This window comes from Nicotiana tabacum, chromosome 8, assembly GCF_000715075.1.
Source record: "Nicotiana tabacum cultivar K326 chromosome 8, ASM71507v2, whole genome shotgun sequence".
In the NCBI taxonomy this organism is placed as follows: Eukaryota; Viridiplantae; Streptophyta; class Magnoliopsida; order Solanales; family Solanaceae; genus Nicotiana; species Nicotiana tabacum.
Genome location: NC_134087.1, coordinates 124,887,247 through 124,959,335, shown reverse-complemented (window position 1 = coordinate 124,959,335; position 72,089 = coordinate 124,887,247). Strand labels below are relative to the sequence as shown.

The following is a 72,089-nucleotide window of genomic DNA, read 5'->3' as shown; positions in this document are numbered from 1 at the left end:
TCTTAATGCCACGGTTCTTTCTAAAGGTGGATTTTGTGTGAACCAGGTGGCTCTTCCCAACGATAGATGGCATGACAACCTTCTTAAGGGATTGAGTCTGTTTTATTTTATGTTTAGAAAAATATAGTAGTAATGAATAAAAGGGTCTCAAGCATGCTTCACTTGGTACTAACACATTTACCTACGACATTATGGTTAAAAACAAAGTTATTGGCATAAAATAGCTCTAATGGTGACCTTTTGACTCTTGTGTTGACTTAAACAGTCATCGAGTGGTTCAGTCGAGCCATTTGTGATTCTCAATCTTAACTAGGGTTGTTGTGGGCCCTCGATTCCGTTCTCTTTAGCAATCCAGCAGCGTGAGAGGTGAGGTATTGAAAGGCAGGTCCAAGTACCCGTGCTAATAGTCTAGAACTTGCCCCGAATTTTTTTCTAGGCGAAATTCTAAGTGTAGCTTGGCTTAAGAAATGATTGTAGGCTCTCCTTAATCTAATATGAAATTTGAAATCTTCCATAACCAATCAATGTGATATCCCTAATCAACCTATCTAAGCCTAAGCCCTTTTTCTTTCAATAACCACGTTACAAGCCTTTATCTATTTTGTAATGACCCTCTCTTGACACCCGATCTTTTCTTATCATTCATGGGAAACAATTGGCAAAAATATAAGTTTGGGAAAGAGACAAGGAGTTTGAAAGTGATAAAAGGTACAAAGAAGAGAAAGAAATGAAGAAAAGGGAAGGCAAAGAAAAGAAAGAAAGAACAAAAAGAAAATTGCCAAAAAAAAGTCAATAAGATAGAAAGTTGAAGGGATTCAAAGAAAACAATGATAAAAGGGCATGGAGTAAATAGAAAAGGAGAAAAATAAATGTCATGACCAAGAAAGAGTGATGTTACGTCTCTCTAGTTCCCCCGAGGAAAAAGAAATTGACTCAAAGAGTCGATAAAGTATGAGCCAAAATGAGAAAATGGAGTGCTTAAGGAAAGATGAACCCATTATTTCATCAAGACCTACCGTGATCCAAAAAGCCTTCATTACATCCCGAAAAAGCCCTACATGATTTTAAGTTGAGTGAGCTTACATTAGTGGTAATTTATATAATGGGCAAGATTATGGTACTTAGAGCCGAACTTGTGACATTCTTTTGAGAGAGATGAGCGAACTTTTCATAATCCTTGCTTCGAGTGTTACATTCTAAAGTGATATTTGCTAACGAAGAGTAAAGGCAGAGGAGTTTAGGATCCACAATGACCTACATGAAAGAGCAAACTTCCTTAATGAATAAAGTGAACTCTTGATGCTTTAGTGTCACATTAGAACTATTGTACTCAAAAAGTCAAATCATTGTATTGTTGATAATTCATACGTGTTGTAGGTAATTGTTGGTTCCAATTGATGTGTGATTGATTCACCTTAGGTCAGCTGAAATAGTTCTTGTCTTGTGGAGGTGGAAATTACCTTATTTGCTTGAGGAAAAGCAAAAGTTTAAGTTTGGGGGAGTTTATAAGTAGGGATTTTGACTACTTATTTGCACTCTTTTACTTTCGTTTTAGACCAAAATTGCTTAAAGGTATTCTCTAAAACTAATAAAATATGCTTGCTTGCAGGAGTGTTGAAATATGAGCCAAAGAAATGAAAATCAACTCAAGAAGGAGTAAATTTGGACAATGACCAAAACAAGGCTAAAAGGGGCACAGTGCAGACCACACAAAAGTGAGTGCGGCCGCAGAACCTAAGGGCGACCTCTAACAGAATTTCATGGCAAAATGCAGACCGCATAATTCTAGTGCGGCTGCAGAAGATGAAGTTCAGAGAATTGTATATTTGGGCCATGAAGAAGTGCAGAACGCACCATTATTTTGCGGCCGCAGGATGCCAAGTGCGGCCATACTCATAATTATGCAGTCCGCAGAAGAGAAGAATCAGAGAGCCATGTTCCAGTCCAAGTTCAAGTGTGTGGCCGCACTCACAATTGTGCGGTCCGCACAATAAAATGAAGTGCGGCCACATCCCACTTCTATGCGACCTCATAAGGCCTAGTTGACCAGTCAAGCTCAGAGTGCAAACCGCACACAGAATTGTACGGCCGCACATCCTCCGCAGGGGCATTTTTATCAAATATTTTTAGCTTAGTATAAATAGAACCTTTTGTCATTTTTAGGTTAAGTTGTATCAGTGAAGAGCACCTGAGCCATTTTTCTTTATTGTTTTGAGTAATATTGTACTAGATTAGCTTCTAAATATTAGATTCTCTTTCCCTAATCAATTATTATGCATTCTATCTTGATTTATTCTTTGATTTCTTCATTTTTCATGAGTAGCTAAATTTCTAGCTAGGGTTGGGGCCCAACCCTAGTGTGGGTACTTAATCGGTGTTTGATTTAGGGCTTGTTTCTGATTGGGTTAGTGATATTTAGCCTAGTTCTTGCTTGAATCCAAGAATTAATGGTTGCAAACATTGATTCATGCCTAATTGACTTAGTCTCTACTTGAGAAAGAGAGACTAAGTCTAGAAAAATTTGGCTAACAAGAAATTAGAGTGAACTCAAGAAATTGATAGCCCCAATTAAAGGGTCAAATCTAGAGATAGTAAGACCCGACTTGAGCATATATCACTTGTTTTGTGCAATACCCATTTGGACTTGGGAAAGCCAAATTGGGCAAAATCACTCAAACTACAGAGAGGTATAGATTGTGTAATTGTGTGTGATTGCTATATTACAACCCCGACCAATTAAACTTGTCCTATAGTTTACAACTCGTTAGGTAACCACCTAGGTGGAAGTCACGACCCTAGATCTTTTATCATTTGAAAAAAAAAAACAAAAATATTATCTTCTATTTTATAATTGCAACCAATAGCTTAAAGTAAAAGTAGAAACAACAAACAAGAATGTGAAAGTGTAATTTGAGTCACATCATATATACTTACACTAAATATATACCTAATCACAATTCTAACTCCCTATGGATTCGACCCCGACTTGCGTTGGGTTTTTATTATTGCTTCGACCATCTTAGTACCTATATTTATGGTGTGAGTTTGGGCGACATTACTGGACGGGAAAATAGAGAGGGTGAGGGAGAGGGAGACTAAGAGAGGGAAATCATACCTTATATGGTTAGATTAGAGGAGAAAATCAAGAAATATAGCGGGTGGGGCAGAAAAGGAGAGGGGAGAAGAGGGAAAAAACTAGAGAAGAAAGAAGAAAGAAGAAAGAAGAAGAAACGAGCTAGGGCTATAATTAAGAATAGGTTTGCGACCTATTGTTTGATCCGGTCGCAAATCCCGTTGACCAGTCATACCTCATTTTTATTACAAATTCCGACCAAATCGGTCGAAAAAATTAATTAACTTCTTTTTTAATTTTAATTTTTGCGACTTATTCAGTCGCAAACCATAAAAAATATTTTTGCGGTATTTTCCTTGTAACTGAGTGACTGAATCAGTCGCAATTTTGAGCCAAAAAAATTAACATGTATTTTTAATAAAGTTTTCGATCGAATCAGTCGAAAATTGTGACTGATTTAATTTAGTCGCAAATTTGTTGTTTTTAAGTAGTTAACATTTGCTTTGGTTCATACCACGAAACAAGCAAAGATCTAAGGCTTTCTTTGCTCTGCCTCTGGGCCCGAGAGCGAGGTCCAATGATCCTTTTTTCAATCTCTTACTTATGTGAGTAGCACTCCAGTATTTTTCAGATAAAAATCATGATTACCCTCAAATATGTTGCAGCTAGAACTAAACCCGCTTAGATGAACCTGTCTTGAACCTCGCTCTGATACTACTTGTTATGATTGAAATAATAAGGTGTTATGCAAAATCTAACAAAGCATGCCTTGAACAACGATAAATCAGACAACAGAAGAGAAATATATCAAAAGAAACATAAATATCTAACGTGGTTTTGTGAGTTGACCTTATATGTCCACAGGCGGAGATGAGCAATCCACCATATAAACGAGATTACATAATATCGAAAGAACAACCTCACAAAGAGGCACACACAAGGCTAACATTTATCCCACAAATTCTCCCTCTAAACAAGCCTCTCAAACCTCTTATGAATGCTACTAAATAAGAAGGAAGGATCTTTAATTTATAGAAGTTAAAATCTTTACCTCCAAATAAAAGGACTGGCAACATATGAAAGAATTATATTTTTCTTTTCGTAAAGATAAAATAAATTATGGTAAATATGTCGTCCTTTCTTTGAAGAATTGAGACACCAAAAATATGGTAGAAAATTAGGATAAACATCTAATACGTTTAATGCAATAAGGTTTAAAAATCTATCTTTCTTATTAAATTTTGTGTTGAGTTAAACTAAAACAAATAAAATAATTTGGAAATGCTTGCATGATTGTTGAGTATCGGGAGATTCCCTTTTGCTATAGGAATCAGAGCCTCTTTGGTGCTAGAGTGGTAGTGACATTGAAAACAACCTACGACGCATGTGAAATACATGTAAAAGAGGATAGAACAGGCAGGCATGATATTTAGAGCGAATTTAGGAATAGGTAACCTAATAGGCTGAGTGAAGTTCCTAGAAAGGAAATGATCAGCTAGAGATAAAGCTCTTAGGCCATACTACCTCCTCTGTTGCGACTTCAAATTTGTAACTAAGTATATGGATAAAATGATACTAGTATATAGTCATAGACTAGGCAATTGAATTGTAAATTGTGTCACGCTAACATATATATATTTACATCTTGGGATGTAGACTTTTTGATGTCCCTTTCCTCTTTCTCTAGCTCTTTGAGCTGTAAAGAGAGTTGTGGAAGGTAAGATAAAGTGCCAAGTTGCAACCTCTTGTATAGTAGCTATGGATAGGACTGTAGGCTCCGTCTCAGTCTCTCAACATACAAGCTGCCTCTGCAACATAGTAGTATAAAATAAAATTAATGGCCAGGCATTCGCTATCAACAGTAGGATACACAAAGATCTGGATTTGGTGAAAACTAACAAGTTCATCCCCATTTTAACAGTATAGTTGTTATCTTTTGTTTTTGTCTTTTGTTTTGTTTTTATTACTCCCGTAGTTATTGTTATTGTTTTCATCTAGTTTCTAGCTTTTATGTTGCATCTTTCGAAAATAGCATTTCTACTTTCTCGGGTAGGGGTAAGGTCTGCTTACACACTACCCTTTCTAGGTCAGACCCCACAGTGAGATTTTACTAGGTCGTTGACGTAGCTGTTGTTATAGTCACACAAATGGTATGGCAGATTTCATACCACAAGTTTCAACCACACAAATGTTATGGTTTATTTAAAATCACATATCTCAAAAGTATTTTCTTCTTTATTAAAGTTTGTACCAAGTCAAACTAGACAATCTTTTTGAAATCCGAGGGAGTATTATATTTTAACAAGCATGCACTTCTTACCGGTTACATATGTCATAAATGGACTTCAATTTTCCTTCTATTAATTTTAATTTTGGACCGTTGTTAGTATGAGTTCAAATGTTTAGGATAAATACTAGTGTTTTAGTTTTAAATTCCACTTTCAAAAGCAATTTGAACAATTTTGATTGATCAGAAGGGTTGGTGGAGGTAGTAGCTGTCATCTAACACTGCTTTGTCGAAAAAGAAAAAAAAACATCTAAATACGGTACCGTACCGACCGACCGACGAACACCCCTAGCTCTCTCCATAGGATAAGAAGTACTAACGTTTTAAAACCTCTAGAGCTAATTAAATTCAAAAATACAAGCAGATTTGTAATAATAAGTCTACACTGTACCGCTTAAATAAACACATGCATACAAACACACTTGAATAATGAATGATAACATCTGAAGGACCGAAGCCTGAATTAGAAAACTACTACTACTAATAAGAGAACTATGAAAGACAAAATGCAAGTAGCTAGTTTTTCGAACGTCGTACATATATATATATATATATATATATATATATATATATATATATATATATATATATTCTAGCTCTGTATATTTAAGAAGGCACATCAATCATTCTTTGTTTCTGTTGTCAACATCTGTCTCTGAACGTTAGACGTAGAAACGAAGCAAAGGGCAGGTAAAAATGTATGCAAAAATATTGTGGAGGTTCTATTCAAGCCCCCACCACCAATTTCTGATTCGTTCCCTTCAATGATCAATCAGTAAAAGTGACTGATTCTTTGTTTCTTTTTTGTTGGATGTTTTTTATGTTCCATCTTTAATTTTCTCTGTCGCCCATACAGTATGTAGTCCAGACACGATCAAAGTGATCTGAATATGAATTGAAAGAGGGAGAGCGCGCTATCAAAACCTTAAACTATTAATTCAACATTGGAAAACTTTTGGGATAATATATAAATATACCCCTCATATTTGTTCCATTTTTTCAACTGCATATCTAAACTTGGGGTTATATACGTGTTCTTGTCCAGAATGCATCATTGAGAAATTTTGAGAAAGGCTTTAACTAATTTAGAGCACAAGAAAATTTTAGGTACTAATTAGCAACAACTTATGCACATACTTTGTGGTTGTATTTAATCCTATCATCTTACTCATAATTTTCATATATTACAAACTGGAGCAAAATCTTAAGTGGCATTTAGAATGTCAATATTCAAAAATAAAAAAGAGCAAATCGGGAAACCTTAATTTAAAATTGTACTTGTTGGGGGGAGAGCTGCTATTTTTTATTTTATTTTTTTGCTTTTCATTTTGACTAATTTTTTCTTCTTCTATACTTCTCTTAGTCAAACTATTACAATCAGTAGTAATCTCTTCATTTGTACTACGTCTATAAATGAACAATTTCAGTTGGAAAATAACAAGAAGCAAACAAACTACCACTGATGAAGCGTCGTGGGATTAATGAGATCTAGAGGAATTTCGTGTTTGAGCTCTCAGAATAATGAACCCGTCCCCGTGGAGGGACCACTTTCCTCTTAATAGGTGATATATGACACGAATCTAGATTAGTCTGGCCATGAACTCAGCATACCCGATGATTTAAACCCAAAAAAAAGGAAAAAAAAGAAAAGAAACTAACTAGATTAATTACTCTGTGTCATATGTTGCATACACTGATAAGACCAGAGGTTCAATGAGTATGGTTAAATTCCTAATATCATTTATCAACACCATACGAGCAATAATTCTAGAAGACCTTGTTAATGTAGCTTACCTCAACTCAAGTAAAACATTCTAGGGTTACGTTTAAGCAAGTGGTGAAATTTTCTTAAAATGTCAATTAAACCCTTCTCATTAAGCTTGCATATATATATAAAGTGCTAAACTATTACTCCCTCCATTTTAATTTAAATGAAACACTTTTCTTATGAGTTTGTTCCAAAAAAATGACACATTTATATATTTAAAAATAATTTAACTTTAAACATTTTATTTTACTCACTTTACTCTTAATGAAAACTTTTATAGCTACACAAATATCATGGCCCACAAAGCTTTTGTCCCTTATGCTTTTAGGATTACATGTTTCAAAAAAAAAAAAAAATTGTGTCAAGTCAAACTACGTCATTTAAATTGAAACGGCGTGGGAGTTACTAGTAAAAAGGAAGGGATATGGCTGGGGCACACGAATGCATGCAAAATTACTGATAATGTAATAATATTTGGTGGCAGCAGATGCTGGCGCTACTGATTCTTTAATGATCTCGAGAAGACAATGAATTTTAGAGAATGATAGAAATGATGGAACTGCTGGTTAATTCAGAAATAAAGGAATTAAAGAGAAATTACGATGGTCTGACAACAACTGGAGAGGAGAAAAAAAGGAACCAAATTAACATCTTTATAGTACTGCTGCAACACCTCCTATGGAATTAGCCCTATATCCTATTTACATTTATCAAGAAACTACTGTAAACTCTATACCATGCATACTGCCGCTATTATCATCCTCCTTGTGAAGATAATGTTTTTAATTAATTCACTCATAAGGATGTGTTTTTTCCTATTTTAATTTGGTTTGGCTAAGTGCATGTTCAATGTTTTCTGCAGCCACAATCTCAACCCTAATATTGAATAAGTATGTGCAATACATGCTAAAAGTAGGATGTTTTGTTCGGTGTGGCTCAACCCTAATATTGAATAAGTATGTGCAATACATGCTAAAAGTAGGATGTTTTGTTCGGGAAAAAGGATATATATATATTGTTTGACTCAAAAGATATCGGAATCTTTTTGAATAAATCAATCAAAGAAAATAAAGGGGTAAATCTTAGTTAGACATAATAAATTCCAGATCAAAAAGGTAATAGTATAGATAATACATAGGATGAAAGAAATAAAGTCGATCTTATTGAAACGCAACATTGTGGCTCCCATCAATCAATGGGGGGATAGCTTTACATGTTCTTCTGCAGATTACTTCTCTCCTATGAAGATTACAGGAAGAGAGCTCGGGAGAGAGAAAGGGAAAAAAGCCCCCCCCCCCCTTCCCTATCGAGGGTATTTCCCTACTATATATAGTCAAGGCTCCTTGCCATTTACTTGGTCTGACACTCTCTCGCACCAAGTGTGCCTTGGTCGTTCTTTTAGACACTGCTCCTTCCGACTCGACGGGTGTCGAGAAGGGGATGTAGGGTGGGCTATGTTATCTTTTACTACTCGGTCACTTGGGCGGGACGTTGGTCAGCTCGGCCGTGACGGTCAAATTTTGACCAATACAGTTAGTCCCTCTATCTGTCGGGGTCGTCCCCTGTCGGGACCGGCAGATGGATCATGATTGCTATGAATTCGAGCGAAATCTGACTTCTTGTTCCTCAGTTACGTCACTTGGGTTTTAGGTGAGATGGCAGCGTTCTTTCGATACCAGTGGACCGTTGCGGCTGTTTCGGAACCAAAACGTCGTTTAGCATCAAAGCGTTATTTCGTGGTTACCTCCATTATGACACACGTTCCTGGGGAACTGAAACGTTTTGTGCCCTATCATGTTTGATTAGCGACTTTTGGGTTTCGTGCTCGGGGGATTTATGTCTTTTATAAATAGAAGGAATTTATCATCCGATTGACACACTTCTTGCCTTTTACTCGAAAGAATTCTGCTGATAGACTTTCTTCCTAGTACTTCAAGTTTTAATTTTCCCTTAGTTAACTGAAAATTTTCGTCCTTTCTTTCCGTTGTCTTTTTGCCGCCTCATCTGGAAAAAATGGCTGGTGATTCCTCTCGCACCGACTCCCTGTCACAATTCCGGCACCGAAAAGTGCTGCTCAGGCCACTAAAGGGGTGGATGCGGTGGAAGACGAGGAGGTCCCATCGATAGTTGAGATTTTGCCTCGCCCTGGGAGAGAATTGACCGACTTCAGCAGTCGCGTCGAGGCGGAGCCGGAGCCTGTCCCTTCTGTTATGAGGGAAGAAGACATTGTAGAGTTGAAAACCAGGTGGGGGATCCCCGGCTACGTCGACATGCGACCGGCAGTAGGAAACGACATAGTTCACTTTGACCGTCCTGGGTACTGCGTATTTTACGCCTACCCATTCCTTATTGGATACACACTTCCTCTCCCTCTCCTGATGGTAGACTTCTGCCATTTCTATGAGGTATGTCCCACCCAACTTTCATCGTACCTGTACAAGTTGTTCCTTATATTGCTCAAGTTTGCGGAACTCGCCGGTCGTGAGGTCATCTTGGATCACATGCTCAGTATTTTTGCCCCTCAGCTCATTTGCGGCACGATGTTTCACATGCGTCCTCAGGGGTCGAAGAGTCTGTTGGTGAAAATGGACGACAGGACTAACCGTTGTTTTTATGAGAAGTATTTCTATGTGCGGACTGAACACATTGTGGCGGATCCGACGGGGTTCCCTGAGAAATGGAACGTTGCACGTAAGTCTCATGCTTTTAGTTGGGGATGCATCCGACGATTTTCCGTTACAGTACTAAAACCTGTTATGTCTTTGCAGCTGAGAAATTGCCTCCTCCTCCCGTCGAAAATATCCGTGAGTGGGTGAGCGCTATTCTCCCTCATACGGCAAGGGTCCGCACGTGGGCGCCTTCTATGACAAGTATGGGCGCAGGCCTCTTTCTGGTAAGATGTCATTTCTGTTTGCCATTTTTCTCTTTTCCCTCTTTATATTTAATTCCTCATGTGCTGCTCGTTGGTGCAGGGAGGGTGCGGAGAGTGAGGGCTCCTCCGTTAGCTTTCCAACAGCCAGCCTCATCTACTCGCCCTATCGCGGTACCCACCACCCGACCTTCGTCGAGGGCTGCTTCAGTCAAGTCTGCGATCGTGGTTACTCCTGCGAGGGCTGCTTTTCAGGCCGAACTTCTGACCCGTGTCGTTCGCCCGATGGGTGAATCTCTGCCTACTAGGGAAGAATATGGGCCATCAAAAAGATGGTGAGTGGAGTTCGAGAATGCGGCCTTGCGGACCATTCCCGATGCTGACTTGATGGACGAGGTGGCCGCTATGGGCTTAAGGGTATGTTACTCTTTCTTTCGCTTTTCCCTAGTTTTTCTTGATGATAGGATTCTAACCCATCTTTTAATTTTTTAGATGTATATGGTGGAGGTGGAGAGCATTCGCAGGGCCAACATTCGGGCCAAGATTTTCTTGAAGATGCTGGAGAAATATCGCCGCTACTGTAACAAGTGTCGCGAGATGCATGAGTGGCTGAAGGCAAACCCCGGTAATCAGGATCTTGGTGAGGAGTTGGAGAAGAGGGACCAGGAATTGATGCAGGCTATCCGCAGCAAGAGTGTGCTTGAGGAGCAACTTCGAATAAAGGACGAGGAGCTTGAGTTGGGCAAGGGGGTCACCGCAGAGTGCAAGCACCTACAGGAGAAATTAAGGTTAATGCAGTCGGAGATGGATCAGAACTTGATCAAGGTCGAGGCGCTGAGCGCGGAGTGGATGGGGAAATTAGTTGGGCTGGAAGACAAGGTTGCTGGGTTACATAGCATCGAGAGTGCTTGGTCCGCGGCTTCGGCGAGGGTGGTGGCCCTGGAGAACACCATCCGCGTTCTCTAGTTCGAGCAGGAGTCGGAGAGAGCGACGGCCACCCTAATGGAGGCAAGGCTTGAGGAGCGCATTAGCGAGATTGACCAAGAGGCATCAGTTCTGGGAGATCGGGTTGCAGCATTGAAGGCAGAAAATGAGCGACTGTTGGCTCAGATTGAATCTTCCTCCACCATCGTTCCCCGCCACATGCTCGAGCTTTGGGTTTACATCGAAGCCCAGCGGGATATATACAAAAGTTTGTGGGAGGCGGGTAATGTGACTGAGGATGTATATGAAGAGGCGCAGGTGAAAGTGCGGGAGGCTTGCGTCAATTGCGGATATGATGCGGCGACGCCAGAAACCAATGGGGGTGTGGACGCCGAAGGAGAACTTCCCAGAGATGACAGTGGAGAGGGTGGCGATGATGATGCAGAGTAGAGGGATAGGGATATTGATCTGTTTTCCGTTTGTTGTTTTCTTCCCCATTTTTTTTATATTCGTAGTCGATTGTCGTTGTTCCTTTATTCTTTTTTCCTTTGTTGTTTGTTTTTTATTATTGTTGGCTTGGGCCTTATGTAATCCGCAACCATTTGCACGGAGACTTTGTATAAAGAAGAATTTTTCGTTGTTATTTGTCTTGTATTCTACCCTTGTTTTCGTTTCGCGCGATTTCGTTGCGAGATAGATTCCCGCACGAAGAGTCCCGTTTTTTTTTTGCACTTTTTAATGGTCCTTGGCCTTAGAAATATTTTGCACTTTCTCTCTGGAGACGGCTTATGGCCTTAAAGGATGTTCGCCGAAATATTAACCTATCGTTGTTCGATCGAGAATGAACTCTTCTTTTTGGTGAAGGCTTTTGGCCTTAAAGGGTGTTATTTCGAACTTATCGAAATAATAACCCGTCGTCGTTCGATAGAGGTTGAACTCTTCTTTTTGGCGAAGGCCATTGGCCTTAAAGGGTGTTATTTCGAACTTGTCGAAATATTAACCCATCGTTGTTCGATCAAGGTCGAACTCTTCTTTTTGGCGAAGGCCCTTGGCCTTAAAGGGAGTTATTTCGTACTTGTCAAAATATTAACCCGTCGTTATTCGATCAAGGTCGAACTCTTCTTTTTGGCGAAGGCCCTTGGCTTTAAAAGGTGTTATTTCGAACTTGTCGAAATATTAACCTGTCGTTGTTCGATCAAGATCGAACTCTTCTTTTTGGCGAAGGCCCTTGGACTTAAAGGGTGTTATTTTGAACTTATCGAAATAACAATCCGTCGTCATTCGATAAAGGTCGAACTCTTCTCTTTGGCGAAGGCCCTTGGCCTTAAAGGGTGTTATTTCGAACTTGTCGAAATACTGTCCCATCATCATTCGATCAAGGTCGAACTCTTCTTTTTGGCGAAGGCCCTTGGCCTTAAAGGGTGTTATTTCGAACTTGTCAAAGTACTGACCCATCATCGTTCGATCAAGGTCGTACTCTTCTTTTTGGCGAAGGTCCTTGGCCTTAAAGGGTGTTATTTCGAACTTTTTGAAATATTTACCCGTCGCCGTTTAATCAAGGTCGAAATCTTCTTTTTGGGGAAGGCCCTTGGCATTAAAAAGTGTTATTTCGAACTTATAGAAATAGTAACCCGTCGTCGTTCGATAAAGGTCGAACTCTTCTCTTTGGCGAAGGACCTTGGTCTTAAAGGGTATTATTTCGAACTTTTCAAAATAATAACCCGTCGTCGTTCGATCAAGGTTGAACTTTTCTTTTTGGCGAAGACCCTTGGCTATAAAGGGTGTTATTTCGAACTTGTCGAAATATTAACCCGTCGTCGTTCGATCAAGGTCGAACTCTTCTTTTGGCGAAGGCCCTTGGCCTTAAAGGATGTTATTTTGAACTTGTCAAAATATTAACCCATCGTCATTCGACCATGGTCGAACTCTTCTTTTTGGCGAAGGCCCTTGGCCTTAGAGGGTGTTATTTCGAACTTGTCGAAATAATAACCTGGCGTCGTTCGATCAAGGTCGAACTCTTCTTTTTGGCAAAGGCCCTTGGCCTTAAAGGGTGTTATTTCAAACTTGTCAAATTATTAACCCGTCGTCGTTCGATCAAGGTCGAACTCTTCTTTTTGGCGAAGGTCCTTTGGTCTTAAAGGGTGTTATTTCGAACTTATCGAAATAGTAAGCTGTCGTGAGTCCCAGTTTTTGGAAAACCAAACATTTTCTGGGAGAGCCCCAGTTCGTTTGACATTGCTTGCATTAGAGGGTGCAACGTCGGAGAATACGAAACTTTGCTATTTCGCTTAGGTTCGTTCTGCGCACACATTGTAGTTTCCTTGTTTGACTCCTGCCTTCCGGCTTGGAGGTGTCACCAGCTAGCGGTACTTCGGTTGTTTTGCAGTAGTTTTTCGTTCTTTAATTGAGATGTTTCTTTACTCGCTCGTCCGCGCGGTCTTTGTGTTTCTGCTTGAGCAAAGAGTAGAAGGTGAGTTAAAATGATACTTTCCTTACCCCCCACTCGGTGGTCCGATGGAGGAGAACAGGTTGGTAAGGTTGTTCGTCTCGTTTGGTATTTCGATGGTTAATGGGGCAAAGATTTCTAGATTTGGTGATTCTACTCGGCTCTCCTTCCCCTACCGTGTTGCGCCTTTGTTCCGCGTGGGTTGGGTTTTTCCTTAGCACTCTTTTCGGTGGGTGATCGTATTTCTTCTCTTTGATCTGGGAGAGACTAGAAAATTTCACTAAGAAATCCCCATAGACGACACTAAATTGTTTGACTCAAAAGATATCGGAATCTTTTTGAATAAATCAATCAAAGAAAATGAAGGGGTAAATCTTAGTCAGACATAATAAATTCCAGATCAAAGAGCTAATAGTGTAGATAATACATAGGATGAAAGAAATAAAGTCGATCTTATTGAAACTCAACATTGTGGCTCCATCAATCAATGGGGGATAGTTTTACATGTTCTTCTGCAGATTATTTCTCTCCTATGAAAATTACAGGAAGAGAGCTCGGGAGAGAGAAAGGGAAAAAAGCCCCCCTCCCCCATCGAGGGTTTTTCCCTGCTATATATAGTCAAGGCATCCTTGCCATTTACTTGGTCTGACACTCTCTCGCACCAAGTGTGCCTTGGTCGTTCTTTTAGACACTTCCTTCCGACTTGACGGGTGTCGAGAAGGGGATGTAGGGTGGGCTATGTTATCTTTTACTACTTTGTCACTTGGGTGGGACGTTGGTCAGCTCGGTCGTGACGGTCAGATTTTGACCAATACATATATATCGGAGAGTACGATCTTTCCAAAGGTGGAAAAAGTCAAATTGATCATTTCGAAGGTGAACGTCCAACACTTACCAAAACTATGTTTAATGTTGTAGTATATACTAAATTGAACCTTTGGGGAAATAACATGTATGTAACCAGCAAAGAGCTAAGTGGGAAATTAAGAAGAAAAAGAAATTAAAGGTCTCTTTATGTGCGTAAATAATTTTTTACACCTTCAATGTAAATTGAAGTTAAACTCCGAGTAAATTAAACCCTACGCATATAAATGCTGGGAAATAACTCAAGCAAAATTTTGATGTTGCAGCTAGACTGCTGGTCCCCCATACCCTTTTGGTTACAGGACTATAAAAAAACATTTCCGTACCCATACTCATCAAGTTGCATTTATTAAACAAAGAAACTGTAATGTTTGATGAGAATCAGCAGTTAGACTTTGCTTGTTTTGGTGCCCTTTGGATAGGTGCCTTTCAACTAGAATTCTCATAAGGAGCTAGCACCTTAGCAGCTTTGCAGCGTATTAGGTAAAGAGAAATGGTCCATATATATATATATATGAACAAACTAAAAGCTGAAACGAAACATAAACTAGAAAATGCACGCATGATCTAATATATATAGAGAGAGAGGACTTAGCTAGAGATCACTCATGATGCTGGAGAATCTCCTTTTACAATGACATGAAATAATTTATTACTTTTAGTAAACCATAAACAAATCCCATAAATAGGACAGTTCACATGGACATCTTTCTAGACTCTCAATAATAGAACAGAAAATGTAGCAACCATAGACTTAGCTTGCCATGCCACATTTTAGGTCGTCTCTGAATATGACACATAAAATACTTAGAGAAAGAGTTTTTTTTTTTTAAGCAGCACATCTACTAAAAGTCTAAACTCCCCAAATTTACGCCATAGTTATTCAGTCTAGCTAGGAAACTGAATATGAGGAGCGCTAGCTAGCAACCATAGCAGGTAGTAGAAATTAAAGGAAATGATCCAAGAAACCTGAACCCTCTATAAATTAGGCTCAAATATTTCCTCCTCTTCCATGGCCTCCGGAAGGGCTTTGATCATTCCATGATGGAGGATAAGGGAAAGGAAAATTATGTGTTTGATGAAAACCTCCCAATTCATACCCCCTTTGGGGTGCAACCAATGGAGCTGAAACATCGTTGCAAGAAGCATAGCGAATTAAATCTGCGTTAGCAGCGTCGAGCTCCTTCTGGAGGCGCTCGACTTGGCGTTGGAGGAAAGTGATTGCGCCAACACACCCATAAACGGGATCCCTGACTCTTGCCTCGGCTTCGTAGGCCAAAGTGTTGACGGCGTCCTCCCTCTGGTGAGGGAGGAGCTCGTTCAGAAGCTTGGTCACATTGCTAGCCCCGAAGATTTTGTGGACATTGGCAAATTTCTGTGGCTCCTCAGGTGGGAAATAAGGTGCAAAGATGCAACCAGGCAGACATTTTCTCCTTAGGAATTTGCAGGCAGCACAAGGGGAGTTGTAGCAGCTGGATGAAGCCATGTATATAGATATATATTTCCCTCTAGCTAGCTAGCTGCATCAAGTTAACATGATCAAGTAAATCCCTTCTTTCAATTTTCTTTATATGCATCTTTAAGCCATATGGGGTATTTAACTATTCTACTGGTTACTATAAGCTAGAATATACCCACAACTTTTCCTTAACTATTTCTAGCCTAATTTCATTTTTTCCAATTTGGGATTTTCTTGAAACTTTTATGTCTTGAATAACCATCAAAGAACCTTAGCACACCTAAGATTAAGAAAAAGAGGAGAAAATAACTTGGCTATAGGCCTTCTATCAAGAGGAAATCACAAAAAGTCTTTTTATCATATCTGCATGTGTGTTAGAGATCGTTCGATGATACATGTACAATGTCTAATTAAATGAATTTGTTTATGGTATTCTATATAGTGCTAATTAGCCAGCTAATTATTTTTCTTATTCTGTTCTCTCCCCTAAACTAGTTCCTTTTTTTCTTTCCTTTTAACGGCTAAAAGGAACTATATATGCATGGTTTGTTCAATTTAGTTTCAACAATTTTTGTCTTATCTATTATCATCCAGCTAGCGCACACCCACTAGAATATTGTTGAGTTCAGTTGGATATAATGAGATAGCCTTCTGAATATAAATTCTGTTAAACACAAGATCTGATCTGAATATAAACATGATGAAATCTACCGTTTTTGAAATACATTTTCAGAATATAAATAAAAAAAACTGGTAAACCCTAGATCGACAACTATGACATATAGTAGTTGTATAGCAAATATATATTTGTTGGACTTTATCTTAACACCTTTCCCAAAAGAGTGGCAAGTCGCACAACAGAAAAAAATTTAGCAAAAAAGATAAGAGATCACAAGAAAACGTCATGACTTTACCTGTTCGTTGTGATCTATGTTTTTCTGATGAGAATAATGAAAAGGGAAGTACCTTTTTTTTTATTTATAATCTTTGTGAAAGCTCTCTCAGAAAACTGGTTACAAAGTAACAAAGAGAAAGTACTTCACAGGTTCTTTAAATTACCACTAGTGATGAAACCCTCAGAAGGGAAACCCTACTTGGAGAAGGGAGCTTTTGCCCTAATCTGCAAATCCTATAGCAAAAGTTGTGAACAAAACTGAAAGGAGGAGGCAAAGAGCATTTAGTGATGGAGAAGGAATGAAGGCAAAAGACAAAAGGGCAATAAATGGGAGGTACATTATGATAAAAAAGATGACTATGGCCCTCAAAATCGAATAATAATAATAATATCAAGGAGCTGTGGGGTTGTTTCCCATTTTTCCTTCTACCCTTTTCTTCCTGCTCATGCACTACTCAGTCACAACCAAAAGAAATTCTAAATATGTGTTTCGTTTTTTTATATTTTTTTACTCTGTCAAATGAATCTCAAATAGTATGTGTCAAACATCTCATTTACCTCCTGGTCATTCCTTGTCTGGTTGGCCATTATATTAAACCAATAATTCAGCAATTCAACCAACATGAACTATTGTGGTGGAGTGGTAAAATACTTCTTATTTCTTATTCAGAGGTCTTAAATTCAAACCTTGAGTATGAAGTCGCCCTTATTTATGGAAATCTTTACCTCCCAACATAGAATTTTCCGGCACGAATCCAAATTTAATTTAGTCAGACTCCAATACATATATCCCGAATTTAGTCAGGCCCCAATACCAGACAACATATAATAAGATAGGAAGAGATTGAGTTACAGATAGTTTCTTAATTTAAAAAAAAAGGTATATATTCTCGTCGAATTGGAGCATGGAGATGATTGTTTGAAGAGAAAATGCAAATTAACATTGCGTATAAAAGAGAGCTAAGCCTTACCTGAATTTCCCTCCTAATTTGTAGAAAATCCTATCCAGTATCCACTTGTTTGTATCACTTCTTGTCCATTCATATTTGATGATCACTCTTTTTATGGAGTTAACATGCTACGTTACTGCTCTTGACAAATGTCTAGGAAATAGGTTAAACAGCAATTGAACTTAAGTATATATTCATCATTCTGACGTTTTTCGCGCACCATTTAAGAACTAAAAGGAAATATTCCTTATATATAACATCATGTCGTTGTGCTTAAGAAAATAATCACTAGTATCCAATGCTAACTCATGGTTTGTTTTGTTGTTTATATAAGAATTTCAAATTAGATCAATGTACCTATATACAATTTTTATTTTTTGCGTGTATGTGTTGACCTAAGCGAAATATGTTTTGATGATTTGACAAAGAAACAAATGCATAAACCAGGTCATGGATACTGTACACAGGTCAACATCGATCGGAAACAAGCAAAAAGCATACATGTTGCAAAGGATAAGCATAAGTGGTTATTTCTGATAATACCTAAACAAAAAGATTGCATATTTGATAATAAGGAGCAGGACTCCTAACTTGAAGAGAACTCAATCCAGAATAAGGAAAGAGTTAGAGGTTGAAGTTAACTAAAACTTTTCTACCAAGGAAGAACAAATAAAGCAATAGATTTATAGCTACTCTTTATTTACTAACTCTATACATATCAGTGTTGTTATATTTTACAGGCAATCGCGCACATACAAAAGTGAAAGCAAGAATTAAGAGCAAATAACAAGGCATGTTGTGAACAATTCCTTTTAGACTTAAAAGTGTGACCTTGAAGCTACACGAATCCGATTGAACAACCAGTTCCATGAAGAGTTTATGCATCTATCTTTATTTCTTGTTTAAGTGTAGTAGGAGTTTTTGAGTTGTACATTCAGCTTGCTCTAGAAGCATTTGTACTAAGCACTTGAGTTGTGTTATTCAAGGTAGAATTAACTTGAAGTAGTTGCAACAGCCTGTGACATTGCTACAGGGGTTGGAGTTTAATCCTTATATTTGCAAGAGTTTTGTACACTTTGTTACGTTTTGGCTCAGAGTTTGGTGAAAAGTTTTGAATAAATTCTACCGGAAAATAGGTCGTGGTTTTTTCATCTTTTTGAGCTGGGTGTTTTCCACGTGAAGATCTGTGTGTTCTTTACAATGCTTTATTGATTCCGCTACCATAGTTAAGAAACTCATAGAAGAATTAGGTCCTTCGATAAACGAGCGCACGCAAAAATTCAAATCACCCCTGTTGTGTGTGGTCTTGAAGTATAAAGCATCAATATATATTGTCTTGATCTTGTTTCTAGATAGGAAATAAACAAATTTAATAGGATTGAAAAAGTTGGGAATGAGTTGGAATATTTTTTCTTTAAACATCAAATTATGAGCAGGGTCATGTTTATTAATTTGAATTTCCCAGTATTTGGAGTTTTTTTTTATTAGTAGTTGCATTAATGAAACTTATAATCAAATAATTCCGAATACTGGGAAATTCAAATTAAAGACCACAAAAGGTGATTTCTAAGAGACGATGGGTATTTGTTATTGTAATTTTTATTATCAATTAAATATAGTGGGATAAAATAAATCACTAAAAGGTGATTTCTGGTAACATTCTGATGTAAATGAAGAAAAAAATTTATATTCCTGTGCACTTTTAATCAATTATACTATGGATTTAAGACTTCACGGATGATGACTAGAATATTCTTCCACACCAAAGTATAGAAAGGTAATGTCAATATTGAACAGTCGATCAAATTTTGTTGTTATTCTATGCATGATTCAACAGTGGATCTGTACGATCAGTGACGAAATTGGTTCTGGCGAATACAAATAAACATTTCTTTGATTCATAGGAGGAGCTTTTAGTTTTAGTTGTATTCGGTTTTAACAACAAAAAAAAAAATATAGTACCTAAATATATTTAGCTCAAAAAGTGAAATAGTTGTCTGGAAACTAATATAATTGGTTTCCAAAATTAAAGCCAATCCAAACCTACAAAACTGACCAGCTTGCTCAATCCAGTCAATCTTTTTCTTCATTACTCATGTATCCCCCTTTCCTGATCTTTCTTGCTTAGTGTAATCTTTTTGGTAATTTTGTGCTATATGAATATGAATCAGGAACGAAACACAGAAAAAGATCATTTTTTCGAGACTGTCACAATTTTTTTTTCTTCCTATTTAACATTTAGATATAATCTGCTCTATGAATTTGGACTAAGAGGGTGTTTGGATTGGCTTATTTCAAGCTTCTATTGGTTTTTAAGTACTTTTTTAGTTTATTTGGTTTTGTACTGTGATAAAAAGTGATTAAAAGAACTTACTTTTAGGCATAAAAATTACAAAAATAAGTCACAATTATGATTTTTGACTTTTAACTTAAAAGCCACTTTTAAAAGACAATTAAACGCCTCTAACACTGAGTAAGCTACAAAGAGAGGGAACACTTTTCATGAAAAAGTTCCAAACTCAGACCTCTAATTTATAAGGGTAGAGTGAAATGGTCCCAATGCATTTGCAGCCAAAACAAGGCCCATTTTAGTATTTGCTCTTTTTGGGGTGAAATGCAAAAATAGTCAGACTTACCGGTATTGAAAAATAATCATAGTTTGAGAGGTAATCGAAATTTACCCATTTTCATGTAAAAATAAATTTGAACGAAAATACGGTTCAAAATTCAGAAAATATTCCAACATAATATATTGGAGTTCGAATTTTTTACATGTGAACTTCCAGCATAATATGCTGGAAGTTCATACACATGTGCTACAATCTCCAGCATATTATACTGGAACTTTCTGTGTGCTGAAATTCTAGCATAATATACGGAAAGTTCATACACATGTGCATCAATCTCCCATATATTATGTTGTAACTTTTCGTGTTGCAGCAAAATATTGGTTATTTTTTAATGACTTTATAAATGCTGGCTATTTTTCAATTATCAATCTAAAAATTGGTTAGTCCGTGCTATTTCACTCTTTTTTGGGAGTATGCATGAGTTGTCTAAGAGCAATATTTTTGTACGATTACGATATCTTAATTCATAACCAACTTGATGGAGTGTCCTAGCACCTATATTAGTAGGTCATAATCAATGCGCATGGTCAACTCATTCTTTGATGGACTCTTTTAAATTCCAGTATTACCCTTCTTTTATTGGTAGCTTATTAAAGGTGACCATCATCTATGAGGTTTTAAAAAAAATTACACAACCTGTCAATGGTGATTATTATATAAGCATAAACTTTAATTCATACCATGATCTTGAACATGATAATGTTACATGTAATTGCCATAGAAAATATACCTGAAGCGGAATTCATTATCTTGAAGCGGAAGCGTTAATTCAAAAACTGATTTCTCGCCCCTTGCCCTAACTTTATGTTACCGTCGCCTTTAATGATGGAAGAAAGAAAGTAAAATCCAGTAACCCTAATGGGTGGGGAGAGGAACAATTTATAGAGGTTCTCACTTAATCCGGTACGTCCATCAATTAAATATTAATTAAATATTAATTATGGGCCTAATCTTATTGGGCCACATACACGTAAGAAAATAGTTTACATTCTCCCACTTGGCCCAATAATCACATAATATTAATATTTAATATAGTAACATTAGTTGCGCATAAACAAATCTCTTCTATAATGTCCATCATAAATACCATAATACGATAAACTACTAAATGTGAGTTATGGCGGTTATATATAATTTGTCTACATACTCCCTTCCATATACCACAACATTAGCAACTCATTGTACCAGGTCCATAAGCTATAAAATATTATGGTCCACAATAATATCTCATTGAGACTTATCCTGTAATATCTCAAAATAATAATGTGTACACCATTATGAGAAACAGGAAATCACTAATGTATATTAGAAACATATAAATGAGCTCAGAGTGTCAAAACATCATAAATACATCAGTCATAAATACAGCCAAGACTCATTCTATGTACTTGTTCTTTAAATATCTTTGGCTGTAAACCTTTCGTTAATGGATCTGCAATCATGAGATCAGTTCTAATATGCTCAAGTGACACTCTTTGTTTCTGAACTTCCTCCTTGACGGTAAAGTACTTTAATTTCATATGTTTGGCACCTTTGGAGTACTTATCGTTCTTGGAGAAGAATACTGCTGCAGAATTATCACAGTAAATTTTCAGCGGCTTGGTAATGGTGTCGACAACCCCAAGTCCTGAAATAAAGTTTCGCAACCATAATGCATGAATTGTGGCTTCAAAACATGCCACAAATTCTTCTTCCATCGTGGATGTAGCAATAACAGACTGTTTGGCACTCTTCCACGATATTGCTCCTTCAGCTAATTGGAACAAATAACCAAACGTGGATTTTCTAGTGTCAATACATCCAGCGAAATCTGAATCCGAGTATCCAACAACTTCCAAATGCTTGGATCTCCTATACATGAGCATGTAATCCTTCGTTCCTTTCAGGTACCTCAAAACTTTCTTTGCAGCTTTCCAATGATCAATTCCTGGGTTACTCTGATATCTTCCTAGCATTCCGACCGCAAAACTAATATCCGGTCTTGTGCAAGTCTGAGCATACATCAGACTACCAACAATTGAAGAGTAAGGAATTGATTCCATTTCCTTTCGTTCTACATCATTCTTAGGGCATTGCATGAGACTAAATTTGTCCCCTTTTTGAATTGGAACAATTCCTGCTGAACAATTATTCATGTTAAATCTTTCTAGACCTCTTTCGATATAGCCTCTCTGAGACAATCCCAATAATCCTTGTGATCTATCACGGAATATTTCTATTCCTATCACATAGGATGCCTCACCCATATCTTTCATTTCAAAATTCTTAGAGAGAAAATCTTTAGTCTCACGCAATATGCCTAAATCATTAACAGCAAGTAGAATATCATCAACATATAGGACTAAAATATAAACTTGCTCCCACTGATCTTTTGGTATATACACCGATCAACGGTATTTTCCACAAATCCAAAAGATGTTATGGTATCATTAAACTTTATATACCATTGTCGTGAGGCTTGTTTAAGTCCATATATTGACTTCTTCAGTTTACACACCATTTGACCTTTTCCTTTAGTTTCGAAACCCTCTGGTTGGTCTATATAAACTTCTTCCTCGAGGTCTCCATTAAGAAAGGCAGTTTTCACATCCATTTGGTGTAACTCTAAATCATAATAAGCCACCAAAGCCATAATAATTCTTAACAAGTCTTTCTTTGAGACCAGCGAAAAGGTCTCTTTATAATCAATGCCTCCTTTCTGAGTATAACCCTTGGCAACAAGTCTGGCTTTTATCTCTCAATATTGCCATTTGAATTGCGTTTGGTCTTAAAGACCCATCTACACCCGATTCTCTTAGAACTTTCTGGCAATTCAACAAGATCCCAGACTTTATTGTATTCCATGGATTTTAACTCTTCCTTCATGGCATCAATCCATTTTTCAGACTCATTACTTTCTATGGCTTGTGAAAATGAAACTGGATCCTTATTAAGACCAATGTCAAAATCTGACTTTTGCAAATAAACCACGTAATCATCCGAAATAGCCGATTTTCTAACTCTTTGAGATTTTCTTAATGGCATTTCTTGTGGTTCATTTGTGTCATATATTTGTGAGTTAGTTTCTTCATGAAGTGTTTCATCCAAATATTGCTCGGTATTGTCAAAGTGTTCTTCAACAATTGGAACAATATTTGGTATTTGTGTGGAAGTAGGCACATTTTTGGGTAATAGAATATTGACCCTCACCTCTTTAATTTCCACACTTTGCTTTTCAACACTCCCACTAACTTCACCATTCTCAATGAATCTTGCATTACCAGTTTCAACAATTCTCGAACTATGGTTTGGACAGTAAAACACATACTCTTTAGATTTCTCTGGGTAACCAATAAAGTAACCACTTACTGTTCGAGAATCTAATTTCTTTTCTTGTGGATTATAAACTCTAGCTTCCATTGGGCAACCCCAAACATGCAGGTGCCTTAAACTAGGTTTCCTTCCTGTCCACAGTTCAAAAAGGGTCTTTGGAACTGCCTTACTAGGAACCCTGTTTAATAAATATACAGTGGTTTTAAGAGCATACATCCACAATGATTTGGGTAATGAGGAATTACTTATCATGTTCCTAACCATATCCATAAGTGTTCGATTGCGCCTTTCTGCAACACCATTTTGTTGAGGTGTTTCTGGCATAGTATACTGTGTACATATGCCACGTTCCTCGAGGAACTTTGCAAATGGACCTGGACATTGTCCTGATTTATTATATTTTCCATAATATTCACCATATCTATCTGACCTAATAATTTTTACCTTTTTATCTAATTGCCTTTCAACCTCATTAACAAACACTTTGAGAGCATCTGCTGCTTGAGATTTTTCTTTCAGCAAATAGATGTATCCATAACGTGAAAAATCATCGAAAAAAGTGATAAAATATTTCTCTCCACCAAAAGATGGAACATCAAAAGGTCCACAAATATCGGTGTGTATAATTTCAAGAAGCTGGGTGCTTCTTGTGACACCTTTCTTACTATGCTTGGTTTGCTTTCCCTTAATGCAATCCAAACATATAGTAAGATCAGTAAAATTTAGATTCAGAAGAATCTCATTTTTTACTAATCTTTCTAATCTTTCTTTGGATACATGACCCAAACGTCTATGCCACAAGTAAGTAGAACTTTCATCTAGTGAACTACATTTGATTCCAACATTATGTTGAACAGCAAGAAGGGATTCAGAAAAACCACTATCGAGTTTCAATTTATATAAACCATCACTGAGAAAGCCAGAACCATAAAAAATAGCATTCTTATATAAATTGAAACATCCATTTCCAAACTTTAAATCAAATCCAGAAACATCAAGTCTTGAAAGAGAAATCAAATTCCTAGAAACTGAAGGTACATAAAGAGTCTGTAATAGATCAAGGTGACGTCCAGTCTCCATGATCAAACGATAAGTCCCTATGCGTTCAATTGGAGCCTTCATACGATTTCCCATGAACAAGAAATCCTTATTTGGATTTGTAGTTTGGATCGTAAGGAATCCCTGCAACGTAGTAGATACATGAGCAGTTGCACCAAAATCAAGCCACCAAGTATTATTAGGAACTTCTACTAAATTTGATTCGAAACATACAAAAGCACTAATTGAACCTTTCTTTTCTAACCAAGCTTTACGTTTCAGGCAATCTTTCTGATAGTGTCCTTCCTTGTTACAGAAACGACACGTATCTGCCTTATGTTCCTTGTTAGCATCCTGTTGAGCTTTAGCAGGTGCTTTCTTCTTCTTGAACTTGTTGGCCTTCACTTTAAGTCCTTTACCAGCTCCTTGACCCATGAGGTTAATTGAATGATTCCCTTGTTTCTTAAGTCTTGACTCCTCCTGAGTAAGCATACTGGACAATTCACTAACATTCCACTTATCCTTAATAGTGTTATAGTTAATTTGAAAAGGTCCATACTCAGGAGGTAACGAGTTCAGAATAAACTGAACCAAGAAGGAGTCATCCACTTTCATCCCCAAGGTCTGAAGTCTTGCTGCAATGTTAGTCATCTCGATGATATGGTTTTGCATACTACGCGACCCATCAAACTTCATGGTCGTGAGTTCAGCCATTAGTGTACCATCGAGAGACTTATCTGCAGAACGAAAACGTTCTTCCACAAGCGTCAGGTATTCTCTGGCACTTTCTGTTTGTGGAATAATACTCTTAATGTTGTTGGCAATATTCATTCGCATAAACATAAGGCTTAGCCTGTTAGAGCGTTCCCATGCTTTATGGAAAGACTTCTCATCCGCACTGCTCGAATCAGTAATGGCAGCGGGCTTATCATTCAGCAGAGCCAAGTCAAGATCCATTACACCTAAGTGGAACTGGACTTGTTCACGCCATTCAGAGAAGTTCAATCCGTTGAACACAGTAACAGACGAAGCAAGCGAATGAAAGGGAATAGCTGCAAAATAGATAATACATGCTCACAAATCAATATGGATTCAACAAAACAGTTAAAGCATATCGCAATTCTCCTTTGGGTAGATACTACGACACACTATCATAATTTAAATGCCATTTAGTCTTAATAGGTAATTAAATATTTTTAACCAAATATATATGTCATCTTTGGACAGACAATATATATTTGACTAAGAATATTAATTTACCTTATCATATTCACTATTCATAGAATAATTGATGCACCTTTGGGTAAATCCTTAAGTTCTAGCAATAGTGAAAATTAATTTATCCACTATTTTTATATTATAGGCATTTCATTAATTTCATGGATAAACTATAATTTTTATGTATGCATATTTTTAAACATACTAGTTTGGTCACTTTAGCGACTAACAAACTATACAAATTTAAGCACATACATTAATTGTTTCACAGTATAAGAACCAAATAACAATCAATACGTGGTGTTTACATACTGTTACTGCAATATATGCAAAATCTGTAAATTAGTGGTCCTACATACTCAAGTAATTAGCCTAATCTTCATATTTGGCATGTTCTGGCTCAAGTTGATGATATAGTTACTTATTTGTTTTAAAAACTAAACCATAAAATTAGTAACCCTAAGAGAGCATCAAATATATATAGCCAAAAATATTAGACAGTGGAGGCCGTCGACGTTAACTTTCTAAGAACGCCATCTCTATGGCTTTATCACCAATATCCCTTAATTCCTTAAACGTTACTTTATTTTAATTGCACATGATTCCATTATAAAATTATTTTAGTGTAGATGCTTTAAACACAATAACATAATATTGTCTCTTATTTTGGCAGAATCCAAAACGGCATTTATCAGACAAATCTAAGCCTCCAAAATGTAACATTAGATTACTACTGTAATCATATTCAAATAAAGATGTAATCACGTCGAAGCATAAGTCATCTAGGCATTCATCCGCGAAGATTATCAGTTCAAATTCCAGGCTCATGATACCACATGTAAGCATAAACTTTAATTCATACCAGGATCTTGAACATGATAATCTTACATATAATTGCCATAGAAAACATACCTGAAGCGGAATCCATTATCTTGAAGTGAAGCGTTAATTCAAAAACTGGTTTCTCGCCCCTTGCCCTAACTTTATGTTACCGTCGCCTTTTAATGATGGAAGAAAGAAAGTAAAATCCGGTAACCCTAATGGGTGGGGAGAGGACCAATTTATAGAGGTTCTCACTTAATCCGGTACGTCCATCAAGTAACCGATCGGACGGATGAGATTTGCTCATTAATTAAATATTAATTATGGGTCTAATCTTATTGGGCCACATACACATAAGAAAATAGTTTACATATTATCCTACCTAAATTAAGAACTGTTTGTTTAGAAGAAGAGAAAAAAGAAATTGTTTCTTTCTTTTTGATGAACAAATGTTTTTTTTTTAAATAAAAAATAATCAAAAGTGTTTCTTCAATAACAATTGTTTCAAAGCAAAATATACTAAATCTTTCAAGACGAAACCACACATGTTATTTCATAAATAAACTAAATTCTCAATCGTTTTCTAGATTACAAATTATAATATGCAGGCTTAATTATCCATTTATTAAAAAAAATCTCTGAAATGATACTCATATCATATGAAATTACAGCATTAATTTATTAACAAAAATAAGTAAATAACCAATTTTCGTCATCCACCTTGCCAAATGATAAATATGTCAACTTATATGGATGTGTTTTTTACGTAATTTGACACCTCACAATCCTATTTTAAAAATTATTGCCAAAAACAAACTACTAACTAAAATAATTCTTAAATAATTTAGCCCAACATGAACTACTATTCTCCAAAATACCTTTTTTTTTTTTTAAATAAGAAATACTTGTTGAAATAAGCTGACTTTGGCAATAGGCTTTGTCTAAAACACGTGCGTTAGCGCCCGGTTACATCTCAAAACCTGGTTAGTCGTTAGACGTATGAAACAGCATTACGAGATCTCTATGCTTTCATTCTCACACATCTGGGGAACAATTAACCCACAGGTAAATTAATGATTCTAATTTTGTGTACAAATATTACTTATATCTGTAGTAATATTTTAGGTGGAGATCAATGGCGGGTGCCACCTCGGCGCTGTTTCTTCTTGATATGAAAGGTAGATGCCTTATAAGTCGTGACTATAGAGGCGATGTTTCTGCTCAACAAGTCGAGAAATTCTTTTCTAAGCTCCTCGAGAAAGAGGTATATGATTACGTTGTGCATGATCATGTCAATCGTTTCAATTTTATTGTTCCAATTGTATACATTGTGCTTTTCCAGTTTGTTTTTCTCTCTATTCTTACTAGCTAGCTGATTCAATTTTATGAATTTTCCGCATTTGGTGTAGTACTTCTGAATTGCTAAGGATATGATTGAGATATTAGTATATACTAGTCGTAATTAGCTTAATTCTGGGATGACGAGTTTTAAATATTAGATTGTCTCAATTGAGATTAACTTGTTTTATTTTGGAAATCCATCGAGTGTCAGGAATTTTAAATACTGGTTCACATTGTGTCGTTATATAACTGACTCCAATGAGTGATTTTACTACATACTGTTTCTTTTTCTTTTTCCCCCTTTGCTTTGGTTTTTCCTTTTGTCTTCTTATTGAATTAGCTTACTCTTCCTTTAAGCATAATACGTCTTGGTTTCTTAGGTACAATAAGTTGATGAAGTATATGAGAAGTCTTTTATATGTTTGTCTTAATCATTAGTTCTTCCCTTTTACTGTTGCCGGAACATGGATTTGGTAAAAGAAATGACAAATAATGTGATTCATATGAGGATGGGATTTTGTGGTCCAATAGCTGAGAATAAAGTGGTTATGATGCACAACATATATAATAGACATCAGGGTGAGTAGTGAGACTTTGAGTCAAATTGAGATCTCTGAAACTGTAGTTCGCATAGTTTATGGCTTTATCGGGGAAGGTACAAATGAAGAATAATCTCCTTGCACAAAGAAAGGGGGAAATCTTAGGACATGTTTTATTAGCGAAGAATTTGTTCTTGTGACATTGACTGCTTCATATTTTTGGTTTACTAATGGAATCCAATTCCATACTAATTCTTTTTCAAGAAGGGGAAGTGAATGGACTGTGCTATTTTGTTCAATCTGCTTACATTAGGGTGACGTAGAATCTCATGGACCAGTATGCTATGAAAATGGCGTGAATTACATGTTTATACAACACAACAACATTTACCTGATGGCAGCATCGAGGCAGAATTCTAATGCTGCTAGCCTCCTTTTCTTTCTACATCGTGTAGTTGATGTAAGTGATCCAACCAATTAGTTTAATGAGTGATTGAAGTGAGGGGCTTTCTTACTGTCTGCATTTTCTTCTGGAGGTCTTTAAGCACTATTTTGAAGAACTGGAAGAGGAGTCTCTACGAGATAACTTTGTCGTTGTGGTGAGTTTAAGGAACAGCTTTTAAAAATATAAGGTTTTAGATTATGGCAGATAACTTATGGATTTCATTCAATGATAATATGTCAGTATGAATTGCTTGATGAAATGATGGACTTTGGTTACCCTCAATATACGGAAGCTAAGATTCTTAGTGAGTTTATCAAGACGGATGCATACAGAATGGAAGTCACCCAGCACCCTCCAATGGCCGTGACAAATGCAGTTTCGTGGCGCAGTGAGGGGGTATTTTATAAGAATAATGAAGTATGACCTTTTTATTTCCTTTTGTTCCCTATGCATCTCTTATTAGCTTAGCTTCTGGCTTAACTATCAAACTTTCTTTGTCTTCAATCAGGTATATTTGGATGTGGTCGAACATGTTAATCTCCTTGTCAACAGCAACGGCCAGTCAATACGTTCTGAAGTTAACGGGGCGTTAAAAATGAGAGCTTATTTGAGGTACTTGGTTTATCAACGATGCTATTTTTAAATACCTAAGACTTGTTTCTCTGTTCTGTTTCTCTACTTAGCAGGCGAATCACAGATGAGAGTAGTCCTAGTTGATCTCATTTCATCTCTACACTTCCTTGTTGATCACCGTACAGGCTCTGCTCATTGCCTTATACCTTGATTTTATTTAAACACGAACATTAATCCTTCCAGTATAATAAACTACGTATCTAGAATGAAAAAACTGTCATTTTTGAATTCCTTTTCGTATATTGCTTTGATTGGATCAACCAGGTCGCAGATCTTGTAAAAGATCTCTCACACTGTTAAGCTTTTGATCTAATGAATGGTCCCCATGACATAGTTTTGATTTTTTGTCGTATTAATTTTGCGGATATCCTTCAAAAAGCCAAAATAAGTGTATCGTCAACATTTGCAATTTTAGTGTTTACAATGGTTGAAGGGCTCCAGTGATATCTGACGTTGGTGCTTTAGTCTCACTATTCAGATATGACTGAAATAAATAACTTGATCTATATCACAATGTTCAGTGAAATGGATTCTTCATCAAAGATTTACAATTTTTCATTAAGAGAAGGAAATGAACGGTAAGCATAATTAAAGAAGTAACCAACTACATGAAACTTCACCTGATAAGCTGTTAGAAAATAGGTGCATAAGCTTCAAGTTTTTCTTCTTATAATCTCTTTACACCGGTAATGTAGTTCATGCTTTTGTATCTATCTTAGCCACAACTAAGGAAGCTTACTGCAAACTATTTTTGTTCCCCATGGTTTTATACAGGAAATTTACTTACTGAAAGCCAAAAAGATATGTATACTCTTACAATGATCTGTTTTTGCTTTGATAAAACATTGTATTTTATCGATGGCAGTGGCATGCCTGAGTGCAAGCTTGGGCTTAATGACAGATTAATATTGGAGGCTCAAGGTCGGCCTACCAAAGGCAAATCCATTGATTTGGATGATATCAAATTTCATCAGTAAGCATTTTCTAGTAAAAATTGAATTATTGGTCTACTAAGTGACTACTTCCTCAATATGCTGTAAAATTATGCAAATGAATTGCTCGCACCACCCTCTTGAGCCAAGCTTACTGTACACCAGAAAAGCTTCTTCGCTCTTGACTAATAAACTCCTTCGGTGTAAACCACTTGTGCGTATATTCAGGTGTGTGCGTTTGGCTCGTTTTGAAAATGATCGCACAATATCTTTTATACCTCCTGATGGCTCATTTGATCTGATGACATATAGACTCAGTACTCAGGTTTAACTCATGTTCTCTGTTACTATGTTTTCTTTGTAGCGTGCCTATGATTGTTCCTCTTTTATTAGTTGAGGCAACTGAAAAGTGCATAAAATTACTAGTAACGCATTCAGGTGAAGCCACTGATTTGGGTAGAAGCTCAAGTTGAAAGGCATTCAAGAAGCCGGGTTGAGATGTCTGTCAAAGCCAGAAGCCAGTTTAAGGAGCGTAGGTAGCATTTTTCTCTTTTCTCACATATAGGAAATTTTAACTTGTAGAATACATCTTTTCAAATGTTTCCTCTCTTCATTTATATTCCAGCTATCCATTCCGTTAGACAAGTTCTAAGTTCTATCAAGTTGGTGAATAAATCTGTGCAAATAAAAAACCGTACCAGCCATCTAGAACTACACATGAAGATGTCATTCTTTTATCACTGCAAATTGATGTTGTGGAAATCTTTGAACTGAACTAGCTACTTCATGTGGCAGCACTGCTATGAATGTGGAAATTGAGTTGCCTGTGCCATCTGATGCGATGAATCCCAATATACGAACTTCAATGGGATATGCTACATATGCTCCTGAGAGAGATGCTGTGGTATGGAAAATCAAGTCATTTCCTGGTAATAAGGTAGGGATTGAGCAACTGATGCATCTGTATTTTATCCATTGATTGTGAGAAGATCTTCTACTGCTTTATCAGTCTTAACTAATGAACAGGAGTATATGCTGAGGGCAGAGTTTAGACTTCCAAGTGTAATATCTGAAGATACACCTCCTGATAGAAAAGCTCCAATCCGTGTTAAGTTTGAGATACCATATTTTACTGTCTCAGGAATTCAGGTAATTTTATCTTAACATTCTGGTGCTAAAGCTCCATTTTCCCCCTTGATCTTGTGCCCTGAATTAGGGTTTCATGATTCACCCTAGAGGATTTATTTGCTTTATCCCTGTGTTTGGATCTGACCTCAACTGCCAAATCAGAAAAGCATCCGTATATTATAAAATACTAGAATAACAAGATTTTATATTGTGTTCCAATTGTGTTCAGGTCTTAGACAAAGCCATATCCATGTTAAGGCTGCCTCTAAGCTGCTCAAGAGATTCAAAAAACAATATCTTTATATTCAATGAGGGCATCATGTAGATAAAGATATTAAACTGTTAACAAGATATTCGACTTGGCAAATGATGGAAAACAATGTTTCAAGAAACCAAACCCTTTGTATCATGATCGGTTTTGAAGACCATTCAGCATATGACTAGATTAGAATTTTTGTTGGTATGTCGGAGGTCCTTTTTAAATCATAATACTAATAGAGCTTTCCTACACCACTGCACTTATTATACCAACTACTATATAAATGTAAGAGTTTTGGTTTTGAGCAGGTTCGTTATCTCAAAATTATTGAAAAAAGCGGATATCAAGCTCTTCCATGGGTGAGGTACAAAACAATGGCTGGTGAGTACGAACTAAGGCTGGTATGAGCAGGACTCATCATTGTGGCGCGCTGCACATGTGCACTGGTGAAATCTAAGCTATTACGGTAATAACTATTCTTAGTGTTGCTTCATATATTTATCTTGGATGAAGAAAATATGAACTTACAAGTGTGGGGTCCAGCACATAAATTAAGGAAGACAACTTTCTTCCTTTGTCTTCTTTTTTCTAAAATGACAGCCACCGTTGTTTTTGAATTGCTTAAAAGTCATCCTTTGAAAAAAAAAATTCATTTCTTTTGATGTCACTGATGACATTTGTAGGGCTCTAGAATCTCTATAAATAGAGAGCTTCTGAGCCATTTGAATTACACCAACAAAGAGAGGAAGAAAGAGTGAGGTTTCACAAACAAGGTATAAGAAAATAGTTTGTGAGAAAAATAGAGAGTGAGTGATATTGTAGTGAGGTGGGAATATCAAAAGAGGGTTATTTCTTTTGAGTGTTGTAATGGTCTTTGGAGTATTTTACTCGGACCTACAAAGTGTAAAATTCCTCACTATAGTGATATCAGTTGCTCCTCTCGGGGCCGTGGTTTTTTCCCTTATTAAAAGGGTTTTTCCACGTAAAAATCTTAGTATCGATTTTACTCTTTTATTCTTGTTAATTACCATATCTCGGTGCTACATTATTAACCGCTTTTATTACCGTGAATATTATTTCTGTGGGGGTTTATTCCCAACAACTGGTATTAGAGTCAGGTTCTGCTCGTTCACTGAAATACTATTCACTGTCGGTAGTACTATACTCGGTGAAAAATAAAAATGCTCGGAGTAAAGTACGAAGTAGCAAAATTCAACGGAGATAACGGTTTCTCAACATTGCAAAGAAGGATGAGGGATCTGCTCATCCAACAAGGATTACACAAGGTACTAGATGCTGATGCCAAAAAGCATGATACAATGAAAGCTGAGGATTGGGCTGACTTGGATGAAAGAGCTGCTAGTGCAATCAGGTTGCACTTATCAGATGATGTGGTAAATAACATCATTGATGAAAACACTGCACGTGGAATTTGGACAAGGTTGGAAAGCCTATACATGTCCAAAACGTTGACAAATAAATTGTACCTGAAGAAGCAGTTATACGCCCTACACATGGGTGAAGGTACGAATTTTTTGTCACATTTAAATGTGTTTAACGGACTAATCACACAGCTTGCCAACCTCGGAGTGAAAATCGAGGAAGAAGATAAAGTCATCTTGCTATTGAACTTGTTGTCATCTTCGTACGATAATTTGGCAACAACCATCCTGCATGGTAAGACTACTATTGAGTTGAAAGATGTCACATCGGCTCTTCTACTCAATGAGAAGATGAGAAAGAAGCCTGAAAATCAAGGACATGCTCTCGTCACAGAAGGTAGAGGCAGGAGTTATCAGGAGTTCGAGCAACTATGGTAGATCCGGAGCTCGTGGGAAGTCAAAGAACCGATCCAAATCAAGAGCTAGAAATTGCTACAACTGTGATCAACCAGGTCACTTCAAAAGAGATTGCCCAAATCCAAGGAAGGGCAAAAGTGAAACCAGTGGCCAGAAGAATGACGACAACACAGTCGCCATGGTGCAAAACAATGATAATGTTGTCCTCTTTATAAATGAGGAAGAGGAATGCATGCACCTGTCAGGTCCAGAGTCGGAATGGGTGGTTGACACAACGACATCTTACTATGCCACCCCGGTAAAAGATCTTTTTTACAGATATGTAGCAAGTGATTTCGGCACAGTAAGAATGGGTAACACAAGTTACTCAAAGATTGCGGGGATTGGTGATATTTGTATCAAGACAAATGTCGGATGCACATTGGTTCTAAAGGATGTGCGGCATGTACCTAATTTGCGGATGAACTTGATCTCGGGTATTACTTTAGACCGAGATGGATACGAGAACTATTTTGCAAATCAAAAGTGGAGACTCACTAAGGGATCATTGGTGATTGCAAAGGGAGTTGCTCGTGGCACGTTGTACAAGACAAATGCAGAAATATGCCAAGGTGAATTGAACGCGGCACAAGATGAGATTTCTGTAGATTTGTGGCACAAAATAATGGGTCATATGAGCAAAAAGGGATTGCATATTCTTGCCAAGAAATCACTCATTTCTTATGCTAAAGGTACAACAGTAAAACCTTGTGACTACTGTTTATTTGGTAAGCAACATAGAGTCTCATTTCAGACATCGTCTGAAAGAAAATTGAATATACTTGATTTAGTATATTCTGATGTTTGTGGCCCAATGGAAATTGAATCAATGGGCGGTAACAAATATTTTGTTACTTTTATTGATGTTGCTTCACGAAAATTATGGGTTTATATTTTGAAAACAAAAGATTAGGTGTTTCAAGTTTTCCAGAAGTTTCATGCTCTAGTAGAAAGGGAGACGAGTCGAAAGCTAAAGCGTCTCTGAAGTGACAATGGAGGTGAGTACACTTTAAGGGAATTTGAAGAGTACTGTTCAAGTCATGGGATCAGACATGAAAAGACAGTTCCTGGAACCCCATAACACAATGGCGTAGCCGAGAGAATGAACCGCACCATTGTGGAGAAAGTGAGAAGCATGCTCAGAATGGCTAAACTGCCTAAGTCATTCTGGGGTGAAGCAGTTCAGACAGCCTGTTACCTAATCAATAGGAGTCCATCAGTTTCGTTGGTGTTTGACATCCCAAAGAGAGTTTGGACCAATAAGGAGGTGTCCTACTCGCATCTGAAGGTGTTCGGTTGCAGAGCTTTTGCACATGTACCAAAAGAGCAGAGAACAAAGATGGATGATAAATCTGTTCCCTGCATATTTATCGGATATGGAGATGAAGAGTTCGGGTACAGATTGTGGGATCCTGTAAAGAAGAAGGTCATCAGAAGCAGAGATGTAGTCTTCCGATAAAGTGAAGTTGGAAATGCTGCTGATATGTCAGAAAAGGCGAAGAATGGTACAATTCCTAACCTTGTTATTATTCCTTCTACTTCTAACAATCCCACAAGTGCAGAAAATACGACCGACGAGGTTGCCGAGCAGGGGGAGCAACCTGGTGAGGTTATTGAGCAGGGGGAGCAACTTGATGAAGGTATCGAGGAAGTAGAGCATCCCACTCAGGAAGAAGAACAACCTCAACCTCTGAGGAGATCAGAGAGGCCAAGGGTAGAGTCATGCAGGTACCCTTCCACAGAGTATTCATCATCAGTGATGAGGGGGAGCCAGAAAGTCTTAAGGAGGTGTTGTCCCATCCAGAAAAGAACTAGTGGATGAAAGCCATGCGAGAAGAGATGGAATCTCTACAGAAAAATGGTACGTACAAGCTGGTTAAACTTCCAAAGGGTAAAAGACCACTCAAATGCAAATGGGTCTTTAAACTCAAGAAAGATGGAAATGGCAAGATGGTCAGATACAAAGCTCAATCGATGGTTAAAGGCTTCGAACAGAAGAAAGGTATTGATTTTGACAAAATTTTCTCACCTGTTGTCAAAATGACTTCTATTCGAACAATTTTGAAGCTTAGCAGCTAGCCCAGATCTTGAAGTGGAGCAGTTGGATGTGAAAACTGCATTTCTTCATGGAGATTTAGAAGAGGAGATTTATATGGAGCAGCCAGAAGGATTTGAAGTAGCTAGAAAGAAACACATGGTGTGCAAATTGAATAAGAGTCTTTATGGATTGAAGCAGGCACCAAGGCAGTGGTACATGAAGTTTGACTCATTCATGAAAAGTCAAACATACCTAACGATTTATTCTGATCCATGTGTATACTTCAAAAGATTTTCTGAGAATAACTTTATTATATTGTTGTTGTATGTGGATGACATGTTAATTGTAGGAAAAGACAAGGGGCTGATCGCAAAGTTGAAGAGAGATTTGTCCAAGTCATTTGATATGAAGGACTTGGGCCCAGCACAACAAATTCTAGGGATGAAGATAGTTCGAGAGAGAACAAGTAGAAAGTTGTGGCTATCTCAGGAGAAGTATATTGAACGTGTACTAGAACGCTTCAACATGAAGAATGCTAAGCCAGTCAGCACACCTCTTGTTAGTCATCTAAAGTTGAGCAAAAAGATATGTCCTACAACAGAGGAGGAGAAAGGGAACACGGCTAGAGTTCCTTATTCTTCAGCAGTCGGAAGCTTGATGTATGCAATGGTATGCACTAGACCTGATATTGCTCCCGCAGTTGGTGTTGTCAGCAGGTTTCTTGAAAATCCTGGAAAGGAACATTGGGAAGCAGTCAAGTGGATACTCAGGTACCTAAGAGGTACCACAGAAGATTGTCTGTGCTTTTGAGTATCGCATCCAATCTTGAAGGGCTATACAGATATTGATATGGCAAGTGACATTGATAATAGAAAATCCACTACTGGATATTTTTTTACATTTTCAGGAGGAGCTATATCATGACAGTCGAGGTTGCAGAAGTGTGTCGCACTCTCTACAACTGAAGCAGAGTATATTGCCACTACTGAAGCTGGCAAAGAGATGGTATGGCTCAAACGGTTCCTTCAAGAGCTTGGATTGCATCAGAAGGAGTATGTCGTCTATTGTGACAGTCAAAGTGCAATAGACCTGAGCAAAAATACCATGTATCATGCAAGGACGAAGCATATCGACGTGAGATATCATTGGATTCGAGAAAGGATAGAGGATGGGTCTATACAGGTAAAGAAGATCCATACAAGTGAGAATCCTTCGGATATGCTGACCAAAGTGGTACCAAGAGACAAGTTTGAGTTATGCAAAGAACTTGTCGGCATACACTCAAACTAGAACATCCGGTGTTACCTCCTTCAGGTGAATGGGACTAGAGAGGGAAATTTGTGGGGTCCAACCCATAAATTAAGGAAGACAACTTTCTTCCTTTGTCTGCTTTTTCTAAAATGGCAGCCACCGTTGTTTTTGAATTGCTTAAAAGTCATCCTTTGGAAAAAAAAAATTTCCTTTCTTTTGATGTCACTGATGACATTTGTAGGGGTATAGAATCTCTATAAATAGAGAGCTTCTGAGCCATTTGAATTACACCAACAAAGAGAGGAAGAAAGAGTGAGGTTTCACAGAGAGGGTATAAGAAAATAGTGTGTGAGAAAAATAGAGAGTGAGTGATATTGTAGTGAGGTGGGAATATCAAAAGAGGGTTATTTCTTTTGAGTGTTGTAGTAGTCTTTGGAGTATTTTACTCGGACCTACAAAGTGTAAAATCCCTTACTATAGTGATATTAGTTGTTCCTCTCGGGGCTGTGGTTTTTTCCCTTATTAAAAGGGTTTTTCCACGTGAAAATCTTGGTATCGATTTTACTCTTTTATTCTTGTTAATTACCGTATCTCGGTGCTACATTATTAACCGCTTTTATTACCGTGAATAGGGGTTTATTCCCAACAACAAGGAAATCCTTTTTTATTTTTTATTTTTTATTTTGTGGTTTTATCAATATACATTCTTTCAAGCAATCTTTTATTTGGGTGGCAGGATATATATCTGTTTCTTTTGTTGATATGATTCAACAATCCAAATTTTCAGTGATGCAGCCTCTGCTGTGTGGATCCTCCCTTCCTCCTACTTGGTTTGAGCAATACAGCAATGTGTTCAGTGATGTTTGCTCTTTACTGTTATTTTTGCCAAAATGGTTTAAGATATTGCAAGCAGAGCACGTGAAACTTATCCCGAAAATAGAGAAAAAGAATAAGATCGTCTTAAGGAATTTTTCTGTAACTCTATTGTCAGATGTTGAATAGTCACATAAGCTGATCATTTAGTAAAGAGAGAGAGAGAGGCAGAAAGTTTCAATTCTATAACCTAGAATTGAGACCTACCACATTTCTCTGTTTTGTATGTCATTCCAGCGCATGCGCAATGCTAATCTTTTTTGTATCTTTCCAACTTTATCATGTTCCATAATTAGTTAATCATTAGTCCCAAATTAATTGTGTTACGAATTGTTTGTATTATATTGGCTTCATCATAATTAGCTAGTTTATGTTGTTGTTAATACATTATTCTTCTCCTCTATTCGAGTTTGGTACCAACTTTTTTTTGCAAGCTCATATACGTGGAGATCCGCTCTTACCGAGCAAGTAAACAATAAAACATAAAGTCATTACATCCACGAATAATGGAATAACTCATTAGTGTTTTTTTGGTCCCCAAAAAACTTTAAAAGAATCTTATGGTTCACTAAGCTTTCACTTTGTACAAGATTTAGGAAAGAGCTGGATGATATTGAGTGTATGTACATGACCTTCTAAAATATGGACACACCCAGTGGAAGATTCTAGTAGTATTTGAGGGTTGAACATGTTAATAAGAAAGATCACTCCGTAAAATTTTTATAGAACTGTATACACAAGTACTTGGTCCTGAGAGAATTTAGGGGGCCTGAGGTTTATAACTATTTTATTGGAATAAGATTTAAAACAGTCAAGTGTTTCACCAAAATCTCACGGAGAAATAGCACGGTCTAGCCAGTTTTTAGACTGATCATTCAAAAATAGTCAGCGTTTGCCAAGTCATTGAAAAATAGTCACTATTTTGCTGCAACAGAGACCGGTCCAGCATAATATACTGGAGTTCGGTGCACCTGTGTATGAACTTCCAGCATATTATGTTGGACCGGTATACTTTGATGGCTCCAATATAATATACTGGAGACTGGAGCACCGGTACTCTAAACTCCAATATATTATGCTGGACCGATATATTATACTGGAACTCCAATATATTATGCTGGAGTATTTTTTCGGATTTTGAACAGTATTTTTGTTCAGATTTATCTTTACATGAAAAGTGGCTAAATTTCGATTACTTTTGAAACTGTGGCTATTTTTGAATGACCACTTGTAAATCTAGCTATCTCCTTCATTTTTGTTTTGCTTTTGCTATATCACATTACTACTTTTGGCTCTGGGAGACTTTAAACTCAGCCATAGTGATGGTCAGGCCAGAGCTACAGTTTGACTTATGGATTCAGCAAAACCCAGTAGTTTTGGCCTAGACCATGTATTTGGGTTAAAAAATTCAGATAATATGCATAAATAATTAATTCAAAGCTAATAAACTGTGTTTTCTAGAATCTAGAGTCCATAAACTCAAAATTTTAGCCCCGTCTCTGGTAATGGTATACTAGGCTATCAAACATGGTGGTGTGGAATTACATTGCATTTTAGTTTGCGATATCTCTTTCCTACGTGATCAAAACAAGACATCTTTGGTCCTTAACTGAGTGAAAAAGGTTCAAACAAATTGACGATGTATTTGCATTAGTGGTTATACTGAACTAGAGCAATGCTACTGATAAAGATTCTATAAGTTCACAAATACTAATATATAGGTTGCTTGTTAAATTCTTCATATGTTACTCCGAATGTTGGGGGTAAAAAAAAAGTTGAGATAGATGTGATGTTAAATTATTCAATCAAAATGTCAAATAGATAAATAGAGCAGTTTTCGGATATTTCAAAATAAAGTTCGTCTTGCCCTGCTCTCCCTATTAAATTTATTAAAAAATTAGCCCTGCCCTGTCCTGCTTTGCTCCACCCATCTCAATCTTTCCCTGTCCGACCCCATTTAGTGTTTACCCTGCCCGCTCTACGCTACCCCAATTGCCATCCCTAATTAAAACCATTTACCCACCCACTCTGTGACCCGACCCTCTAGGTCTTTCTCTTTTTTCTTTTAATAAAAAATATAAAATAAATCACATTCGATTAAAACAAAATAGTGCAAGCAATTAGCATTTGTTACTCAGCTATATATCTATAAGAAATGATTTGATAATACTCCATATATCTATCTCTTGGTAGGCTGATATAGATAATGGACTAGACTTGAGGTTGTCTAAGGGTAGGGTAATATCGGTACCCGTACCCTTAAGTACCGATACCGGAGCGTACCACTCCAGTTGGGGGTAGGGGTGAGGGGTTTTGGTGAAGGATATAGGTAAAGGTATGATACACGAAATAGTACCTTAATACTCGTACCGTAAATACCCTTAAGGTACGGTACCGGTACCCAAACTTTTTTATATTTAAAATCTGGTTGTTTTTGTACCATTAGCCAACAGCCTTTATTACCGTTGACAACGGCCAAAAACAGTTAATGGAATTTTTACACCCTATAGAAAACCTTAGTACCCTATTTATTTTAAATAAATACCATTTTAAAATATTACATCTTATAAATACCTTTTATACTTTATAGCCAAATATCTAATTACAGTTACATCCTACATTTAAGGCACCATATATGCTAAATAATATTTTTCTCTCTCCTTTTTAGTCTTTTCTCTCACATAATCACAGTAAAATTGACTAACCACGTTCTCTCTCTTTTTGCATACACTTTACTCTTTCTCCCTCAACCCACGATTCATACCTCTCCTCCCACCCAAATTCTCTAGTTCTCCTCCATTACAATCGCCTAAGGTAAGTTTAATTCGTTGATTTTGATAGACGAAGAGCAATTGGTTCAACTGTAGCGGCTCGATTCTGCTTGGCAGTGGTCGTTGAAGTAGGGTTCACAGTTTTTGCGTAATTCATGGCTTCGTTTGTGGGATTTGAGGGTTGGAGATTGTTTGTAGTTGTTGTAGGAGGTTGGGCAGATGTGTTACGGGGCTGACCTGCCGGAATTAATGGCTGGCCGCCGGCCGGCGAAGCCATCAGGCTGCTTCTCTCTCTAGATCGCCCAAATCGCCTATTTGTATTCAGTTGTATTCGAATGTATATTTCAGTTGTATTCACATGTATTCAGTAGCATTAATTTATATATTTTAGATGTATTAAAAAGTTATGCGTATTCTCTTGTATTCAGTTTTAATCAGTTGTATTTAACTATTTTATTCAGCAGAAGTTAGTTGTATTTTGTTACATTCAAGAGTTTTATTCAGCTGTATTCAGTTGTATTTTGTTGTATTCAAGTGTTTTATTCAGATGAATTAAGTTGTATTTTGTTGTATTCAATTGTATACAGTTCTACTCAGCTGTATTATTCATATGTATTTCTCTTTATTCAGCTATAATCTTTATTATGTATCTTTCAAATACAGATTAATGAGGGATCGTTTTAGTTCGTTGAGTTAAATTAGGAGAATATCATGTGATTTGATTTCCTTAGTTCGTGGAGTTAAATTAGGAGAATATCATGTGATTTGATTTCCTTAGTTCGTGGAGTTAAATTAGGAGAATATCATGTGATTTGATTTCCTTCTGTTTTTAACCAGTTTAACCTTCTGTATTTAACGTTAATGCCGCTTGAATACAGCTAAATACATGTCAAACTTAGCTGGAATTCCAGTTTTTACGCCTATTTTTTTGGGTGTATTAATGAATACAACAGCTTAAATACATAAAATACATTGTATAAAAACATAAAAGGTATCTATAACACGTAATATAACAAAGAGTATCTATAAATGACTAATTAGACTTAAAAGATGGTGCTTTATGAAAAATTCCCTTATTTTTACCTCCCTAGCCCCCAACATCCCCTTACCTCCTAATTTTTGTTTTTAACCCCTAAGTTTGTTCAAATACATTTTGCCTTATTTTAAAACTATAAACACCTTATTTCATTGTTTCAATTTTCATTCAAAAACTCTCATATCTCTCCAACTCTCTATCTTTCTCTATCTCTAATTGCAATTAACATCGACATTTATGTCAGCGTTTGGTACATTCGTTCCAACTCATATTAATTTTCACAATTATTTTTGTTATACTTGTATTGCTATTTGTTGTAATTTTAGTTATTTATTATTAAAAATGGCTCCTAAACTGGTAAAAAAAGTGTGTAAATAAATCTATCATACCTCCTTTTTACGGGGAAAGATTTTTTTCACTTTAAGTGACATTATTGAAATGTGATTATTTATTTTATTTTTTAACAGTCGCCATTTGAAATAATTATTTATGGTGTTCCAAGTCACCATTTATTTTAAAATGCCAATTCAAGGAAAATTTGACTCTGTTTACTGTATGTGAAACACAGAAGACTGAGTAAGAAATTCTATTAACCCGAGAGAAGGTATTAGATACTTTCAAATTCTGTAATTTTAGCACGGTCGTTTTACAATCATAACTTGGCTTAATTAACGAATTATTACAATCTTTAGAACCTATGTGAATTTTATATTTTATCGCTTTTAAAATTACTTCTTTATATGATAGTTATGGAATTATATTGGAAACAAATCACGTGTATATGTATCCGTTTTGTTTGAGTGTTAAAAGTATGTCACGCAGATGTGTACACAATTAATAACACTTAATTATTTGTTAAGATTGTTTGGCCAAAGTCGCGCGAACGCATACTTCTGATTTATTTGGGTATCATAATTATGTCACGCGACGTATACACAATTACGATAATAAATTAAACACACCTAAAGCATTCTATGAATGTTTATAAATTGTTTGATTAATTTCCTGAGTTGTTTGCAGATGATTTTTAAAGGGCCATGAATATATATATAAAGTTGGGACAATAGGAGATGACTTGCACCTCTTTTTGGCCAAAGATCTTATTTATCTATTTTCTCCTTTATTGGGTTTTATCCCTTTTTTTTCCTATTTATATGCTATTTAAAAAAGAAGTATTCTTTTTTAACAAATTCCAACAGTCGCTTAATTAAAAAATCCAAATATCACGTCCTTTCATTTTTCTTTCTCCCATGTCTTCAGCCGTTACCAGCATAATAAACTCATTTATATCTTTCCTCATTACTACTACTATTTATTTCTTCTCCTAAAATTTCACCTCTTCCTTCCTAATTTCTTATCGTTTTCCCTTCTTCTTTCCTACGTTCTCTATTGCAGAAGAATTATGAGTTGTTCTTTTTTCTTCTTCTTTTTGTGTGTGTATCTTTTAGACCTTTTTAGTCGAAAAGGTTAAAATTTGTAACGTTTATTGTTACTAATCATCTTTATTTTTTTATTTCTGTTACTTTTCTTAATTCTTAGTCGGAAATAATTGTCATTTTGAAATATGTTTGAAGCCTTTTCCTGCTTTAATTGCAAAAAATTAGAATATTATTGTGCTTAATGTATTATAAGATTATGATGTTTTCTATCTCCTCTTTTTTTCATTGATTTTATTTTTGTGTTTTTTGCAGGTTGATTAATGTTGTGTGTAGTTGTTGCATTTGGATTAATTTGTTTCAAGGACAATAATGTTAAGCCATTTTCTAAATTGTATTTCCTGGAGCAATTGCACTTGCAATTCAGAAGACGTTTAAGTCTATCATGAGGAGTGGTAATTGATGTTGTATTATTTTTTGCCTGTAATGTTTTCTTTCTCCTTTTAAATTTCATTGATTTTAGTTTTGTGTTTTTTGCAAGTTGATAATTAGTAGTGTGCTTAGTTGCTGCATTTAGTTTATTTCATAATTTCTAAGGATATTGTTAAATCGTTGTCTAATGTGCATTTTCTGGAATAATTGTGATTTAGAGGAGTTTAAGTCTATTATGAGAATGATAACTGATGTATCATTATCTTTTGCCTGAAGTGTTGGTTGATCAAAATAAAATTTTCGTCTACAAATTTAATTTTATGCGAAAAAGAAATGAAGGTCATTTAATTTTATGGTTGTATGTTTTGCTTTTATTAATTCTCTTATTTACACTTAAACTATATATAAGGTTTTAAGTACAAAAACAATTGTTCAACTATCTCCTACTCCCTCCCCTTTTTCCTTCTCTTTCTCCTTTAGTTTTCAAATACTGGGTGAAGTATTTGCCTCTATAAATAAATTTTAAGCAAGGCGGTGTTTAGGGCTATTTTTATTTGAACATTTCCATTGTTATGAATTCTGATCAATTTGGTTGTGCCTTTGTGCAGAAACGTTTCTCTTTCTTTTTAGTGCATGATGTACATCGTATCACGCATATTCTGTTCTCTTATACCTATTCATAGTCGTAATTGATAGTGTAATTTATAAAAAGAAATTTACTATTTGTATAATACTTATCTAACAAATTTTTATTTGTTTGTGTTAAGATATAGTGTCACATTTTTTAACTCACGGATTCTGATTCACAATATTTTTTACATACTGAGTTCAACAATTGAAAAAAAGGAGGTACTTATTGGCGAAAATTGATGGGAGCAAAGATGACTATATATGAAATAATGAAGAGAGAATAAAATGGAAAGCAAAATCTATTTGAGGAAAAAAAAATGTATTTTTCAGATTTTTTTCGAAAATTAGCAAGAGGAAAAAGCAGGAGGAAAAAGAAGAATAAATTTGATTATTTTAGAAGGAATAACAAATGTTAAATATCTGGAGTACAATAACAAAGAGGTCCAATAAGAACGAGAAAATCAAAGAGAAGGAAGAAATGAGTAAGAAAAGAAGGGGGAAAGGGAAAGAAGAAACGTGGGGAGTGGGGGTGGGGGGGGGGGGGAAGAAAATAAAGAAGGGAAAATTGGAAATAAAACTCTCACTCTATAATAAAAGAAATATAAATCACGTCTTTTATACATATATGTTTAAGAAATTGATCTTCTAAGAATACAATCAAATAAATACTAAATGCATACCAAAGTATCCTTTACTCAAATACTTATGAAAATATAGAACACGAACATACTTTTTAAGAAATATAACTAAATATACCTACTATAATAGGAAAATATTTAAAAAGGGTTATAAAATCTCTAAAAACCTTTAATAGAGTTCTAAAATTAGTAGAAAATATTTTTCTTTTTAATTTATCTTCTCCTAAAACGAGAAGACTTTCAAATCTTTTTCAAAGCACATTTGGTAAAATTTTAGGAGTATGAAAAGTAAAACAATAATGATGTACGATGAGCAATTGAGTTTTATCAAATTTTATAACAAAAAAGATGTAATTTTACTTGCCTATATTATTGTTACTATAATTTCAATAGACATTAACATGATATTTATAGGTGAGACCAATAATTCTCATGTTTTTTCTTTCTTCTACCTCAATTCACTTTTAAAAAATATTATCTCATTAATTCATGATTAATACCTTTTACAAAATAACCGCGCGAAGCGCGACAAATTCACTAGTTATGGATACAGTTTGTGGAGAGTGGAGACCGTACCAAGGGGCATGAATAAGCTTCTAAAATTAGCACTGGATTTATCAAATACTAAAACTCATCTGTAATTAAAGGCAATGATACATGAAATGAGACTAACAACTAAAGTGAAATACGCTAGTTAATAAGCTTTAACTTGTGACAAATTTATGGTGTATAAGAAATATTAGAATCTATTTATTATTAGATATTTAAATATATATTTAATAATTATAAATTGATAATGAATCGAAAATAGTAATCGGTATGTCCAACTCATGTGAATATAATATAAAATTTTATTATTTGTTTCATTTTCCAAATAACAAAAGGATAAATATGAGTTTAGAAAGTATTTTTTATAATAAATATCTATACTAATTACTCAAGCTTTAACATTGCCTTCAAGTATTTAAGATTCAAAATAGAAAGGTAAAATGGATGTAATCAATTTTAAAATCAAGTCTAAGAAAGGATTTTTCGCTCGCTATAAAGTTTATCTTTTTAACTGAGACGTCTTTTTAAAAAAAAAGCTGAAACGTAGTTCTCTATTCTGAAAGCTAAATGTATATCTTATAATGTAATATTTATGTTTCCTCAAGCTGTATTACTTGAAGATGTCTAACTTCAAATATCAACAAAAGATTTGGCTGTAATATCCCCATTTGTAAATTTTAATATATATATATATATATATATATATATATATATATATATATATATATATATATATATCCACAGATAAGTTTAACAGATTAAAAAAAAAAACTAGTGAAAAAAACAAAGCTAGTGAAACACAAAATTATTTTTTATAAGTGTTCTTCATATATTTAAAATAAAATTGAAAGAGGATAAAGTGATAAACAATATATATGTGTTACAAATAAAAAAATAATTTTTTTTGAAAAATAACCTTTGTTCTGTATAATTACGCCCAAATAGTCTCAAACAGAAAACTTTTCGGCCAGGGTTGGTCAATCTAGTGAATGTTCAAAATATTTTTTAAAACAGATTAATAAGAAATGAAAGCGAGAAAAAGAGAAACAAAAGGGTAAAACAAAAGGGAGCAAACCAGCGGCAAGTTGCCGTACCTACAACCTCCGCTTCCTCCCCGCCGGTGGTAATTTTCCAGCGAAGCTCAAGCATAAGTTGGTCTCTGAAAAAATTGAGTTCAAGGTAAACTTTTTGGTGATTCTTCTAGCATCTGTTGTGCTTGATAAATGGCTTTAAAGCTTATTCAAAGAGGAATCCATGAAGCTGAAAACCCAATTGAAGTGTCTCTTAGAGAAGCTTTTGAGCTTCGTAAACCCCAACTAAACCCCCCATTTTCCTTAAAAGTCCTAACACAAGAGGAATACTCAAAAATTAATAAAGCTTTAATCTTTGGCATTTTATCCCAATCCCATTTGGCTAAAGTTCATATTAAGCACCTGCATGCAATTATTACTGATGGGTATGGTTTCTTTACTTGTATTCTTGTCAATATTGTTGATGAATTGTATCCAAAGTTGCTTGACTCAGTGAAAATTCAGCTTATATGGGTTACTAAAGAGATGTTGAATGTATTGGCTATAGGTTTTGATAAATTGCTAGTGGTTATTTTAAGGCAAATTGTTGGTGGAGATTTTAGGGAGGGCAATTTGTGGTTGTGTTTGGAGATGGTTACCTTGTTTTTAGCCAATTGGGATTGTTTATTAGAGGAAGAACCATTGGTTTTGAATAAGGGGTTGTATGTGTTCCTTCGATTATTGGCCGATCATTATAGGGTACCAAGTACTCCAATGGTAGACGCATTGAAGAGAATGGAGGTTGAATTCTGTGTTCGACTTTTGAGGGAACACTTTCCTTTGTGTTTGAAGATAGGGAGGGACTTAATTAGGCTTTTGCAAGACTTGGTTCATATACCTGAGTTTAAATCCATATGGAAAGACTTGTTATTGAATCCGAGACAGTTTAGGGCGGACGGATTTGAAGATATCTCACAAATTTACCGCATAAGAACTTCAAGTTTGTACTTTTTGCTTCGAGTAACTCCTGAAATGGAAACCAAATTGAGGTTTTTGCTTACACATGTCAGGTTGGGTAGTCAAAAGAGGTACCAGGTTTGGTTTGCTAAGAAGTTCCTTGGAGTACCCGAGAGAGAAACCATTTTAACTGACATTGTTAGGTTTATATGCTGTTCAGTTCGTCCATCCAGTGAAATTACGCAACCGGACATCTTACCCAGATGGGCTGTGATTGGTTGGCTATTGAAGTCGTGCAGGAAGAGTTATATCGAAGCAAATGTAAAGCTTGCATTGTTTTATGATTGGCTTTTCTTTGATGAAACCACTGATAATGTAATGAACATTGAACCTGCAATTCTTTTAATGGTGAACTCTATACCTAAGTATATTGAAGTCACCCATACTCTTCTTGAGTTCCTGCTAATTGTGGTTGACAACTATGATATTGAGAGGAAGGAGATTATCTCCAATGGGGTGTCAACGGCTCTTTCTACGATTGTTAAAAAGGGAATTATTGGTTCACTTGATATTTTGACTCGATGTGACATGATATCACCAGTCCTTAGGGAAATGCTTGGAAAAATGTTATTGGTCATGCAAAGTAGCCATTCCAAAAAGTTAGGATCAGCCAGTGTTACCCATGACATATCACCACCTATACATTTGCTTCCATCAAGCTTGGGATCCCAACACCCTAACAGCGTAAGCTGAAATAAATTGTGTGTCGTCACAGGCATATTCAGGGCAGATTTGCTAATGCATCTCTTTCGCGTCCTGAAGAATTGCTTGTGAACTTTTTTTTTTCAATAGGTGATAAGGTTCCACCAAGGGGACGAAAATTTCAAGGAAAAGTTTGAAATCAAGGTGATAGGAGAAACATCTCTTTTGCCTCCTGACGAATTGCATGTGACCTCTTGCTCAATAGGTGATAAAGTTCCACTCAAATGGATGAAAGTTTCAAGGAAAAGCTTAAAATCAAGGTGATAGGAAGTTTCTCTGGTACTACTCAGATATCCTAAGATGTATATTCCCCGTCATGTTGCTAAAAGTTTGCTTTAGCTCTTGAGTACTGCACATTCCTATCATTATTATGTTATTATCTGATATTCTCTATTTCCAGAATAGCTTGTTTTTCTGCATTCTGCAGTTGTCAAATTACTTAGACCACAGGAATTAACATCTTCAACAACTCTTAGTTCACATCCTAAATGATAATTGTAAGTTGTGATAAGATTTGGTCATCTAATCCGTGTGAGAGGTGATCACAAGTTTTGAATTGTACAATGTAGTCGGACAAGATATGGTTTTCCCCACCCAAACTTTACTATGCCACCCTCTTCCAGGTAAGTCTTATACCCTGGCGACACTGTATTTGTACCTACCTCAGCTGTGGGGAACTTGCGTTAAGAAAATAATGTTTCTTGGTTTTATTCATTCTGTGCTAGTGACTTGGCCATCAAAAAAGGATGAAAACAGCACCTCCTTTGATGAACTTATTCGCTCAAGCCTCAGCCTCTATTATAGCGAGCGATTTTGTGGAGAATGGGAAGTGGAGATGGACTGATAGTAGAGGTTAACTACTTCGTGATGTTAACCTGTTCACTTTATGCCTAAAGTCAGTCGTATAGATCGAGTAAGATGGAAGCTTGAATGAGAAGGTTGTTTTACTACCTGTAGTGTGTAACATTTTCAGGCACAATGGATTAGCAGGTGTATTGACAATTGCTATGGCATAAACTGCAGTCAGAAAGTTCTTTGGTGCCTTTTCATCTTACGGTTGGCTTGTAAAGGAGATTATAAGTTCTGCAACGTCATCAAATCTATTTGAAATTTTGTCTCTCTAACCTTTTCTCCTGGTCTATCTTGAGACATATCAATTTCATGTGACATACTTTTTTATTGAAGGATGAATATTTCTCTTATATTAGAAGCGACACTTGACGAGCTTGAGCAGCCTGTTTCATCAACATGCCTGCTTGGCAGCCATGTGTTCCGCTCTCGCTCTCTCCTATTAAAACTCTAGAGCCTCTGAAATATCCCACCGTTTCTGGATTCCTCTATCCTTCCGCTCTTCTCCTAAGCCCAGTAGGATAGCTAGGTGGTCAATAAGGCAGCAAACGTTAGGAATTCGGCCAGCCAATTTCAAACGACGCCATAGCCGTTTTCTCTTTTGGGCCTAGCAGTGAACTGAAACGACACACTTTTTTTTTTGTGTTAAAAAAGTGAAGCGGTAACTTCTATTTGAATGAGTAACTTCTGAATCGCAGGTCTTGCATTCTGCGGACTCACTGTCGATTCCTTCAGGTATGCACAATTTCTCCAAAAAGTCATCTAGAAGTGTCCGTCCCTTGTTTTTCTTATCGGGGTATTTTTTTCTCCTTTTTTGTTTAAAATAGAGCCTCCTCATATTGGAAATAGATTCTCAAGTTATACATATGAATCCCCGGTTTTGAGTGGCATTGATGATAATGTAGCTTCACAAGGAGATATCCAAAGTCCAAATAAGGTACTTGAACTTCCGGGTATGATCCGTTTCCCCTTATTATTTTCGCAACTTTACGCTTTTCCCCTTTCTTCCAACTTAAATTTGTCGAAAGAAAATATAAATTTGTTACTCCGTGGGGATACTTAATATTTTTTTTAGGTCTGTTATACGCCTCTTCACGTGGGTTCTCATTCTTTTACTTGGACCAAATACATGAAAATATTTGTTAATGAGTGGCGGAAGGATGCAAACTAAAGATATTTGTCTGCTCTAATCAGTGTTGTCAAAGGAGCGCTTTAAGCGCGCTTAAGCCCTGAAGCGAGGCTCAAAACACGTTGAGCGCTTCGCCTCGCTTTGTGGGCGCTTTAACGTCGCATCAAAGCTCTAAGACATACTTTTCCTTGCCAATGAGTGTAATCTTGAAAAGGCGACCTTAAACAATTGATATTTTACTTTATTGCGATTTTTTTTTTTCAATTTCTTTGTCCATATAATATTCGTTATTCATGCTTATAATGATTAGTCTTGGACTTACTTTTTCTCCCGTTGCGCCTTTTCCATTAAATCTCACGCTTTATTTGCGCTTTGCGCTTAAAGCCCCAACGGACCTTAGAGCTTTTTTGCGCTTTTCGCCTTTAATAACATTGGCTCTAATACTATGTTTAAATAAATGAAACCCTCCATTTAAAGTTTAAAATGGTTAAAGAGGAGACACATTTTATTTGTTCATTTAAAGTGCAATGGAAGTGAAAATGACTACTTTTAATTGGCCGCCTACTATGGTAATGAAGGTGCTTGTCTAGATACCATTACCACTTAATAATGGACCTGGAAACCTCTGCAGCTTTATTGTTCTTTCGTTCTGACCCTTAGGATGAAACAAGCATGTGGATGCAGAGTATGCATAGAATTATAGCTAAACTGAAGACATAATCAACTTAGTAAAAGTTCTAGATATGCGATAAGGTGAAAGAGTAGGTCCACTTGGGAACATGTGACATCTAAATTTGTTAAGCAGTGATGACTTAAGTTTTAACCTTCGAACATATGAGTTAACCATCTACAATTAGTTTGAGAAGCTCGAGTCAATTTTTGCTCGGTGTAGGTTATAGAGATTCACAATCCAATGCTGGAATCATCTGGTTAGAGTTTGGGATGGAAAGTGTTGGTAGTAGCAAGCTTGCATTTGCATGTGTACTATCAATGTGTATGGTTCCTCACAATACTTCTGTAGTAAGTGGTAGCTAAGCCTTTGATCAATTTAGTTATTGGAGTAATTAGCCAACCAAGTTGATACTTGACAGTAAACAAAGTCCAGAAAGGAAGCCATTGGTTGGTAGAAGCCTGTCAGGGAGCAGCTCTTGCTGAAACATTTGATGAGACTAATTGATGATGCAACAGTTACTGAAAATTCCAAAATAGACATATCCATACTGTCCTTTTCCCAGTATTCTCCTTGTGGGTTTATTAATCTATTAATGAATCTAATTCAACGTTTAACAGAAATGGATGGTCCATGATTTCACCAATCACAATGACGTAAATATAAGCTACGCAGTTTTTGTTGTGTTATCATACGATTTGATTATACTCGGAAACCATTGCGTTAGAGTATTGACTCTGAAGAGATTTTTGCTTTCTACTTCTTGAATTTAGCGTTAGTTACTAGGAGCTTTCAACGTTTTAACGGTTGTAGATTGTTACTGAATATCATTTCTAAGATTAGTAATATAACTTTAGAAGTTGTTTCACAGGTTTGGAGAGATTCAGATAATATCTCATTTTCTTCATCTAAGTTATGCTCTTCTACATACTATAAAGTATTGCTTACTATTGTCTTCAGGAATCTGAGTAGTGGAAGTGAAATTTAAAACCTTATATATGCCCTGAAACTAGACCACAAATTAAGGATTCCAGTTCATCTTTCGCCCTTAAATTTCACACATCAAATTTGCTCATATCAAATTCGTAGGAAGCTGACTTTCTGTTCCGATGTCAATGCTATCACAACCTTTAGATGCCAAGGACTGTTTCTCAAGTTTTGTGCCTGAAACTCCTGCATTGGCCAATAGTGATGATTTTAGGGTCCCTGAATCAATTGACATTGGCTTCAAAGAGGATACTAACACCAAAGGATGCAAAGAAGACAGCGACAACAAGGAGGAAGATAATTCTGCTGAAAATCGAACAAATGGAAAAAGTGATAGTGTGTCTTCTGGTGTTGATGTGGCTTCAAAGGGCCTTCTTCAGTGTATAATCTCTGTTGCAGATAACAAAAGGGTAGGTCAGGTGAGTTATTTTCCTTTTGTTGGGGCAAATTTAGATTGCTTCTTCCGACGTAGCTACGAGACTTCTCTGCTATAAAATGTACTGCATTAATAGCTGCACCCATACCATTAAGGTTTAATCTTGGTGGAAATTTACTATAAAAACAATTTCATCAAGTTTAATTTAACAATACAGCTTTGTTTGTTTGGCATGATGATCCTGCATCTCTTAATCCTCGAATTCTACTCATCTTCATTAGAAAAGGAATATTGGCAACTATAAAGTGATTTTTATTACTATTAAAACATGGGATAATCATGATTTTATAGATAAAAGCCTTATACCAAAATCCTCTAGCATTTCCTGAATGAAATAAGCTTAGGCTAGGATGAAAAAATAGTTGTGTTTCACTCTCTCTCTCTGTTCTTACTCTTTCTGAGTTTTATTCTTAGCAGACAAAGCAGTTTAAAAATTTTATTACTTCAGATACATGATTTGTAAGCTTAGATAGACGATAGAAGAGCGAAGTGGAGCGTCCTCCAAATTTAGTATAGTGATAAGTCATAATAAAACAAAGGTAGAAGAAAGAAGGAGCTAAGCTTTGCTTATAGAGTATGTAAATATAGAGCAAAAATAGTGAGTGAGAGCTCTGATGAGATAGTGTAAGGTAAGTGTTCTGTTTTCAGATCTGGAGTCTATGTGAGTCCCAACTTTGATATGCAGGTAGCAAAGATCAAAAGGGAGTATGTTAGTCAAATAGCGGGCTTTCATCTTTAATTCCATGAAGTTCCATTTTTTCACACAGGAAAAACCGTTTCCTAGATTGTTGTGAAATCTTGAAACCAATGCATTCAAACACCTTCCTTCAATGTGTAATAATCATTCTACTGCACAACCACACTCTTCTTACTCATGTGCATTTATTTAAAAATGCTTCCAGAATAGTTGTTTTCAGCTAATCATTATGCTTCCTCTCTTTCCGCTTGATTCACTGCAACCTATGGATAACGTAGATGACCGAAAGATAGCACCATTGATCTGTGTTTTCTCATTTGATATGTATAGTGATGATTTATGCAGGTTCTTTTGACATGCAACTATTTTCCATTCAATTGGGAACCACCAGTGACAACCTGTCAACGACAATTCTGCTGTAGCAGCCCAAAATAAAAATTATGCAATTTAAAACTACCATTGTGGAGGTGCATATACTGAAAACTCTAGATTCATTTTGAGTCGCTCGAAATTGATTTAAATTCTTCACTTTACTCATTCTGTGATAAACTTTTTTCGACAGAGATAATTGTTATCTGTTGAGCATATCAGGTGCTAGACAAGCTGTTCAAAATTCTTTTACAAAAATCACTACTCTGAACACTGATCTCCCCTACGCCTAGGACGTTGTTTGGGCCAAGAGCCATAGTTAGTTGCTGTTTCCATTTGGTTGTTTCTTCCTCGTTTTTGATACCGGCAAGACCCAACCAGATGATGTCAGCTGGTTGGTAGTGAGAGACTCTTAAGTACCTACATACCCAAAAGAGGGCGCTGATTATAAACTACCTGGTACCTTTGTCATCTTATCTTACATGCAAAAACAGATTGTTTTCGACTTGGCACAATTTTCAACATCAGCTACTATTGGCGAGGGAAGTAAAAGAAAGGTAGAATCCATCACTTCTGAAGAAGTAGATCGCAATCCGTCGACGCAAAGATGCAGACCTAAGCAAGAAACCAAACGTACAATCAGCGAGTCCTCTGCAAAAATAATGAAGGTTAGAAATTGATACTTGATAGCCCATACTTTGTTCCTTAACAACTTTTAACTAAGTTACTTTGTGTTTAAGAACAAAATCAGAAAACATGCACCTAATAAACAACCGCACACACAAAGAGTAAATTCATATATAATAAAAGTTTTGTCGGGTAAAAAATGCATAACAATGTTTAAAAGTTTCAAAACTGTTTTAACTTTTCTGAACAATTTCGAAAATTTGGAACAATTCAAAGTGAAATCTATTTACAGTCTCTTTACAATTCTTAGTCCAAATTACATATTCTCAACTACTCTTTTACACTAACTCTCAATTTGTTGTTCATACGGATGCTTCATCAGATTTGAAGTGCAACAAAGGCCGCCTCAATGTTTTTTGATAGCCTACAGCAATTGTAATACTTGCATTCAAAGCAGATTTTGGTGGTGGCGGTTACCGCAGTACAATCTTCCACATTTTGTGTAAATAAGTACGCAGATTTTCATGAAATGTATACTGTAGTACAATGTTTCACATTTTGTATAATTAGCCACGCAAACTCACTCTTTGAATATTCTGGTAAATCCAGGTAGCTCCCTTTATAAATACATTTATGTTCTCATCATACCTCCAAAACTCCAAAGCGTTTGATAATAATTCTAATCCAAGAGTGAAACCGTAGCCGCATACCCTACAAAATAATATGCAAGCTTAGCTTACTACTAACATAGTTACTCTCAAATAGAAAAATTTACTATCAAGACCTAAAATTTAAAAAAATATACCCACTCAATGTTACCCTTATGTTGACAAGGTAATATAATACTATATAACAAGAAAGTATAACTTTGTTCACGTTGGGCCTGGACAGAGCCCAAGCTAATCCTACTAGTATTCTTGGAAGCACTAGGATCCGGATCTATCTTATTGACCGACTTTGATTGAGCAACCGCTACATTTCTTGAACGGCTACTGCCTACATAACCCCTCTCCCTCTTTTCAAGGAAGCGAGTCTCAAACCCTATGTAGTTTTCGGTCCTTTTTTTGAAAGTTCCTGACACGTGCTTTTGTAGCTCTTCACTCCAGCCCTGAAGTAGTTTGTGAGCCCATTTTAACGTGGACCCTCCGTTATAGAATAGAAAGAAAGTGGTGCAGAGATCCATCCACTAGGTACCATCACCAGCGCACTACCCTCCCCGTCCCTCCGGATCGATCGGAACAGACCAACCACATATGATTCATCTCTATCTAGGGCCTCGAAATGGAGCATCCATAAAGAACGAGTTTTCTCTCTCATAAGTTGCTTATAGATGAAGGAGCTGCTTAGACTTTCCCCCAATAAGAAGTCTAATTTTTGCTGTAAAACTTTTATTCTACACTCCCCGCCCACGGGCGGTAGTATGTAGTCCCGAATGAATCTCCTTCGATGGCTAGTCCAAAAAGGGTCAGGGTCTAGTTCGCCCATTCTATTTGGGTTCTTCAGATTTACAATTAGGTCTATTTCGTGATCGGAAATCAAGAAATTCTTCTACCCCAAGAGGTGCACAAGTAACCTCTGCTTGATGACACCCCTTACAGAATCCATATCCGGTTCTGGAAGATCCAATTCTGGAAGGACTGCCTCCACTGCATTAGGGGGTGCATTTTGGGGGTTTGGCTGGGCGAACTCTTCGTCATTTGAATAATTATTATTATCCGCAAATAGGCCTACACCGAAGGACGGCCAACCGGGGCCTCCACTACTACCCCCCAGGTTTCCTTCAGATCCAGACACCCCCTGCCCTGTGCATGAAGAAATAGAGCGACAGCCCTTTGAAGTTCATCCATAAAGAGGTATCCAAGCGATACTCCTACTTAAGTAGAATTAGATAAATAAAAAAGCATATAGATATATACACCTTGGGTGAGATTTTCTTTAAGAGGGGAAAGCGTCGCAACATTCTTTGCTTCCAAAAAAGAAGAAAAATAAAAAATAATAATTGTAAATCGACAAGTATATGCTGGGAGAGTCATCTATTAAACCAACATATGCTGCTCAGATCCAAACCAAATCACCAACACAAATTGCAACAAAAACAGTGTTGAAATCGATTCAATATGTACATGGCGAACCAACTGTTTGTTTTACCATAAGAAAGGCGTGAATTTGCAATGGAGGAGGGGTTACACCAATCTGTTGTTTTTAAACTATCTTCAGGTGCACCAGATCTCAAAGAGCTAAGAAATTTACTGCCCAAACATCTAGGAACAAAAGGTCGATGCCTCGTAGGTTCACTCGCACCAAGGCAAATTCTGTTAAGGTTCGATCAAAATGAAGATTATGTACAAGCCTTAGCTCGTGCAGTAAATTACCTATCATGGAATGGCAAAGAACACCAGTATAGAGTCTTTCCATGGACAATTGGATTTAATCCAAACAAAGAAACTACAATGGCAGTAGTTTGGATTTCGTTGCCGAATCTGTCGCCGGAGTTATTTGATATGCATTCGTTGCTATCAATTGCTTATGCTGCTGGAAAACCTATAGCCATTGATAAAGCGACACAAATTGAATCCAGACCAAGCACAGCGAGAGTGAAGGTAATTTTTGACCTGATGAACAAGCATCCCAAGCGAGTGAGAATCCAAAGTTTGGATAAAAATTCTGGAAAAATTGTTGAAGTTTTTCAGGAAATTGTGTATGATAATCTACCTTTGTATTGTAATTGCTGTAAACATCAGGGCCACGATGAGAAAACATGTCGATATATATCGAAAAGGGCACACAAAAATGATGAGATTGAAGATGTAGAAGTTTTTCAAGAACCAATTGATCAAGGTCCTGTAGAACAATATCAAGGGGATTTAAGGCAATTGTTGAATGCAAGAAAGATGCAACAGGTTTTAGAAGGCAAAAGTGTGGATCCAGATAACAATTTTGAAAATAATTCCCTTGTTTATCATCAAGGAGCTGATGTAAATAAGCAGAATATTGCAACAACTCAGTCTGTATTGACTGATGGTCCACGACCAGCTATTGTTAAGGGCCAACTACAGAATGATCGAGATACTACAGCTGCGCGTGAAATAATTGGAAAACCACCATTTGTTCAATCTACTGATGTTGCATTGAAAAATGATGTTGCATTGGATACAAAGTTGAGTGATATCCCTGCTTCCACAGTATTTTCAAGGATGTATGAAGCTACTGCTGTTTCTTTAAAGGCAGTTGCTAATCGAGCTGATAATTTAAACAACCTTGATATGTTTAAACATATCCCTGGGCACCAGACACAGAGGAAGAAATCCTTGCTCTTCGGGCTAAGATGCTGACTTTGCCATGGAAAGAGTAATGAGAGGAAAGCCTTGACCTTCCCTTGTTCTACCCTTCGAACTCGGAGATTGAAGAAGATCACTCCATGCAGCGACATAGGCAAGATGTCTATATGTTGATAGATACCCGAGAGACTGAGTCCTTGGGGGAGAGAGAAAGGGGGAATTACTCCCAGAAAATGTTGAACCAACCTTTCCTTCCCGCTTCTTTCATGAGAAGAGAAGGTAGGGGCTCTATTTCCGCATCTGTTCCATATCAGTATTCATTGTTAAGATCTCTCGGTAGAATCAAATGGTAACTGAATCATTCCAATAGTTCCGAACAAATCCTGCATGGGCTCTTTGACGAATGAGTTTGCATTTCTCAATCCAATATTTAAACTTTTGACATCTAGAATAACTAATCAAATGGTTCTTTTAGAGGTGAATGGTACAGTTACCCACAAAAATAAAACTATTTACCCTTACCTACTCATTTATTTTTTACCCAAACTAATTACATTTCCTACCTATAGTAGTTTTTTGTGGGGAATTTTCTCTTTTTTTTTTCTCCAATTCTTTTTTATTTCTATGCTTCTTTTCTTTTTTTCTTTCTTTTATCTTTTTCTTTTTTCTCGTTTTCTTCTTATTTTTTTGTGATGACCCGGCCAGTTGTCTCATGAGTTACCGCTTCGTTTCCCCTATTTCTGCTTCTTATTACTTTGTCTATCGGTTCTAGGTGTGATTGGGTTGGTTGGCTCGGGTTTGGAAAGGTGTTGGTGAGGTTTGAGACACTTAGTCTTTTTTAAGGAAGCTTAAGTTGGAAAAGTCATATGGATGTTGAATTATGTGTTAGAGGGCTCGGATGTGAGTTCCGAGTGTTCGGATAGCTTTGGGAGGTGAGATTTTGATATAAGGGTCAGAATGGAATTTCGGGAGTTGCAGTAGTTCCGTTGTGTCATTTGGGATTTGTGGGCAAAATTTCAGGTCATTCAGACGTGGTTTGGTAGAGGTTTTGATCAAAAGCGTAATTCGGAAGATTTTGGAAGCTTAGGCTTGAATCCGATGTGTTTTGGGTGATTCGATGTTGTTTAAGGTATTTTGAAAATTGGTACAAGTTTGAATGGTGGTGTGCTTTTGGTTGAGGTCCCAGGGGCCTCAGGGTGATTACGGATGGTTGGCGGAAAGTTTGGAAGTTGGTTTTGGCAGTTGAAGATGTGCCATTTGCTGTCATAACCGCACCTGTGGCCAGGGGACTGTATGTGCGGTCTCACAGAAAAGAAAAAGGGAGCCGCAGATGCGGCCAAGTGGAAGGTTGTCAGGAACAGTAGAAGCGGTTGAAGAACCGCACCTGCGATGGCGCAGGTGCGGGTTAGGCATAGTAGATGCGGAGGCTGCATGGCTTAAGTAAAAACCGTAAAAGCGATTCATGGACCGTAAAAGCAGTACCGCAGAAACGGTTAAGGGGCCGGAGGTGCGGAATCCCTGGGCCAGAAAGTATATAATGTTTCCTTTGCGAAAGTTTTGCTAAGTTCTTCGTTTTTGAAGTCGGGAAGCGAGCTAGGGCAGTGAATTCAAGGGAAAATCAAAGAGAATCAGCTGGGTAAGTTCTCTAAGCTTCATTACTTGAGTTTATGATCATATTTCCATTGGTTAATCATGGTATTAGTGGAGATTAAGGGTTAAAGTTGGGGAAACTAGGGCTTGGTATTGGAGACCTAGACTTGAGGATTTGAGGAGCCATTTGTGGTCGAATTTTAGGACTTTTGATATGTATGAACTTGTGGGGAGATAAGGAATCTATTAATGTAAATTTTATTGAATTCCGAGACGTGGGCTCGGGGGTCGGGTTTTGGTAATTTCTGGATTTGTGTTGTGAATTGATTTTTTTTTTTGCATGGACTTCGTTCCATTAGCGTATTTTGAAGTTGTGATTCTAATTTTGGACAGATTTGACGTGAGTTGAGGCTGATTCGAGGGGCAAAGGCGTCACGGGCTAGAGTTTGGATCGGATTGAGGTGAGTAATAATTTTAAATGTTGTCCTGAGGGTATGAAACCCTGGATTGCACATCGTGGTGCTATATTGAGGTGACGCACATGCTAGATGACGAGCGTGGGGTCGGACACCATTGGGGATTGTGACTTAGTCCATCCCGAATGACTGTTTTATCGTGTATTTAATTGAAACTATTTGCTATGATCATGTTTTGGGTTGAATGCCATATTTGGGCCTCGTGCCAACTATTTGGACCCTTAGGGGATTTTTACTGATATTTTCTCACTGTTTTGACTTTATACTTGTACTCAGTCATGCTATATTCTACTGTTTTCATAACTCAACCACGATTGCTCTACTTTAACACTCAAAATGATATTTTGGGCTGAGCATCATGTTTTACTGTTGCCCGAGTGGCTTGTGAGATTCTGACTGAGTAAGGCTGAGGGCCTAGGTTGTGAGGAAACATTGATTATGATTAAGAGGCCGAGGGCTTGAGATTTGTACGCCACGAGGTGGCTTGTTGATATGAGGTCGAGAGCTTATGTGATTATGCCAGGAGATGGCTTAATACTGCGCTTGGGCCGTAAGGGGTCCCTCTAGGAGTCTGCACACCCCCAGTGTGCGTGGGTATCCATTGTGATATGAGATAGAGTCCGAGGGGCTGGTATTATTCCATGTGTTGCCCGAGGGACTGATTCTATTGGTATTGTGCCCGAGGGGCGGTTCTTTATGTGTTTACCTTTTCTAGTTGCTTGTATTCTACTTGCTTAACTGTTTGAAAAAGGCAAATTTTAAGAGGCTTAAATTGAACTTAAGTGACTACATATTTTCACTGTTTCATTGCTTTTACTGGCCTTTACTGCTTCTTTATAGCCTGTTGATGTGCCTTTACGTGATTTCTTATTGCTCAGTCTGTATTTATTATTATTACTTACTAAGTTGGAGTACTCACTTTACTCCCTGCACCTCGTGTGCAGATTCAGGCGTTTCAAGACCTGCTTGCGAGGGTTGAGAGCTTCCAGCAGATTCGGAGTTACACTAGGCAGCTGGTCGGCGTTCGCAGCCTAATGCTTCTCCCTCTATCGTATTCTCTTCTTTTTTAGTTATGTAATAGTTGAGTACACTCTTTCAGACTAGTAGTATTATTATAGATGCTCATGACTGGTGACACCCCGATGTCGGGCTATGTCTATTCCGCAACTGTAGTATTCACCTTATTTTGGGATTTTATTATGTTAAAGTTTTAATATTTATCATTATAATTGCTTAAAATGAATTGGAAGTGTGTCAGCTGGCCTTGTCTTCACGATAGGCGCCATCACGACCGGATCCAGAATTAGGCTCGTGACATTTTTTTTGTTTTTTCTCTTTTTCTATTCATTTATTGTTGCTCAAATCGTATTATTGTTATTTTTACCATAACTTATTTCACACTCAATTTTGACACCTTTATTTTTTTCTTTTTATTTTTTTCTTTATTTCTTGTTCTTTTTCTAATACCATTTAACTCCTTTTTGTTTTATTTTCTTTATTTCTTGTTCCTTTTCTAATTTCATTTAACTTCTTTTTTTATATTCTTTTTCTCTTGATAATCTAATTTTATTTACTGTTTTTACTATTTTTTGTTATTTTTTTTTTTATACAGTAAGAAAAAATAACTTATATAGTAAATATTAGTTCACTTTTTTTAACATAACTAGTATAATATTCCTTTTATCTTTTTTTTCTCATTTTTTAATTCAATTATTAAACTAAAATAATATAAGTTATCGCTTGATTTAATTCACTGAATATCACACTGACAGTTGTTGAGCACCATTAGGTACATAATTAGATTCTAAAAATCAATACGTGATTGCCATGCAAACCTTGTTCTCCTTGCCTATAAATATCAGTACACACTCTACTATTAGCAGTAACACAACCAGTTATGGAGCAAGAAAACATAATCTACGGCCACCAAATCTCCATACATATTAGTTAGAATAGAAATGATAGCAAAATATTGGAAAATGCAATAAAAGTATAAGTAGCAAAAAATACTTCTAGTATCATATGATACCAATATGGTATACATGTATACCAATATGATATACCAATATATCAATAGAGTATATGATTGCTCTAGAATATTGCTACAACTATCTGCGACTATAGTGTTGTACCAAAATATTAAAGGATGCAATAAAAGTATGAGAAAATTACATGCTTATATTGCAAGCTAAATATTCGCAAAGAAACTTGCTTATTCCGTATATTAACAGGGTATATAGTTGTATGGGATCGTTCCAACAATTGCATATAACTATAAAAACTGTTACATAATTCATATAATCGACGTCCATCGGCACAAAAAAAATTTAGCACTGCAAATCATGTTCATATAAATAATTTCATAATAGAATTCACTTAAAAATACAGCTAAAACAACCCAAAAAAAAAATTCAAACTATCATTTGATACCAAGATGTCATATAACTATACCAACATGGTATACAATTTTACTAGTTAAATTCCGACAACTATATAACTATACTACTATTACATAACACACATGCATAAAGAGAAAAATAAAAAAATAGTGTATCACATATTAATATAATAAAGTATTTTAAGATATTGTACTATATTACTATTATTAAAAGAAAATCAAATAGTGTACCAATTAAATGCAGCTATTACAATAAAAAAATAATTTAACTAGCATATAATACCAATATAGTATATAACTATACAAATAGGGTATATAGTTGTGCGTGGTCGTTCCAATAACTACATATAACTATAAAAACTATTACATAATACACAAAATCGATGTCCATAGGTACAAGAAAATCCAACATATCAAACATGATCATATAAATCATTTCAGAATAGAATTTACTTAAAAATTCAGCTAAAACAACCAAAAAATATTTCAACTACCATGTGATACCAATATGACATATAATTATATCAATAGGATATACAGTTCTACTAATTTATTCCAGGAAACTATGTATGACTATACTACTATTACATAATACACATGCATAAAGAGAAAAATCAAAAAATAGTATACCACATATTAATATAATAATATATTTCAAGATATTGTACTATAATACTATTATATAAAACAAACGCATAAAGAAAAATCAAGATGATTACATAATAGACATGCATAAAGGAAAATTAAAAAAAAATTCAAGATATTGTATTATTCTACTATTACTAAAGAAAAATCAAATAGTGTACCAATTAAATATAACTAATACAATCAAAAAATATGCCAACTAACATATGATTCCAGCATAGTATACAGATATACCAACAAGGTATACCATTGTATGCAAAGATTTTAAAAAAGATTTTTTTAATTCAATTATTAAATTGAAATAATATTAGTTGTCAATAAAAAATATAAAAAATTCTAAAAGGAACTCATTGTAAGATTATACCGTTACATTATTGTCACGACCCTAAATCCAGACCTGGTAGTGATTGCGCCTATTGTGAAATAAGGCCAACCGACACAACTCCCAATTCAATTTAAACAATTTATAATCGCACAATTTAAGTCATTAACATGCTAATAATCCCAAAATAAAAGTGAAATAGTATAATTTGCAAAAAAAATAACACAGCCCGACATCAGGCTGTCACCAGTCATGAGCATCTAACAACTGTCTAAAAGTAGGTAGAGTCTACATAGTCTACTACAAAGAAATCCAGTACAAATCTGGGTTGCGAACGCCGAGCTACCTAGTGGACTCCGAACAATCTGCTGAGAGCTATCAACCCTCGCTAGCAGGACCCGAAACTCCAGAATTTGCATACATGGTGCAGGGAGTGATGTGAGTACGCCAACTCAGTGAGTAATAAGAATAAACGAAGGCTGAGCGATAAGAAAGCACGTAAAACACAACATGATGCTACAAGAGGCCGTACGAAATCAATACAATGCAATAAAACAGTGAAATTCTCTTTAAAGTCTCTTTTAACAGTTAAACAAGTAAATGATAAAGTAGCGAAAAATAGATAAACACATAAAATCAGCCCCTCGGGCACAATATCAACAGAATCAGCCCCTCGGGCAATAACATGGAACAACATCAGCCCCTCAAGCTACATCATATATCACACTGGGTACCCGCGCTCACGAGAGGTGTACAGACTCTGGGAGGGGCCCCTTACGGCCCAAGCACAATATCAAGACATCTCGTGGCATAGTCAATAGGCTCTCGGCCTCATATCAAGCCACCTTGTTGCGTACAACTCAGGCCCTCGGCCTCATAATCATGAATCGGCTCAATAATGCTGTGGCGCGCAGCCCGATCCCATAATAACCTCACAACACAGGCCATCGGCTCTACTCAATCAGAAATATCTAAAAGTCACTCGAGCAGAGTAAAACATGATACTCAGCTCAAAATATCATTTAAAAGTGTTAAAACAGAGTAAACATGGCGGAGTTATGAATAACAGTAGAATATAGCATCATTGAGTACAGATATGAAATTAAAAAAGTTAGGAAATAGCAGTAAAATTCCCCTAAGGGTCCAAAACAGTTGGCACGAGGCCCAAATATGTCATTACCCAAAATATGATGATAGCAAACAATTTTCAATCAAATACGCAGTTAAACAGTCATACGGGATGGACTAAGTCACAATCCCCAACGGTGCACGACCCCACGCTCGTCATCTAGCATGTGCGTCACCTCAACATAGAACAATGATGTGTGATCCGAGGTTTCATACCCTCAGGACAACATTTACAATCATTACTCACCTCAATCTGGTCCAGACTCTAGCTCGTGATGCCTTTGCCCCTCGAATTGGCCTCCAGATGCTCCAAATCTAGCCAACATCAGTACATAACTATCAAAATATGCTAAGGGAACAAAGCTCACTCAAAAGTAATCAAAATACCACGCAAATTCCGAAATTAACCAAACCCGACCCATGGGCCCACATCACGAAATTCGATAAATTTTACATCATTAGGCTCCTTATCTCCCCTCGAGTTCATACATATCAAAAGTACTAAAATCCAATCACAAATGACCCCTCAAACCCTTGCTCAAAGGTCTCCAATCTCAAGCCCTAGGTTTTCAAATCTTAACCCTTAGTTTCATAAATTACAAGCCTAATCCGTGAAATAATACCATAGAAACGAGCTTTTGGTTCAACAATCTTACCTCAACGAAGCTCCCTTGAATTCCCTCTTCAAAATCTCCCAAAAAGCTCCAAAACCAACTTAAAATGGTGAAGAACGGCTAAAAATTGTGAAGTCCATAATTTATATGTTCTACCCCAGCTAAACCGCTTCTGCTTTCACAACCCCGCACCTGCGGTCCCAGGTGCGCTTCTGCGCAAATCACTTAAACGCCCAATTTTCGCATCTGCAATAAGATACATAGCGCAGGTGCGCTCACCTAACCGCTTTTGCGGCTCCAGCTCTCCTTGGCTCCTTCCGCTTCTGTGACTGATTTTCCGCATCTACGGGGGTCGCACCTGCGGCCTCCCAACCGCATATGCGGTTATGATAGCAGTCTCAAAATATCAACTGCTATTTCCAAATTCCTATCTTTCCGTCAACCACCCGAAATTACCCCGAGGCCCCCAGGACCTCAACCAAAAGCACAAACAAGTCATATACCACTCTTCCAACTTATATCAATCTTCAAAACACCTCAAACCACATCGAATCAACCAAAACACATCGGATTCAAGCCTAAGGTTCCCAAAATCTTCCGAATTACGTTTTTGATCAAAAAGTCTATCAAACCACGTCTGAATGAACTGAAATTTTGCACACACATCCCAAATAACACAACACACCTTCTATAGCTCCTAAAATTCCATTCCGACCTCTATACCAAAATCTCACCTATCAACCGAAAAACGCCAAATTCCAATTTCGCCAATTCAAGCCTAAATCTGCTACGGATCTCCAAAACATGTTACAATCACACTCCTAAGTCCCAGATCATCTCCCAAAGCTATCCGAACCATCAAAATTCACATCCGAGTCCTAATTCACATAAGTCAACATCCGGTTGACTTTTCCAACTTAAGATTACTCCAAAGAGACTAAGAGTCTCAAACCTTACCCAAACCATTACAGATTCAAACTGACTAACCCAAAACCACATAACACGGATAAATAAAGCAAAAAGAAGCAGAAATGGGCAAAATGGAGCGGTAACTCAAGAAACGACCGGCCGGGTCGTTACATCCTCCCCCTCTTAAACAAACGTTCATCCTCGAACGGGTCAAGAAACATACCTCAAGCCTCAAATAGGTGAGGATATCTTCTCCGCATCTCCTGGTCGGTCTCCCAGGTAGCCTCCTCCACGGGTGGACCTCTCCACTGCACTTTCACTGAAGCTATCCTTTGATCTCAACTTCCGAACCTGACGCTCCAAAATAGCCACTGGCTCCTCATCATAAATCAAGTCACCATCTAACTGAACTGTGCTGAAATCCATAACATGAGACAGATCCTCAATATACTTCCGAAGCATAGAAACATGAAACACCGGATGCACACTCGACAAGCTGGGTGGCAAAGCAAGCTCATAAGCCACCTCCTCAATCCTCCAAAGTACCTCAAAAGGCCCAATAAACCGAGGACTCAATTTACCCATTTTCCCAAATCTCATAACATCCTTCATGGGTGAAACCTTCAACAAAACCTTCTCACCAACCATGTAAGACACTTCCCGAACCTTCCTATCATCATAACTCTTTTGTCTCGAGTGCGCTGTACGAAGATTCTCCTAAATCACCTTCCCCTTGTCTAAAGCAGCCTACACCAAGTTTTTCCCCAATAGCTTAGCCTCGCCCGGCTCAAACCAACCCACTGGAGATCTACACCGCCTCCCATACAAAACCTCATATGGAGCCATCTAAATACTCGACTGGTAGCTGTTGTTATAAGCAAACTCTGTCAGCAGTAGAAACTGATCCCATGACCCTCCAAAATCAATGACACAAGCGTGCAACATGTCCTTCAATAAACTGCCCATCCGTCTGAGGGTAAAAAGCTGTGCTCAACTCAACCTGAGTGCCCAACTCTCGCTGCACAGACCTCCAAAACTATGAAGTAAACTGAGTGCCCCTATCTGAAATGATGGAAACTGGGACACCATGCAAACAAACAATCTCCCGGATATAGATCTCTACCAACCGCTCTGAAGAATAAGTAGTACACATAGGAATGAAATGCGCGGACTTGGTCAGCCGATCCACAATCACCCAAATAGCATCGAACTTCTTCAAAGTCCGTGGGAGCCCAACTACAAAGTCCATGGTGATCTGCTCCCACTTCCATTTTGGAATATCCATCTGTTGAAGCAAGCCACCAGATCTTTGAGGCTCATATTTCACCTGCTGACAATTGAGATACCGTGCTACAAATCCCACAATGTGCTTCTTCATTCTCCTCCACAAATAATGTTGTCTTAGATCCTGATACATTTTCACGGTACCTGGATGAATGGAATACCACGAGCTATGGGCCTCCTCCAGAATCAACTGCCAAAGCCCATCTACATTTGGCACACATATCCGGTCATGCATCCTCAACACCCCATCATCACCAATAGTCACATCTCTGGCATCGCCGTGCTGAACTCTGTCCTTAAGGACAATCAAATGAGGATCATCATACTGGCGCTCTCTGATGTGATCAAATAAGGAAGACCGAGAAATCACACAAGCCAATACCCGACTGGGCTCCGAAATATCCAACCTCACAAACCGATTGGCCAAGGCCTGAACATCAACTGCAAGAGGTCTCTCCCCCACTGGAATATATGTCAAACTCCTCATACTCACCGCCTTTCTACTCAAGGCATCAACCACCACATTGGCCTTCCCCGGATGGCACAAAATAGTAATATCATAATCCTTTAGCAACTCTAACCATCTCCGCTGCCTCAAATTGAGATCCTTCTACTTGAACAAGTGCTGGAGGCTACGATGATCCGTAAACACCTCACAAGACAGACCATTCAAATAATGCCTCCAAATCTTCAACGCGTGAACAATGGCACCCAACTCTAAATCATACACTGGGTATTTCTTCTCATGAGGCTTCAACTGACGAGAAGCATAAGCAATAACTCTACCCTTCTACATCAACACACACCCAATACCAACTCTCGAAGCATCACAATATACGGTATATGAACCTGAAGCTGATGGCAAAACTAACACTGAAGCTGTGGTCAAGGCAGCCTTGAGCTTCTAAAAGCTCTCCTCACACTCGTCCGACCACATGAATAGAGCACCCTTCTGAGTCAACTTGGTCAAGGGCGATGCGATAGATGAAAATTCCTGAACAAACTGGCGGTAATAACCTGCCAAACCAAGAAAACTATGAATTTCTGTGGCTGAGGACGCTCTGGGCCAACTCTAAACTACCTCTATCTTCTTTGGATCAACCTGAGTACCCTCACTGGACACCACGTACCCTAAGAAAGCCAGTGAACTGAGGCAAAACTCACACTTGGAGAACTTTGCATAAAGCTTCTCCTTCCTCAATCTCTGCAACACAACTCTCAAATGTGCCACGTACTCCTCCCGACTACGCGAATATACCAGAATATCATCAATAAAGACTATGACAAACGAGTTAAGATACGACCGGAACACACTATTCACCAAATGCATGAACACTGCTGGGGCATTGGTTAGCCCAAAAGACATCACCAAGAACTCATAATGACCATATCGGGTCCTGAAAGCTATCTTAAGAATATCCGAGTCCCTGATCTTTAACTGGTCATACCCTAAACAGAGATCAATCTTGGAGAACACTCTCGCTCCCTGAAGCTGGTCAAATAAGTCATCAATGCGAGGCAACAGATACTTGTTCTTAATTGTTACTTTGTTCAACTGCCTATAATCAATTCTCTTCCTCATCCTGCCATCCTTCTTCTTCACAAATTGAACCGGCGCACCCCAAGGCGACACACTAGGCCGAATAAACCCCTTATCAAGGAGTTCCTGAAGCTGCTCCTATAACTTCTTCAACTCCGCTAGTGCCATACGATACGATAGAATAGAAATGGGCTGAGTGCCCGGCACCAGATCAATACCAAAATCAATATCCCTGTCCGGTGGCATGCCCGGCAGGTCTACAGGAAATATATCGGGAAAATCTCTCACAATAGGAACAAAATCAATACTAGGAGTCTCTCCACCGACATCCCTCACAAAGGCTAAGTAAGAAAGAAAACCCTTCCCAACCATACGCTGGCCTTCAAGAATGAAATTACCCTATTAGGAACATAATCAGTCGAACCTCGCCACTCAATCTGTGGCACACCCGGCATAGCCAATGTCATTGTCTTAGTATGACAGTCCAAAATAACACGACACGAAGATAAACAATCCATGCCTAATATCATATCAAAGTCTACCATACATAATAACAACATATCCACTCGGGTCTCCAGACCCCCAATAGTCACCACACAAGATCGGTACATACGGTCTACAATAGAAGTATCGCCCACCAGAGTAGATACGCGAACAGATGAAACAAGAGACTCACGAGGCGTATCCAAATAACGAACAAAGTATGATGGCACATAAGAATAAGTGGAACCAGGATCAAATAATACAGAGGCATCTCTGTAGTAGACTGAGACAATACCTGTAATGACAACATTTGAAGCACTAGAATCGGGTCTAGCTGGGAGTGCATAGAAACGAGCCTAACCGCCACCTGATCGACCTCCTCCTCTAGGACGACCCCTAGCTGACTGACCTCCACCCCTAGCTAGTTGGGTGGGTGATGATGAATTAACTGGCGTCGAGGCCGATGGCTGACTCCTCTGCTGAGATGAACCCCCAAGACGACGAGGACACTGCCTCCACATATGACCCATCTCTCCAGACACATAGCAACTCCCGGGTGCTGGAGACGGGGACTGAAGGGAACCCCTAGCACTGAAATGACTATTAGATGCACCTGGCATAAAAGAGCCCTGAACTGATGGAGCACGAGACGAACTCTGAGCTGGAAGGGCACTAAGTGATAACTGGCCCTAATAAGAACAGTGAGAACCATGACCCCCTGATGATGCCCCACGACAACCTGGGCGAGCTGGCTGAGCATGCCTAAATGGATGGCCTCTATCATGCTAAAACTGACCTCTCGAAGGAGCACCACCATAACTACCAGATCCTCGAGGCCTCTTGGCCTCCCTCTCATCTCACTCCTAATGACGAACTGACTCAATATCTCAAGCAATGTCTACAAACTCCTCAAAAATAACACCACACACCCTCTCCCTGGTCATGAGAATTTGAAGCTGATACGTAAGGCCATCAACGAACCTCGTAATCCTCTCTCTCTCTGTAGGAACCAACCAAATATCATGGCAAGCTAACTCCGAAAACCTCATCTCATACTGCGTCACAGTCTTCTCTCCCTAACGTAACCACTCGAACTGCCTACGTAGCTCCTCTCTGCGAGACTATGGCACATACTTCTCCAAAAAGAGAACGGAGAACTGCTGCCAGGTAATGGGTGTTGTACTAACAGGCCTACGCCTCTCATAAGCCTCCCACCAAGTGAAGGCGGCTCCAGAAAACTGAGAAGTAGTAAAAGTGACCCCCCGGTCTCCAGAATACCTGTTGTACGAAGAATCCTCTGACACTTGTCCAAGAAACCCTGGGCATCCTCGCCCTCTACACCACTAAAAGCCGGAGGCTGAAGTCTACCAAACCTCTCCAATCTACATTGCTCGTCCTCTGGCATAGCAGGAGCTATATAGTCCTGAACAACTGCAACCGGCTGGGCTGGATGTTCCCCTGGTGTCTGAAGTCCCTGCACAACCTGCTCAAGTGTCTGAGCAGCGGGAGTCTGAGTGCCTCCCCCGGCCTGAGAAGTAGCTGCGGCTGTAGTAATTGAGACCACCTGAGCTAGGCCAATACATACTGATAGAATCTGAGCCAAGGCCTCCTGAAGACCCGAAATCACAATGGGCACAGCTGGTGCCTGAGCTGGTGCTGCTGGAGCGTCCACTGTTGGGACTTGATCCTGAACTGGGGCAGCTGGTGGATCTGCAGGTGCTGCCCTAGCTGCTGTGCGAGCCACACCCCTGCCCCTACTGCGACCACGGCCGCGTCCTTGGCCTCTAGCGTGACCGGTCGCTCGTGTCCTCACCATCTATGAGAGAATAGAATAATAGAAGTTTAGTATTCGGATCAACAAATTCGCACGCCAAGAATTTCAAGAATATGAAGTTTCCTAAAGGTTTTGCAGCCTCTCGAGGATAAATACAGGTGTCTTTGTACCGATCTGCGAGACTCTACTAAATCTACTCATGACTCGTAAGACCTATGTAACCTAGGCTGTAATACCAACTTGTCACGATCCTAAATCTAGACCCAGTCGTGACGGCGCCTATCATGAAACAAGGCCAGCTGATACAACTCCCAATTCATTTTAAACAATTTAAAATAGCACAATTTAAGTCCTTAACATGCTAATAATCCCAAAATAAAAATGAAATAGTATAATTTCCGAAAAAACCAACATAGCCCGACATCGGGGTGCCACCAGTCATGAGCATCTAACAACTGTCTAAAAGTAGGGAGAGTCTACATAGTCTACTACAAAGAAATCCAGTACAACTGACAATGAAGATAGGAAGGAGAAACACTAGGCTGCGAATGCCGAGCAGCTACCTAGTGGACTCCGAACAATCTGCTGGGAAGCTATCAACCCTCGCTAGCAGGACTCGAAGCTCCAAAATCTGCACACATAGTGCAGGGAGTAATGTAAGTACGCCAACTCAGTGAGTAATAAGAATAAATGAAGGTTGAGCGATAAGAAAACACGTAAAACACAACATGATGCTACAAGGTGCCGTATGAAACCAATACAATGCAATAAAATAGTGAAATTCTCTTTTAACAATTAAACAAGTAAATGATAAAGCAGCGAAAAATAGATAAACACATAAAATCATCCCCTCGGGCACAATATCAACAGAATCAGCCCCTCAGGCAATAACATGGAACAACATTAGCCTCTCGGGCTATATCTCACATCACAATGGGTACCCGCACTCACTGGGGGTGTACAAACTCCGGGAAGGGCCCCTTACGGCCCAAGCGCAATATCAAGCCATCTCGTGGCATCAAATCTAGGCCCTCGGCCTCATATCAATCAAGCCACCTCGTGGCATATTTATGTATCTCAGGCCCTCGCCTCATAATCATGAATTGGCTCAATACCGCTGCGGCGCGCAGCCCGATCCTATAATAACCTCACAGCACAGGCCATCGACCCTACTCAATCAAAAATCTCTAAAAGCCACTCGGGCACAATAAAACATGATACTCAGCTCAAAATATCATTTAAAAGTGTTAAAACAGAGTAAACATGGCTGAGTTATGAAAAACAATAGAATATAGCATGACTGAGTATAGATATGAAATCAAAACAGTGAGGAAATAGCAGTAAAAATCCTCTAAGGGTCCAAAACAGTTGGCACGAGGCCCAAATATGACATTCAACCCAAAACATGATGATAGCAAATAGTTTTCAATCAAATACGCAGTTAAACAGTCATACGGGATGGACTAAGTCACAATTCCCAATGGTGCACGACCCACACTCGTCATCTAGCGTGCGCATCACTTCAACATAGCACAACGAGGTGTGGTCCGGGGTTTCATACCCTCAAGACAACATTTACAATCATTACTCACCTCAATCCGGTCCAGACTCTAGCTCGCAATGCCTTTGCCCCTCGAATCGGCCTCCGAATGCTCCAAATCTAGCCAACATCAGTACATAACCATCAAAATATGCTAAGGGAACAAAGCCCACTCAAAAGTAATCAAATACCACGCAAATTCTGAAATTAACCAAACTCGACCCACAGGCCCACGTCTTGAAATTCGATAAATTTTACATCATTAGGCTCTTTATCTCCCCACGAGTTCATACATATCAAAAGTACTAAAATCCGATCACAAATGACCCCTCAAACCCTTGTTCAAAGGTC

At 37.5% G+C, this 72,089-nt stretch overlaps 3 protein-coding genes and 1 non-coding gene across 12 annotated transcripts; 2 read left to right on the top strand and 2 right to left on the bottom strand.

Annotated features, from left to right (window-relative positions):
* Positions 1-14,872: 14,872 nt before the first annotated feature.
* LOC107828216 (protein LATERAL ORGAN BOUNDARIES-like) lies at positions 14,873-18,587 on the bottom strand. Its single transcript, XM_075220886.1, has 2 exons — positions 16,657-18,587; positions 14,873-15,751 (listed from the first exon to the last, which is right to left on the bottom strand). Exon 2 carries the CDS (start codon positions 15,715-15,717, stop codon positions 15,223-15,225), a length of 495 nt encoding a protein of 164 aa, XP_075076987.1. The 5' UTR covers positions 15,718-15,751; positions 16,657-18,587; the 3' UTR covers positions 14,873-15,222.
* An 8,944-nt stretch (positions 18,588-27,531) lies between these two features.
* LOC107808470 (AP-1 complex subunit mu-2-like) lies at positions 27,532-38,178 on the top strand. 2 transcript variants are annotated; one of them, XM_075219618.1, is made up of 13 exons: positions 27,533-27,620; positions 27,681-27,819; positions 28,749-28,895; positions 28,972-29,034; positions 29,121-29,297; positions 29,389-29,492; positions 30,379-30,486; positions 30,674-30,770; positions 30,884-30,981; positions 31,241-31,382; positions 31,472-31,594; positions 32,141-32,298; positions 37,696-38,178. In XM_075219618.1, exons 2-12 carry the CDS (start codon positions 27,691-27,693, stop codon positions 32,237-32,239), a joined length of 1,287 nt encoding a protein of 428 aa, XP_075075719.1. In that variant the 5' UTR covers positions 27,533-27,620; positions 27,681-27,690; the 3' UTR covers positions 32,240-32,298; positions 37,696-38,178. The 2 variants fall into 2 exon arrangements, with proteins under 2 accessions (XP_075075720.1, XP_075075719.1); XM_075219619.1 differs by lacking the exon at positions 37,696-38,178 and adding an exon at positions 31,803-32,033 and having other exon boundaries at positions 27,532-27,819; positions 32,141-32,274.
* LOC142163732 (U6 spliceosomal RNA) lies at positions 38,030-38,133 on the bottom strand. Its single transcript, XR_012694663.1, has one exon. It is a non-coding gene; the product is annotated as a U6 spliceosomal RNA (small nuclear RNA).
* Positions 38,179-46,245: 8,067 nt separating the features above from the next.
* LOC107764351 (uncharacterized) lies at positions 46,246-54,402 on the top strand. Of its 8 annotated transcripts, XM_075219609.1 has the most exons (8): positions 46,247-47,975; positions 48,084-48,253; positions 49,541-49,577; positions 49,670-49,795; positions 51,776-52,038; positions 53,107-53,228; positions 53,324-53,798; positions 54,140-54,402. In XM_075219609.1, exons 1-4 carry the CDS (start codon positions 46,488-46,490, stop codon positions 49,724-49,726), a joined length of 1,752 nt encoding a protein of 583 aa, XP_075075710.1. In that variant the 5' UTR covers positions 46,247-46,487; the 3' UTR covers positions 49,727-49,795; positions 51,776-52,038; positions 53,107-53,228; positions 53,324-53,798; positions 54,140-54,402. The 8 variants fall into 8 exon arrangements, with proteins under 8 accessions (XP_075075711.1, XP_075075714.1, XP_075075716.1 ...); XM_075219610.1 differs by lacking the exon at positions 51,776-52,038 and having other exon boundaries at positions 46,246-47,975; XM_075219617.1 differs by lacking the exon at positions 46,247-47,975 and having other exon boundaries at positions 47,982-48,253; positions 51,776-52,047.
* Positions 54,403-72,089: the final 17,687 nt, after the last annotated feature.

Excerpts from the sequence above, each read along its gene's own strand:
- LOC107828216 (XM_075220886.1), bottom strand. The coding sequence starts at position 15,717 with ATGGCTTCATCCAGCTGCTACAACTCCCCTTGTGCTGCCTGCAAATTC.
- LOC107808470 (XM_075219618.1), top strand. The coding sequence starts at position 27,691 with ATGGCGGGTGCCACCTCGGCGCTGTTTCTTCTTGATATGAAAGGTAGA. Across the intron at positions 28,896-28,971 it reads TTCTACATCGTGTAGTTGAT|GTCTTTAAGCACTATTTTGA; the intron begins GTAAGTGATCCA and ends TTTCTTCTGGAG. Across the intron at positions 30,487-30,673 it reads GATGATATCAAATTTCATCA|GTGTGTGCGTTTGGCTCGTT; the intron begins GTAAGCATTTTC and ends GCGTATATTCAG.
- LOC107764351 (XM_075219610.1), top strand. The coding sequence starts at position 46,488 with ATGGCTTTAAAGCTTATTCAAAGAGGAATCCATGAAGCTGAAAACCCA. Across the intron at positions 48,254-49,540 it reads AGGAAAAGCTTAAAATCAAG|GTCTTGCATTCTGCGGACTC; the intron begins GTGATAGGAAGT and ends TCTGAATCGCAG. Across the intron at positions 49,578-49,669 it reads CTCACTGTCGATTCCTTCAG|AGCCTCCTCATATTGGAAAT; the intron begins GTATGCACAATT and ends TGTTTAAAATAG.